Source organism: Sinohyriopsis cumingii, chromosome 13 (genome assembly GCF_028554795.1).
Source record: "Sinohyriopsis cumingii isolate HCF-2022 chromosome 13, ASM2855479v2, whole genome shotgun sequence".
NCBI lineage: Eukaryota > Metazoa > Mollusca > Bivalvia > Unionida > Unionidae > Sinohyriopsis > Sinohyriopsis cumingii.
In genome coordinates, this window is record NC_142973.1 from 45,988,394 (window position 1) to 46,056,421 (window position 68,028).

The 68,028-nt window shown below is 35.2% G+C and overlaps 2 protein-coding genes across 2 annotated transcripts; one reads left to right on the top strand and one right to left on the bottom strand.

Moving 5' to 3' along the window:
- Positions 1–1,845: 1,845 nt before the first annotated feature.
- LOC149785344 (harmonin-like) lies at positions 1,846–35,550 on the bottom strand. Its single transcript, XM_089979899.1, has 6 exons — positions 34,890–35,550; positions 28,748–28,815; positions 26,054–26,137; positions 14,469–14,596; positions 3,267–3,384; positions 1,846–1,954 (listed from the first exon to the last, which is right to left on the bottom strand). The coding sequence occupies exons 1-6, from the start codon at positions 34,941–34,943 to the stop codon at positions 1,846–1,848; spliced, it is 561 nt and encodes a 186-aa protein (XP_089836025.1). The 5' UTR covers positions 34,944–35,550.
- A 24,977-nt stretch (positions 35,551–60,527) lies between these two features.
- On the top strand, positions 60,528–64,646 carry LOC149785345 (uncharacterized). The gene has a single exon (XM_089979900.1). It carries the CDS (start codon positions 60,581–60,583, stop codon positions 62,876–62,878), a length of 2,298 nt encoding a protein of 765 aa, XP_089836026.1. The 5' UTR covers positions 60,528–60,580; the 3' UTR covers positions 62,879–64,646.
- Positions 64,647–68,028: the final 3,382 nt, after the last annotated feature.

Consider the following 68,028-nt stretch of genomic DNA (forward strand, 5'->3'; position numbering starts at 1 on the left):
TAAAATGACACATGTCAGCATTTGATATATTTCCTTTTGAGTTTGCTGATTAGGTACCTTATTTGATTAGAACAAGCCCAAAGCAAATTTAATCTAAATCACTGAAACAAACTTGATTTTAATAAATGTCCCAATTTACTGAACTAATGCTTAAAGTTTGAACCTAAATATAAAATGCTTATATATATATATATATATATATATATATATATATATATATATATATATATATATATATATGGCTATTCACTTCATTTGATTTAATGAATGTCCAGATTTACTGAAGTACTGATTAAAGTTTGAACCAACATACAACATGCATCTATATATCTATTACCATTGGTTTTTGCTTCATTTTTTTCATGCTTTTTGGGAGAACAATACTTGACATGGCCAACATGACATCATCCACTGGTAGTGGTGAGAATGGCATTAATGTTAACAATTTTGCCAGTTTTAAAGTTTCAGGCAAGAACATGCATCGAAGAAAAGGTGTGATATAGCATTCTACAGGATCCTAGTTAAAAAGAATTTCACCAGATTCTAAAGATTCCGTATCAAATGGTTCCAATGTACTTTGCAATAGATCAAATATGCTAAAACAATTTATTACATATTTCAAACAGAAATATATCATTAGGAGAAAACTTTTATCACCATGGTATTAACACTTTCATCAACACAGAGGCAATATCACTTTTGCAGCTATATCCTTTTTCCACTTTGGAGACATATCTGCCCTTAAGTACATTATTGAAACCATACTTTCATTTTTTCATTTTTCTTCTCTCTCTGTCTATCTGTCTGTCAGACTCTGTTTGTCTGTCTCTCTCTCTTTTACTTTTATGAACTAACATTAAAATATGTCAGTGTATATCTATGTAATCAAAAAGAAATGCGTAAAATGAATTCCAACATAGGCTTCTACTATTTACATATAATTCATAATGAATCATGCAAATTGTCAGTGACTGAACTTTCATAACCTGTTTCTATTTGATACTTTGTGTCATCCATACAGTATTGTATACCAGTTGACACAAAAATAACTCTTAAATGTAGTCTCATCACAATCATGTTTAAATATATCGGTGAAATGGGGCATTGACGAGTGTTGATAGCAAACCAAAATTAAGTGACATCTGAAATCTGGGTACAGCATCAGTTACCAAAATAGACTGCAAACTTTCCAAGACCATACAAAAAGTCACATCTGAGTGCATAAATAAACACAAAAAATAAATAAAACCATTACACGTAAATTTATATCAGTAAAATCTTTTGTTTAATGATGTTACACTCTAAAGTCGGTTGGAATTAATTGTTCCATGATGTTTCTATAGTAACCTCAACCCAACAATGTCCACTGTATCAATCCATGTGAGGAATGTGTTAATGAAAATAAAAATAGTTTCATTCTTTTATGTATGCAAACAGACATTACTCTGACAAAATACATAATCTGAAGAATTATATCTAAGAGTTACACCTGTAAAAATTTGCTGTTCAAAATTTATTGTACAATTTTTTAACTTTTTTAACCAATATAGTAATGCAGCTGTTAATCCCACTGGCACAGAATGGAGAAAGAAATCCATACAATTGGATGACTTTTGCCTTAAAAATATATAATAAAAGGAAAATCTACTTTTTTTGGCATGTGTGTGTGTGTGTGTGTGTGTGTGTGTACAGGCATGCATGTATGTGAGCATGCATGTGTGTGTGATACACAGAAATAGTCATCTCAAAAAACATTCAAGGAATGAGATGCTTTATAACTTTAATGCATGTTAATTAATTAGGATTATTAATGATAATCAATGAAGTCTGATTATTCTATATAATTCAAATTGTTCCGATGCCAAAATTTTCCCCTAGTTTCTTCAGCATAGGTTTTGGCTCAGATTCATACTGTCTGATCAGATTAATTTTATCCTGTAAGGATAGTTCAGGCCTACAAGATTTCAGTTGACATGTGAGTTAGGACCATGGTAGTCATCACTAATTATATACATATGTGAAATTATTTTTTTCCTTTGAAAATCAATTTTGGATTTTTACTATACTGTTATAGCATGAAATACAAGGTGCCATGCATGGTTAAGAGATTTCCCCACAGATAATGAAAGAAAAAGTTCAGTGGATCATTCATACAAATGTACAGCATCAATCACAATTAGATAAAGAGCAGATAAATAAAAAAATCTCTTCAATGGCACATCCTCAGGCATTTTATTATTAAACGTTTACTTTAAACCTGGCTACTTTAATGGGCAAAGACACTGGATTTATCTATTGCTGGAACTAATCTGTGTTGACATACATCAAGTATTGTTTTAATCTTGAATGTCCTTGGGACAATGTCTCACCAATAAGCCTACTACAGCATTTGCTAACAAGAATTTTAGCAGCTAAAATGCATTTCCAAGTTTTAAGTGAGTTTTGGTTTTATGTTTTTTTTTTTTAAGTGTACATGTGTAACTAGGACTTTTAACACAGCTTTAACAGTTTTTCAGTCATATTGCTACAGTGTCTGCAGTGTGACAGTTTACAGTGATGTCTAGCACTGGGGCATCATGCCGCAGACATGTTTCATCATGTCATGTCACACCCAGTCACATTATCCTGATACAAGGATGACCAGTCCTAACACTACCCTCTTAAAACTGAGCACCAAGTGAGGCAGTACTATTTTTAGAAGTCTTGGCATGACTCAGCCAGAGTTCGACCCTACAACCTTCTGCATATGAGAATGAGTTTCTAACCACTGAGGCCACTAGAGCAGTCAGTTTATTTTAGTATAAAAGTTTATTTTGGGATACAAATTTGTTTCGTTTTTGGGGCAGAGGGGTTTCATCTTTACCGGCAAAAATCATGATCCAGTAGGTGAAAACATTTGGTTTACTCGGGTCTTATCCTACATTTGGTTTTAAAAGTGTCTAATTTCATTATCACAGATTTTCTCAAAATGATTCTGGGAAAATCTTGGGAATACATTTCAACATGTTATATAAATATAAAGTTTTTTAAACAAAAATTAGTTGGCAAGAAGGATTTTCTTCACTATCAAAGACAGAGGTCTAAAATGATAAAAACAAAGTCAATCACCATTTCAAATGAGTCAAATAGCAGCATTTCATTGGTTGAATGTCAGTGATGACACCAGTCTGAAATTATCAGTATAAATGACTAATGTAAAACTGTAAAGATAACAGATCATACTGGAGAGCTGACGAACCAAAACAATGCTTAAAGCGCAGAAATACTTAAAAGTTCTGATATTTTTCAACCACTTTTGATTAACACTTGCTTTTAGTCCCTGTTGCTCTGCTTGTGAACCTGCTTCCACCAGAGATACAAACACCCCAATGTCATACTCAAACCCTAAAAGTATAAGAAATACAAAACATTTTAAAAAATATATTATATTTTAGTGTCATTAAATTTATGCAAATCTAGAATATCATAATACGCTAATAACAAAGTCAAGTGGAACTGGTGAAGAAAAACAACAACAATAACTTGATTTTGTCAACCATATCATGGAATTCCATATCAAAAATACTGTATTTACAATCAGAATTGAACTGCATTAAGTATCATTAAGGAAATAACAGATTTTCACTTTTTTGAATGGCTGTATTAATTAATAATTAGTGTACAATAATTACATTGATAAACTTATTTGTATGATTACTATTAAATTTGTCAAAGTAAAATGTATTATGAATCTAGTCAGATTTCTATTATATCTTGCCAAAATGACTAATCCTACAACAGGAATTATTTGGGTATTTTTTTTTCTTCAAATTACAAGGAATGTAATCAGTTGATAAGAAACTCAAAATTGATTATAATTAATGGTTACCATATTTATAATGGAAAACATGAACAAGTTTTCCTAAGTAACACTGCACAATCTTGGGAGTGCAGTATTAGTCCAAAGAAATGTGCTCATATTTTCCTATGCAAAAGCAGCAACCATTTTATTACAGACTCATTTCATTTTCCTACCCAAAGCTTACTAATAAAAAAAGACACTATAAGAACGGAATTGCATATAGTTCAGTATGCAGCTCACTCATTTCCTATCGGGAAGTAAGTCTTGTATGATAACAGCTTCACCAAGATCAAAGAAAGTATCTATAAACGTGGACTAATCAAACCATATCAAAACCCAAGAGAGGTTCAATTTCAGGAAAAACATAAGTGATTATGGCTTGGATATGTCAAAATTGGAGAACAAGTCAGAAAGGTTCTTGTTGCAACAAACATCAACCCTTTCATGATGCCTGAATGTGTTTGAAATGGAGCAGGATGCCTTGATTGTGATAGGGGTTAGTTTTTGTCTTCAAAGAGGAAAAGAAGGAAGTTAGGCAACTGGAAGATGGAGGCTGATAGTGGTTTGACATCATTAATATGACAACAGTCAATGATAACATGCCAATTCCCCCACATGCCTTCAAAGTGGAGGGCTATCTGTAAAAATTATCTCCATGACTGTAGTACACAAATCTTGTTTGCACAGGACATTCATGACAAAAGCCAGGTTGTTGTTGTAGGGTTTAACACCATTTTTCAGCACAAGATAGGCTATACATGGCGGCCAGTATAAATGGTGGAGGAAGAACCCTGGAAAACCCCGGGAAGAACCACCAACCCATGAGAAGCTAGTGGCAAACTTTCTCATGTACCCACAATAGTAGAGCCTGAGACTCAAATGCACACAGAAAGAGGTGAGATAGCAGTGATCTGGATCGGCAAGCACTTTAGACCACTCAGCCACTCGGGGGCCCTGACAAAAGCCAGGTGTGAACAAGGAGTTTCTCTGGATATAAGAATGCTGATGCCCTTGGCTGCTTGAGGAGTGAGGTGGTCTCTACAATCTTCGTGGGTACATCTGAACTAGATCAAGCAGATCATTTATCCATGACCAGTCCCATTGAGGAGGGGCAAACAAAATTATTTTGCATGCCCTATCCTCATTTTCTAGACCAGTCTCAGTACTGTAACTGCTGGAGGGAGGCATAGGCATAGGTTCATATCCCCTCCAAGCTGACTGAAATGGTGTCAGTGGCTCATGTCTCTGGGTTTGAGAATAGAGATAAATGTGGTCAGTCTGTTGTTCCACCTCATTCCAAAAAGCCTAGCATCAGTTGACCCAAAAGGGTGCAACTAAATTAAAGATGGATGGATGAAGAGGCCAACCCATATAAGCATTTGGCCTCTCCTTGATATAAAATCAGCGACATTATTAAGACTATTCAGGATGTACTGGACTTTTATTCATAAGTAGACAGTATCTGGGCCACAACAAAGATAGTATTCTCATGCCATAACACAAAGGTTCAGTGACTTCATCCATCCCTGTTTGAAGAGGTAGTTCAATAAAATTGAATTATCTGACATTATAAAAACTGTCTTTACTTGGATGCACTCTATCCATATGTAGGAGGTGTGGACAAGGGCCTTCATTTCCAAGAGACTGATGTGAAGAGCATTATCATGCACCCTCCACTTACTACTGATCATCACAAAGCTCAGAAGCAAGTGTGCCCACCAACCCAAAGAACTAATGTCTGCACAGATTGTGATTTCCAGTTGTGGGGCTTCTAAAGGTATTCCTGCTGCTAGCCAATCCATTTCTTGCTGCTGAAGCAGTAAGTGTTTTAGTCAAGATCATAAACTAGTATCTGAACAACCCATGATAAGGTGCCACTGTGTAGTAGGGCCATCTGCAGAGGTTACATGTAAGGGTACCACTGTGCCAGTAGGACCATCTGCAGAGTGTGCATGTAATGGTGCCACTGTGTAGTAGTGCCATCTGCTGAGGGCACATGTAATGGTGCCACTGTGTAGTAAGGCCATCTGCAGAGGGTGCATGTAGAGATTCCACTGTGCCAGTTGGGCCATCTGCAGAGGTTATATGTGAAAGAAAGTAGCTATAAATTTGGACTAATCAAGCCATATGAAGGCCCAAGAGAGGTTCACTTTCAGGAAAAACATAATCGATTAGGGCATGGATATGTCAAAATTGGAGAACAAGTAAAGATGCCACTGTGCCAGTAGAGCCATCTGCAGAGCATGCATGTAATGGTGCCACTCTGAAGTAGTGTCATCTGCAGAGGACACATGTAAAGATGCCACTGTGTAGTAGTGCCATCTGCAGAGGACACATGTAAAGATGCCACTGTGTAGTAGTGCCATCTGCAGAGGACACATGTAAAGATGACAGTGTCAGTTAGACCATCTGCAGAGGGCATATGAAAAGGTGCCACTGTGCCAGTAGGGCCATCTGCAGAGGACACATGTAAAGATGCCACTGTGCCAGTTGGGCCATCTGCAGAGGACACATGTAATGGTGCCACTGTGCCATCTGCAGAGGACACATGTAAAGATGCCACTGTGTACTAGTGCCATCTGCAGAGGACACATGTAAAGATGCCACTGTGTAGTAGTGCCATCTGCAGAGGACACATGTAAAGATGCCACTGTGCCAGTAGGGCCATCTGCAGAGGACACATGTAAAGATGCCACCGTGCCAGTAGGCCCATCTGCAGATGACACATGTAATGGTGCCACTGTGCCAGTAGGGCCATCTGCAGAGGACACATGTAAAGATGCCACTGTGTAGTAGTGCCATCTGCAGAGGACACATGTAAAGATGCCACTGTGCCAGTAGGGCCATCTGCAGAGGACACATGTATAGATGCCACTGTGTAGTAGTGCCATCAGCAGAGGACACATGTAAAGATGCCACTGTGCCAGTAGGGCCATCTGCAGAGGGCACATGTAAAGATGCCACTGTGCCAGTAGGACCATCTGCAAAGGACACATGTAAAGATGCCACTGTGTAGTAGTGCCATCAGCAGAGGACACATGTAAAGATGCCACTGTGCCAGTAGGGCCATCTGCAGAGGACACATGTAAAGATGCCACTGTGCCAGTAGGACCATCTGCAGAGGACACATGTAAAGATGGCACTGTGTAGTAGTGCCATCTGCAGAGGACACATGTAATGGTGCCACTGTGCCAGTAGGGCCATCTGCAGAGGACACATGTAAAGATGCCACTGTGCCAGCAGGGCCATCTGCTGAGGACACATGTAAAGATGCCACTGTGTAGTAGTGCCATCTGCAGAGGACACATGTAATGGTGCCACTGTGCCAGTAGGGCCATCAGCAAAGGACACATGTAAAGATGCCACTGTGTAGCAGTGCCATCTGCAGAGGACACATGTAATGGTGCCACTGTGCCAGTAGGGCCATCTGCAGAGGACACATGTAAAGATGCCACTGTGTAGTAGTGCCATCAGCAGAGGACACATGTAAAGATGACAGTGTCAGTTAGACCATCTGCAGAGGGCATATGAAAAGGTGCCACTGTGCCAGTTGGGCCATCTGCAGAGGGCACATGTAAAGATGACAGTGTCAGTTAGACCATCTGCAGAGGGCATATGAAAAGGTGCCACTGTGCCAGTTGGGCCATCTGCAGAGGGCGCATGTAAAGATGACAGTGTCAGTTGGACCATCTGCAGAGGGCATATGAAAAGGTGCCACTGTGCCAGTAGGGCCATCTGCAGAGGGCATATGAAAAGGTACCACTGTGCCAGTAGGGCCATCTGCAGAGGGCATATGTAACGGTGGCCAAACCTGAGCAAGTCCATTGCCACATTAAGATGTAAAAGAAGCTGAAGAAACTCCATCACTGAAATGAATGTCCTGATTGACAATATCGTTCACCCATGAATGACACGGTCATTGTGTGGGGGAAAAAAGAACAATGTTGATATGTGTTAGAAACCCAATACCTTGAAGAATCAAACATTGATATGGGACAAGGTCCAACATCTTCACATTGACTATCCACCCTAAACTGCCAATGAGGTGGAGAAGATTGTTCATATTGTGAACAATAACTGAACTTAAGAATGCTTTTGCTGAATATCATCCAGGCACACACACCAGCACTGTGGAGAACATAGCCCAATGTCTTGGCAAAGGCTGAGGTTAAGGCCAAATGGAAGGGTACAGAATTGGTACACTACCCTGTGGTATCCAAAACAATAGGAATCTTACTGAATCTTCTTCAGATGGAAGAAATATGAAGAGGTTTTAATAATGCCTGTTTTCATGCCTGATTTAATTATTGCTTATTAACACAAGAAATTAAAGATCCTGAAAAAAATTCAGCTCAGATATAGTAACCCGAGATTTAGTTGTGTGTATTTTACATGGTCAGTGCTAAAAAAAAATCAGTCAGCCCAATGCCTGAGATTTAGTCATGTGTATTTTACATTATCAGTGTTAAAAAAAATCAGTCAGCCCAATGCCTGAGATTTAGTCCTGTGTATGTTACATGGTCAGTGCTAAAAGAAACCAGACAGCTCAATGCCTGAGATTTAGTTGTGTGTATTTTACATGGTCAGTGCTAAAAAAAATCAGTCAGCCCAATGCCTGAGATTAAGTCATGTGTTTTTTATATGGTCAGTGCTAAAAAAAAATCAGTCAGCCCAATGCCTGAGATTTAGTCATGTATTTTACATGGTCAGTGCTATAAAAAAAATCAGTCAGCCCAATGCCTGAGATTTAGTCATGTATTTTACATGGTCAGTGCTAAAAATAATCAGTTAGCCCAATGCCTGAGACTTAGTTGTGTGTATTTTATATGGTCAGTGCTAAAAAAAAATCAGACAGCCCAATGCCTGAGATTTAGTTGTTTGTATTTTACATGGTCAGTGCTAAAAAAAATCAGCCCAATGCCTGAGATGAAGTCGTGTGTTTTTTATATGGTCAGTGCTAAAAAAAAATCAGTCAGCCCAATGCCTGAGATTTAGTCAAGTATTTTACATGGTCAGTGCAATAAAAAAATCAGTCAGCCCAATGACTGAGATTTAATCGTATTTTACATGGTCAGTGCTGTCAGCCCAATACCTGAGATTTAGTCGTGTGTATTTTACATGGTCAGTGCTAAAGAAAATCAGACAGCCCAATGCCTAAGATTTAGTCATGTGTATTTTACATGGTCAGTGCTAAAAAAATCAGTCAGCCCAATGCCTGAGATTTAGTTGTGTGTATTTTACATGGTCAGTGCTAAAAAAAAAGTCAGTCAGCCCAATGCCTGAGATTAAGTCATGTGTATTTTACATGGTCAGTTCTATAAAAAAATCAGTCAGGCTAAGTCAGCCCAATGCCTGAGATTAAGTCATGTGTATTTGATATGGTCAGTGCTAAAAAAAAATCAGTCAGCCCAATGCCTGAGATTTAGTCAAGTATTTTACATGGTCAGTGCAATAAAAAAATCAGTCAGCCCAATGACTGAGATTTAATCGTATTTTACATGGTCAGTGCTGTCAGCCCAATACCTGAGATTTAGTCGTGTGTATTTTACATGGTCAGTGCTAAAGAAAATCAGACAGCCCAATGCCTAAGATTTAGTCATGTGTATTTTACATGGTCAGTGCTAAAAAAAAAGTCAGTCAGCCCAATGCCTGAGATTAAGTCATGTGTATTTTACATGGTCAGTTCTATAAAAAAATCAGTCAGGCTAAGTCAGCCCAATGCCTGAGATTAAGTCATGTGTATTTTATATGGTCAGTGCTAAAAAAAAATCAGTCAGCCCAATGCCTGAGATTAAGTCGTGTGTATTTTACATGGTCAGTGCTAAAAAAAAATCAGTCAGCCCAATGCCTGAGGCACCTCTAATTTTAGATCAGATCCCTCCTGTGTTCTAAGGGTTTCTAAAATATCATTTTGGATATTTATTTGGAGTACAGAAACCAGCCAGAAATAGTCTAGTAGGTACCAGAACTGTTCCCAAAATCATTGCAACTGGAGCAATCATGTGTGCCCAGGTAAAGGGATTAACGCTAGCATATATATACAAGAAGCTGTTAATTGATTACTTTATTGTTGTAGCCTGGAGAGTTTATGCCAAATGCAGGATATTTCTTGAGGTATTATGAATATTAAAGGGATAAATTGTGTCTGTGCTGGCTTTTGAGACTATACTTAAAAATTGGCCATCCTTTAGCGGAATCGAAGTAAAAAGAAAAGACTGACTAAAAATTATTTCCGCAAAAATACCCAAGCAAGTATTTTGATTTTTCAATAGTCTTGTTTAAGTGCTTTTACACAAATGTTTTAAGTTAAAGTTTAATTTATTGTTAATTGCTCACACTTACTCTAATGTAATGAAAAACTGCTTAAACATATTACACAGTGTCTATAAATAGCATTAGAAGTGGAAACAGAAACTGTATGAATCAAGACATGCTTCAGATGCTAATAGTATAAACACCATTGAAGCACCGAGTAAGAAGGAAATTGTTAGAGCAATTAGACAATCGATGACCTCGGGATCTGAAGGAAAACATTGCTTTATGTGAAAATATTTCAGCTCCAAATAATTATACAAGTCAATTTTTTATGAGTTTGTTTTTACCTTTTCATATCTGAAGTATAGTAGTTGCAACACTGTGTGACAAACTTTATTAAAAAAAGGCTCATGATTTTTTTTAAGTCACTGGCCGTAGGCCTGTGTCAAAACAAAATTCTTTCAGCACTTATGGTCAAAACAAAATGTGTCACATACATGATTTCTGCATGATACTGTACCACATTATAAACAAATTAAAGAAATTTAGAAATTCTGTTCTAAACGGAAAACCTATGGATGGCCATATTTATATTCTTGGCATAAAAAAATGTACTTAAATATAATGAAAAAGTATTCTTTGCTGAGAAGTTTGATCATATTAACAAATTAAATTAAATTAATGAAATAATGAGCCAGCCAATTATGGCATTAGTATTGTGCATGCTCTACGTTATTAACTGAAATCATTAAGATGTTAAAAAAAATAAGTTGGTATACATCATTCATCAAAACAATCAACACAGTTTGCAACATCTGGTAACAATACCCAACCTGAGGTCAGAACTGACTTTCTACAGTCTACCTGAAGTTTCAAATTGATTATATACCTGGATAACCATTGTAATGATCTTAAAGATTTAACAATACCATGAATACTCGCCTATAAGACGAGCCCAACTGCAAACTGCACAAACCCAGATCTGCCATCACATAATGTGCCAGCAGATCTGGTTAAGAGTAATCAGTAGAACAAACAACATTGACCCTGATCTGCTGGCACATTATATTAAAGCAGATCAAGATATTTGTTCTTTGCATTTTGCCTCAATTTTATAACCAAATATATATGATACTCTGAAAATTTCATTTGATAAATACCATATCTAAAACACAACTGCTTAAAGTCCAGAACATCTAAAAGATTTTTAAGACACAACATACCACCACTAATGTAAATAACCACATTTTCTTTTAAAAATGCAAGAAAAAATCTCAACATTGAACCTACCAATAAGGAAGAGACTCCCCTGAAAATGCAAATGAGCAAAATCATTTGGATTGGCTTCAGGAATTTAATCATAGAATACAGTTATTTCTAATGCCACTATAGGTCAAAAAACTTAACTATGTTTTGGCACATGTAAAAAAATTCCTTAGACCGTGTTAAAAAATTGTAGTGTCTTAGAGAAATAAAAATGTACTTGAGGTTCAGAAATTGTATGTACTATTGAAAAATTAATACAATTTTGAAAATGTGGAGTCGGGAAAATTTAAGGTTTCAGATATTAATATTTACATTGGTATCAGGCATTTTTCTATGAATTCATTCTAATTAATTACCAATATAATTAATATAATTAAGTACCAATACGTTGTAACTCAGTACCAATATGCTATAACTAAATACTAATATACTGTAACTAAGGCAAAAAAATGTGTTCATGGTTGGCTGACTGTCCCTGTTTTTCTGCTTCCGATCCTAGAAGTTTTTTCCCCAGGTTTTAATTTTTTTTTTTAAAATATCCAATCCAATGTTGATTCATGCATCTAACTTAGCCAGTACTTGAAGCATTTAGTACATCAGATATACTAATCATTATAACATATGATGTTTTAAATTTTTAAAAATTATTTTAAAAATTCCAGAAAATTTATTTGTGCATCTAACTGAGCCAGTTTAGCCAGTACTTGAAGAACTTAGTACATTATATATATAAAACACCAACCTATCTCAATTTTAAAACCAGTGCAATAGGAAACATACTTTTTAGTACCAATACACTGTAACTAAGTACTAGTACACAGTAACTAAATACCAATACACTGTAACTAAGTACCAATAAATTGTCATTAAATACCAATAAATTGTAACTAAATTCCAATAAATTGCAACTAAATTCCAATAAATTGTGACTAAATTTAAATAAACTGTAAATAAATACAAATACACTGTAGCTAACTACCAATAGTGTCATTAAATTACGATAAATTGTTACTAAATGCCAATAAAATGTAACTCAATTCCAATACATTGTAAGTAAATACTAATACACTGTAACTAAATACAAATAAATTGTACCTGAATACCAATACATGTTGCTTTAACATGAACAGATGATTATGTCAGATATCTTTGAAAAAACTATTACCCGTTTAGGATTAAGTACAGTGTCCATTAAGTTCAAAATGATGGAACATTACGACTGAGTACAATGTCCACTCTGTTTGGTAAGTGAAGGGGCAGTACAGCATCCATTCTGTTTGGTAAGATGATGGATTATTGCTGAGTGCAATGTCCATTCTGTTCAATATGAGTGGGCATTATGACTGAGCACAGTGTCCATTCTGTTTAATAAGAGTGAGCACTATGACTGAGTAGTGTCCATTCTGTTTAATAAGAGTGAGCATTATGACTGAGTACAGTGTCCATGCTGTTTAATAAGAGTGGGCATTATGACTGAGCAGTGTCCATTCTGTTTAATATGATTGAGCATTATGGCTGAGTACAGTGTCCATTCTGTTTAATAAGAGTGAGCATTATGACTGAGTACACTGTCCATTCTGTTTAATAAGAGTGGGCATTACGACCGAATACAGTGTCCATTCTGTTTAATATGAGTGGGCATTATGATTGAGTACAGTGTCCATTCTGTTTAACAAGAGTGGGCATTATGACTGAGTACAGTGTCCAATCTGTTTAACAAGAGTGGGCATCATGACTGAGTAGTGTCCATTCTGTTTAATAAGATTGTGCATTAATATTGAGTACAGTGTCCATTCTGAGTGGGCATTATGACTGATTGTCCATTCTATTCAATAAGTGTGGGCATTATGACTGATTGTCCATTCTATTCACTAAGAGTGGGCATTATGACTGAGTACAGTGTCCATTCTGTTTAATATGAGTGGGCATTATGACTGAGTACAGTGTCCATTCTGTTTAATAAGAGTGGGCATTATGACTGAGTAGTGTCCATTCTGTTTAATAAGAGTGAGCATTATGACTGAGCAGACTGAGTACAGTGTCCATTCTGTTTAATAAGAGTGGGCATTATGACTGAGTAGTGTCCATTCTGTTTAATAAGATTGAGCATTATGACTGAGTAGTGTCCATTCTGTTTAATAAGAGTGGGCATTATGGCTGAGTACAGTGTCCATTCTGTTTAATAAGAGTGAGCATTATGACTGAGTACACTGTCCATTCTGTTTAATACGAGTGGGCATTACGACCGAATACAGTGTCCATTCTGTTTAATATGAGTGGGCATTATGATTGAGTACAGTGTCCATTCTGTTTAACAAGAGTGGGCATTATGACTGAGTACAGTGTCCATTCTGTTTAATAAGAGTGGGCATCATGACTGAGTACAGTGTCCATTCTGTTTAACAAGAGTGGGCATTATGACTGAGTAGTGTCCATTCTGTTTAATAAGATTGTGCATTAATATTGAGTACAGTGTCCATTCTGAGTGGGCATTATGACTGATTGTCCATTCTATTCAATAAGAGTGGGCATTATGACTGATTGTCCATTCTATTCACTAAGAGTGGGCATTATGACTGAGTACAGTGTCCATTCTGTTTAATATGAGTGGGCATTATGACTGAGTACAGTGTGCATCCTACTCAAGAGTGGGCACTATGACTGAGTAATGTCCATTCTGTTTAATAAGAGTGGGCATTATGACTGAGTACAGTGTCCATTCTAGTCAAAAGGAGTGGGCACTATGACTGAGTAGTGTCCATTCTGTTTAATAAGAGTGGGCATTATGACTGAGTACACTGTCCATTCTGTTTAATAAGAGTGAGCATTATGACTGAGTAGTGTCCATTCAGTGTAATAAGAGTGAGCATTATGACTGAGTAGTGTCCATTCTGTTTAATAAGAGCTGACATTATGACTGAGTACAGTGTCCATTCTGTTTAATAAGAGTGAGCATTATGACTGAGTAGTGTCCATTCTGTTTAATAAGAGTTGACATTATGACTGAGTACAATGTCCATTCTGTTCAATAAGTGTGGGTATTATGACTGAATACTGTTCATTTAACCTCAATATCATGTAGTCCTTTAAGACAGATTTTACTTACCTCCTCTGACAGCAAAGCCCAGATTTTCATTGGGTCGACGCCTCATTCGGATAACTCTGAGTTTCCGGCTGCTTTTGGATGGAGCCATCTTGTCATATTGAAGCTGATGCTGAGGGCGGACCAGGGGTCTGTAACATAATATATATATATATATGTGTATTCATTACTGCATTCAGAGTTTTTAAAACCTGTTTAATTTAATGATATATACTAATTTCTGGTGGTTCTTCTGACTATTCATAATAAAATTTAACTTTAATTTTGTACATAATAGAGAAGCAGTACAGTTTTAGTTGTTAAGCATTTAAGTTTGTTGTCTTTCCACTGTATTATTCTGAAAATGAATTACTCTTCCCCAGAATCAAAGAATGTCCATTTTGAGAGCTGTAGACTGTTTTAAAACAGTCCAAATGCATTTTAAAATTGGGTGCCCATGAAGTGGAGACCCCATTACAAAAATCTTTTATATTGTATCAGAGAACAAAATCTAGCAACTTTAGTTAAATATATATTTGAGGATCAAAACTTAATAAACCTGATGAGAAAATTAAAAAAATGACTAAAAATCTAACTCACAACTCTTCCACAAGACTGAAAATGGGACTTGATCCTAAATGATCAGAGTTTATGAGCAAACTTCTCTACCTAAATGCAAGTGCATTAAAGTCAATATTCTTAAGAAACTGACTGGTTGAGTATACACATTACCAAGTAATCAGCACATGTATATATAATATGTTGTCAATTATTAATTTGAAATGAATTCTTTATTGGATGATTCATCTATTGATTACCCAACAGATCAGTCCCTCTGATTACTTCTTCTGATAGCTGGCACATCAGACAATTTGTTAATCTATTTTAAGTTACAGAATTACTGTTTCTTGTCATGCAACTTGTTACGTACTGAAGACAGCAATCCTTTTTAATGTCAACTCCCATAATGCAACTGAGGTCCTGTTCACCCACATGCAGGCATGATGCTTACATATGTACACCATTTTGACTCTGATGAAGGAACTCTTTTAGTCTGCCTTATCTCATATACATACAAACAGGGTCTTGCATCATATCTGGTACGTATGAAATTTATTAATAAGTTCAACAAAACATTATGGCATGAACCAGCTGCCTGTGGTGTGTGACATACTGTAAAAGTTACATAAGTTTATACTGAATGAGTTAGCAGGTCTATATTATAGCATAAAAGTAAAAAAAATTCTTCAGAAATGACATACCCTATAATTGTAAATCTTAAAGTGTCACATAACACTTGCAACGTGATGGTATGATCTGTTACATCTTACTGTGTCATATAAAACTATAGAACATGTTTTATATGATCTGCCAACATTTTAGTGTTATATAATATTGATCACATTACATGATGTTATGTGTTACATCTTAGTGTGTAATATCCCTTATATTATGATATATTACATCTATGTCATATCACACTTATATCATGTTACACCGTTTACATCTCTGTGTTGTTAAAACACAACAAAATGTTCTGTTAATGAATAGAATGGTTGTGTTATATCTTATTGTGCCATATATCACTTGCAACAAGATATCATTGGGGCCCCGAGTGGCCGAGTGGTCTAAAATGCTCTCCATTATGGATCACTGCCATCTCAACTCTGCGTGGGTTCGAGTCTCTGATTCCGCCAATGTGGTTATGTGAGAAAGCCTGCCAGTAACTTCTCGTGGGTCGGTGGTTCTTTCCGGGGGTTCTTCCTCCACAATAAATACTGGCCACCATGTATAGCCTACCATGTGCTGAAAATGGCGTTAAACCCTACAACAACAACAACAACAAGATACCATTATGCTAATGAATAGAACTGGCATGTATTACACCATAATGAACCATACATCACTTCTGACAATTTTATGACACTTATAAATATGATTGTCTTATATCTTGGTCTGTTATACAACACCTATAACATGACGGTATGATGCTAATGAATAAAATATTGATATGCTACATCTTAGTGTGTTGTATAACATTTATAACATGATGGTATGATGCTGATTATGATGATTATGTGTTATAACTGTTTTACTTCAAATAATGAGTGCATTCAGTATGGTTTTGTTTGGAGTTAAGAATTTATATTTAAGGGAATGAAAACATTATCCTGATAAATTATTTAAGCAAAAACATTAAACATGCAAGTAAATACAAATTAGTTTCAGGTGGAATGTGAACTAGCCAGTACATGCAAGTATACACACATTAGTTTATGGAGAAATGTGAACTACCAAGTAGTTATTTTGTTGTTGAAAAAGTTGCATGACCCCAATGAATAAAGCAAAAGATTACAAAAATCTAACAAGTTTCAAAAGTTTTCAACGCTGGAAAAATTCCTGTAACTGCAAGAAAATGTAATGACGTCATCTAAACAAGCATGCACAAATGCCTACCATATTTCATTTTTCTACCTTTTGTTCTGATGTTGTTGTTGTTGTTGTTGTGGGGTTTAACGCCATTTTTCAGCACACAATAGACTATGCATGACAGCCAGTATTAATGGTGGAAGAAGAACCCGGGAAGACCCTGTGAAGAACCACCGACCCACGAGAAGCTACTGGCGAGCTTTCTCACATACCCACATTGGCCGAATCCTAGACTCGAACCCACGCAGACAGAGGTGAGATGACAGTGATCCGTAACGGAGAGCGCTTTAGACCAATCGGCCACTCAGGGCCCCACCTTTTGTTCTGAATTGTGCTAACAATGTTTTCATAAATAAGAATAAATCCCACAAGTTAAAAATCTGTCTGATAATACCATGCATGCAGTGAAATAAATTCATGCATAAACATTCATCTAATAATGCAATGTATACAATCAACAACAAAAAATCCATGCTAAAACACCTGTCTAATAATGCAATACATGTATATGCAGTCTAATAAAACCATGCTAAAACACCCATCTAATATTGCAATGTACGCAGTCTAATAAACCCATGCTAAAACACCCATCTAATAATGTTATGTATGCAGTCTAATAAACCCATGCTAAAACACCCATCTAATATTGCAATGTACGCAGTCTAATAAACCCATGCTAAAACACCCATCTAATAATGTTATGTATGCAGTCTAATAAACCCATGCTAAAACACCCATCTAATATTGCAATGTACGCAGTCTAATAAACCCATGCTAAAACACCCATCTAATATTGCAATGTACGCAGTCTAATAAACCCATGCCAAAACACCCATCTAATATTGCAATGTATGCAGTCTAATAAACCCATGCTAAAACACCCATTTAATAATGCAAAACATGTATATGCAGTCTAATACATTCATGCTAAAACAACTGTTTAATAATGCAAATTATGCAGTCTAATAAATTCATGCTAAAAGACCCATCTAATAATGCAATGTATGAAGTCTAATATATCAAGCACATGCTAAAATGTCAGTCTAATAAAACATGCATGAACTCTAATAACAAAATTCATACTTAAACATTTGTCTAATAACCAATCCATGCTTAAACAATTCAATTGCATGAAGACTTCAATTAGTTACTATGTAAAGAAATAACCCTTTCTGAAGTCACATGTAGCTGCTGTAATATCTCCATTTCCTTAATGATGGGGAGCCCCAGGTGGTACTATCATCTAAGGGGATCTCCATCACAGATCACTCACATATTTCAAATCTGTCAATGTGAGTCTGAGACACAGCTTGACCAACATAGGTCAGTAGCTTCATGTGAGTCAATAGTTCTCCCATTATTTTTCTCAGGTTCTTCTACCACCAGATCTATTGGGTGCATGTATTGTGTTGTGTTTCAAGGATTTTTAATATAGCTTGAACAATTTTAGTCCTATCTCTACAGTATCTGCAGTGTGGCAGTTTATAGTGATGTATATCACTGTGGCATCATGCCACAGACATGCAGCATCATGTCCCACCCAGTCACATTATCCTGAAACCAGGCCAACCAGTCCTAATATTAAGCACTTAATGCTGAGTGCCAAGCGAGGTGAAATGACTAAAATTGTTAAAGCTATGTTAAAAATCCAAAAAGACACACTCTCCATGGGAACCACAGATGAGGTAAACTGTTGTTTAATAATGTACATGATACATATAGTACTCTCTCATTATAATGACATCCATGGGAACCATAGAGTATACTACTTTATTGTGAGACAGGATATGATATAGTATAAAGGACATGATACAGTATTCCCTCATTATAATGTTGTCCATGAAAGCCATAGAGTATACCACCTTATTGTGAGACAGGATATGATATAGTATAAAGGACATGATAGAGTATTCCCTCATTATCATGATGTCCATAGGGGCCATAGAGTATACTACCTTATTGTGAGACAGGATATGATATAGTATAAAGGACATGATAGAGTATTCCCTCATTATCATAATGTCCATAGGGGCCATACAGTATACTACCTTATTGTGAGATAGGATATGATATAGTATAAAGGACAAGATACAGTATTCCCCTATTACCATGATGTCCATGGGAGCCATAAAGAATACAACCTGTTAGTGAGACAGGACATGATAGTATTCCCTGATTATAATGATGTCCATGGCAATCATGAAGTATACTACTTTATAGCGACAGGACAGCATATAGTATTCTCTCATTATAATGATGTCCATGGGAGACATATAATATACCACATTACTGTGAGACAGGACATGATGACATGATATAGTATAAAGGACATGATATAATATTCCCTTATTATAATGATGTCTATGGAAGCCATTAAGTGTACTACCATATAGTTACAAGACATGATAGTGTATTCCCTCACTATAATGATGTTCATGACAGCTAGAGTATATGACCTTATCATGAGGCAGGACATGAAAGAGTATTCCTTGATTATAATGATCTCAATTAGAGTCATAAAATATACTACCTTATAGTGACAAGACATGATATAGTATTCCCTCATTATAATGATGTCAATGGGAGCCATAGAGTATACTACTTTACTGTGAGACTGGATATAATACATTATGAAGGACATGATACAGTATTCCCACAATATAATGATGTCCATGGGAGCAATAGAGTATACTATATTATAGTTAGATCACCTCATAACAAAGTACATGACACATACATTTCACCCTCATTATAATGCTGTCCATGGGAATCAATTAATATACCACCTTAAAGTGAGACTGCCTTAAAAAGGACATGATATAATATTTCCTCATTATAATGTTACCCATGGCAGCCTCAGAGTATACCAGCCTATAGTGAAATTAACTTATAATAAAACATACAGTACAGGTATTACTTCTTGATTATAATGATGTACATAGGAATTATGGAGTATGTGACCTTATAGTGAAACTGTGTTATAATGAAGTAAGGCATGCATGTAATATTGCTAGCACTTAATGAAATGTGATTTACTCACTTCATAACAGGAACCATTTATAATGAAGGGTGATATAGTAAGAGAGTGCTGTAATTCAATTAAAATGACAGGGATTTTTCTCATCCAAAATATAGGATATACATATATACACAAGGAGCTGGACTGATAACAAATACCTTTCAAATATTTTTTTTTTAAGCAATGGAGGCCTGAAATTTTGTTGTCAAAAGAAAATATCACATGCTCCTCCAAAAGATCAAAGGACTGGCTCTCAAGTATGCTTCCCTTTGTACTGTCAAATATGGACACAAATATACAAAAGAGACTATCAAAAAAGATCTGGCTACTTTGGTGAGAGCAAACAATAAATGTGAGATGAAACAGATTTAATTAAAGAAATCTGACATTCTGATTGATGTCTGCAATAAAAAAATGAACTTCAAAGGCAAAGCTTATTCATTGTTGAACATGTTTTTATTCAAATTGTACAAAGGGCTTTATGTGCCATCTTAAGATTCACCATAAATCTAATTTCATAACAAAATAACACTTCCACTTCAGATAAATTTATGAATTTCCCAAACAATATCTTTGGACAACTTTGAAAGTTTGCTCATCTCTAACTTTCATTAAATCTGCTTTAAAAATTTTCAGGGATTTTTAGTTTTATTTTATTTACATATTTTACATAATATATTTTCCTATTCAAACTGTTTACCCTTTTTGTCAACCCCATACCCAATACTTACTGTATATATGCGCTTACAAGTTGTATCCAACTACCTGGTGCATAGATCTAGATCTGCAATCATATAAAGTGCTGACAGATCTGGGTCTAAGAAGTTTGTTAAGCATAATCAGAAAAACAAAACACATAAACCCTGATCTGTCAGCACAATATGTGATGACAAATCAGGGTCTATGTTGTTTACACACAGACTCCACTTATGAGGGAATATATGTTGTTTGCACAATGACTCTACTTATAAGCGAATATATACTGTATTAAACAGGTCACCTCGGGTTATCAAGGGAGAACTTGAGTTAACACTCCTGACAAAAAATTATATTTTATGACTACGAAGATATTGACATCTATACATGTACATTTACTAGCAAAATGGCAGCCAGAGAAGTGTAACAAGATAAAAATTATATTACAGTATATGGACATGTGTTACAAGCAAAGCAAATGAGCCACGATAATAAAGTAAAATAGTTTATGTAGCAAGCAAATAAGCCAATTTTATTATACAGTTAAGTGTGAAATATAGAAAATTGCCAGCAAAGTATTTTTTCATTTTTATATTTTTACTCGTGAAAAAGATCTTATATTTTTGCATGTTACAATATAAGATTTTCCCCATGATGCAATTCAGCTCTTAGAATACTTTTTTCTTTTGTAACAAGAGTTACTCCCCTTGCTTATTGCACACAAGATGTCTTCTGCTTACAAGAAATAGGGCACAAGCTCATGATTTGGTGCTGATCAAATTAAAAACGGACATAGAAGTAAATGAAATTCTTTAAAGAGCTGACTTTAAATGTCACTGGCCACACATATTGTACAAACATGTGATATTGTTATAGGCATTAAATAAAATGCATTTGTTGTTTATGCACACCATAAATATGTTTAATTAGATTTAAAAATAAGCTTTATTAAATAAATAAAAATTATTCGGCAATCTCCGTAAACAATCGGTAGTTTGTGCATGCCAAAAACAGATATGACATAAATTTATCCCTTCTATTCAACCTAGCCATTCAAGTGTTTAATTTCCCTACGTAAATGTCTATGTGATATATCTTATGATCGTGCTTTTGTACAGCAAATATGGTGCACTGTGTTGCATATGGATGTAACCAAAAGAGTGATGATGGAACAAAAGGGTTCTTTCTTTTTCCAAACGACCCTGTTTACCATAAAAAAAAGTGGATTGAAGTTGTGGGATCGAATAGGGTGAGGGATGGGAAAGTTGTACCATTTATGTCAGATTATAGTCAATTTGGCCCAAGATAATTTGGCCCAACTTGGGCCAAAATTAAGACAATTTGTCCTAACTTGAAAGACAATACTCTGTAATATATATATATATATATATATATATATATATATATATATATATATATATATATATATATATATATATATAAAATTTAAGTAGGACAAAATATTTTTGATAATTTTTATAGGTTGTAAAATAGAATACGTTTTAGGAAAAAAATTGAACAAATTTAAACAAACTAAACTATCTTGATATTCTTTAAAAGAAAATAATTAAACTTCGCACCATACATAGATAAGAGAGAAAATACAATCTGACATCTTGCTCATTCTAATTAAAATATTTATATACGTTTATTTTTTTATGCTAAAAAATATATGCATCTGCACAACGACAGTCTCAATTTATGTCTTCTGGTCAAATTATCAATACTGATTTATAAAACAATAATACTAACAGATAATATTCTATGGAATACATGAGATCTTAAAAGAAATATGTTATTTTAGGCTTGAGGTTGTAACACTGCTGTATATAATATACACTCAATTAAACATGAGAGAGAGAGAGAGAGAGAGAGAGTGAGAGAGAATAATACTGAGCATTTTGTCAGTGTTTAGTTGCTGCAATATAAAGTTCTTACCAGTTAATTTTATTGTTTGTTTTTGTTTTTTTAAGTTGATGTCTTAGGTTGTGCATGCATAAACCAAAAGCTTGCCATTACTAGTCAATATCATCAATCATATTTGCTCCATTATTCCATACGAATATTTAACAAAATAATTTTGTGTTGAATTTGTGCCCCCCCACACACACACACAGTATAATAAAACTGATAAACAAAACACCTATTTGAAAGTAAAATGAAAGAAACTAACCTTGCATTGTTATCATTTATTCCTTCGTTTTTCATCATGTGAAATTTTATTAAAGAAAAAAATATATCCAAACTCTGTGTAAGTAGCAGATGCTGGCTGGCATGTGCATCATTACTGTAGTGTGTATCGCTTATGTCAGATAACAAAATCGCCTAATTGCTTGAAGGCACCTGCAATTCACGCATGATAAGTAATAAAGTGCAAAATGACCAAGGTTGTTTTGTATCCAGATTAACTATATGAGACAGTATCAAATGATCTTTCACTAGCATGAGTTACAAAAATATTACTAGAGCAAGTTATTGCTGTGTATATTATTTACCCTGTAAACATCGATTATGATTACATATGGCAAACAAATAGAAGCCAAGGTGATGAATAAATACAACTGGCAGTGAGCAATAAACTCCTTGCTTAAACTTACCAACAGGATATCAAATACAAAGGTTATTTTGTTACAAAGCAAGCCAACCCCAGAAACTGACTTTGAAATCTTTTAAGTGTGCCGATTTTTTTTTTTTAAGCTGGCTGACATAAGGAAGCCAACTTTGGTTCCTTTGGATTCTTTTAAGTGTGCAGATTTCTTTTTTTTTTTTTACAAAGTTGGCTGACATAGGGAAGCCAACATCGATTCCTTTTTACCTGTATTAATGGGAATTTTGAAAATAAATTGAAACAATGGAACAGTTTTGAAAGAAACACAATCTAGTGTGTCATGCATGCACATCAATATAAGGCTGAACAGTAAATTAGTTTTCAATAGTTTCATCTAAATGTTCCCTATCCATAGTTTATAGCATGTTATTTTTCAACAACAAGAAGCATTTACTTTGTCTTGTGGAATAAATATATGTCATTTCTGGTTGGCATCTTCTATAGATGGGAAATTGTAGCTATGGGGAAATAACAGTGTTGTATACTTCTATTTCGAGTAATTCAATTATTATTACTTCTTTACACTTGAAAATTTTTTATTCTTTTTTTGTGCGAGTATAACTACTTTAATCATGAATGCAAATCTGATGTAAAAAGAAAAACGTTGGAGTATGGCTGGTGACCTTTAATGTAAGTGAATTCACTGAAGATGCAACTGTAAGCAAAACTCCAGGTTTAGGACACTGAGAGAAGGAGAAGTATAAAATTTCTTTGAAGAGCCATATGTATTGGATCTATGACCATACATACCGTATATACTCACGTATAAGCCGAAAAATTTAGGGAAAAAATAAGGCCTGGAAGAAGGGGGGGTTGGCTTATCTGTGGGCCAAGGTCCAAGTCTGAAATTTGTAACGCTTTTTTCTCTCGATTTCCAGTATTTATTGTTTCTGTCGATCGCCAAAGATGAGATCACATGCCTAATGATGCCACATGGCACATAAGATTTGTTCTGTCGTGAAGTGAAACAAATATTTTTTTTCTAACTTAAGTGGTAGGATAATGAATGAAAAACATGTTTTAATGTACTTGACGTCTATTTGACAGATGTCCATCCACCAGAAAATGCAGCCATACGTGTTATTTAAGCCACGGTGGTACGTGTATTTTCCAAAAGAACCGCCATATTAGTAATCTCCAGTTAAGTATTTAACCCTCAGCTAATCAGTAATCATTAAACTCTACGGTATCGTACAAATGCATGCTAGCTTACTTCAGTGTAAGTACGAAAAGAATCTACGTAAAAAAATAAAAGAATTACGATACTGAAGGTATATATGACAAACATTTTGATCGAGAGTAGAAATACATGTACGACAGTCTTAAAGCAACAATAGCGAGAGGCTCCATAGGGGTTTGTTGCGCGCATGCTTAGGAAGGGTAAATAACAGGGCAATATACGAGTCAGTGTGAATAATTGTAAAACAATATAATTTGTGGGATTTCTTTGACAGGTGCTTTAGAAGTAATTGGCAGCCACAGTTTATATACTACTGTTGTTTAGTTGTTTGTAAAGCAAAGTGGTTTGTTAGCGGTAGAGTGTTGTACAATAGCTACCATATGCTTAATCTGTGTAAATGCCTCGGGGATAATAGGTTTGTTTTGTTGCACAATGCCAATGACTTTACTAATACATGCCGACTCTCAGATGTATTGTTTAATGAGATATGGTAGTGGACATGGTTTCTGCTCAAAGTTATAAACTGTCACAATACTTGAATAATGTCCACGCTGAAACCAATCATATTTTTATCAACTGAATCACACTACCAGTAGTTTAAAAAATACACACAAATAAACAACAATGATAAATAATTATCAAATACAAATTGATAACCAACCACACATGGAAATAATTACAGGATAAGGTATATAAATAGTATACTACCACTATATACAAGAGACCAGGTGCAATTCTTCGGAAACCTTCAATGCTTGTATGGGGTATGTTTCGTGCACACAAGACCGATGAAGTAAAAAAGGCCGCAAAGAAAATGAAAACAACACTGGCTGTGATACCAGGAGGTTTAACATCAGTGTTACAACCTCTTGATGTCTGCCTTAACAAACTTTTTAAGGACATGTTACGAAAGATGTGGGCAGAATGGGTTTGTTCAGGGACTGTGAAAATTACAAAAGGCAAGAATTTAATGAGGCCGGACATCGATTTGGTCGCCAAGTGGGTAAAAGAAGCGTGGGACTCAATTCCATCGGAAAAGATTGCAAAATCATTCAGGAAGTGCTGTATCAGCAATGTCATGGATGGAACAGAGGATGATGCTATATTTCAATCCGAAAATGACGAGGAGAGCAAGAAGGAGAACGACACACTATTGGATGACCATGATGACAATGACGACGTACATGATGAAAGCACGCCCATAACAGAAGCCGAGTTTCGTGAACTGTTTGGCGAGTCTGATACAGAGCCAGATTTTGAAGGATTCTAAAAGTGATAGAACTTTTATAATTCATGATTTCAGAATGAGGATTAATTAAATTTCCATTAAGACTTAACACTTTTGAATTGTTTTTATTTCAACATATAAATTAGCTTTCTTACTTTCATTTTATTTAATAACGTGATTTGCCTAAATAAACGTATTCAGAACTCACTTTGTGCATCTTGTGATGTACCGGTAGTCTAGAAATTATGGGTCGGCTTATACGCGGGTCATGCACTTTATAACAATTTTACCAATTCAGTTTGGGGGGGTCGGCTTATACGCGAACGGGTTTATACGCGAGTATATACGGTATGTAACCTGTAATAAATGGAACTGCAGGACATTAAGGGACTAGATAAATAGGGGCCACTGTGCTTATATTACAGGGTTTGTCAATTTCACTCTATACCTGATGTGGTCAAATATCTCGAGCTTCAAAGGTTCATCCAGAACATTTTTTAAATCATTCACAAGTTGTTGGACATCATTTGACCTAAATCAAAAGAAAAATAAGATAATTAATAACTCTGCTCTCTGAAAATATCATTGTAAAATACCATATATACTCACACAATTTAAATCCAAACCAACTGCAAACTAAAGATCAAGATCTGTCATCACATAATTTGCTGGCAGATCAGGGTCTATCTTGTCTGTTCTACTGACGACTATAATAAACTGCACAGACCCAGATCTCCTGTCATATTATATGACAGGAGATCTGATCTGGATCTTCACAGTTTGCAGGTTGATTTGATTTATAAGTGAGTATATACGATAGTCCTACCTAAAGCCTCTTGTCTCACCACTTCAAATATCTCCTGGTTACCTTGCCTTTGTTTAAGTCTAAGACCAAGTAATCACAATAGGAATGCAGACAGATCAGTCTATGCCAATAACAGAGAAACATATTCTCATTTTATTTGCATAAGAAGTTCAGGGGAAACAGTGTCCTTGATAAACAATGTATGTGCTGTGCAATTAAATAAAGCTATGCAAAATAATTTAATTTTAAGTTGAAGTTATTAGCATAGTTTTTCTACTGCAAGCTCAGTCAATGTCTTTGGATGGCATAGTCACTCAAAATAAACTATGTAAACAGGTTAGATTATATATGCATGTTTTGTGCATATTTCATATTTTAGTACCTAATCACCAGCAAAACACTCGCAAAAAGAAGATATTGGAGAGCATTCTGTGTTAAGTCAATTAATGCATATTCAAAGGTATGGTTAATGTGATGCACAGTTTTTACCAAAAAACCTCTACTAAAATCTCAGAAAATTAAATTACAATGGTTCACTTCTTATAAAATCACCCCTTCTGTAGTAAAAAGATTGCCTTATAAAAAGGTGGCCTTTCATGGTATGGACCAAGCGATTAAAACAGCATTTTGGTGTTAGGCAAGGTGGCCTGTAACTTGGGGTGTCCTCTTATGTGCAACCTCCAAAGACGCAGACCACTTTAGTTGCAAACCTAAGAGTATAATACTCAGTTAAAATAATCCCATTTAGAGCTCTAGAAAAATAAAGGTAACATTTTTTCACAACCATCTACAGTGTACATATTTTTAAGTTTTTGGGGATTCAAAACTCCTAATTCAGCTTCAGTATGCATTCAAATCTAATTATAAAATTATGCATGAATTAATATCAAAATTTCAAACAATATTCTTTACTGCTGCTGAATCAATGTAAATCCTAAATATCCTTTTGAATTCCTGTTCTTGCATTCCTAAAGACCACCACAATGACCCTGAACTTGACCTAAACAAAAACTTACATACCAGGAATGAAAAAGGTCAAGCAGTGACCCGTGTCTGACAGCTTGGTGTTGAACTTTCCAAAGTGTATTAACACTCCACAAACAGCAAATCCGAAGAAACTGATCTAAATGCAAAATTTAACTTAAATCATGATATGAAATATAGGTCGATGTGACCTACTTTGGTACCAGGGATACATATATTTGTACTCAACAAGATACATGAACACAAAGCTGTATGATTGTGCTGCCAACATTGCCCCGTAAACTGACATAAACACAAAACTTAGGTGTTTTTAATGGAAGGCAAAATGAATGGGCAAGTGTGTGTGTGTGTGTGTGTGTGTGTGTGTGTGTGTGATTTGGATTTTTAACGTAGCTTTAAAAAAAATTCAGTCATATCGCTATGATGTCTGCAGTGTGACAGTTTATAGTGATGTCTAGCACTGGGGCATCATGCTGCAGACATGTAGCATGATGTCCCACCCAACCACATTATCCCGACACCAGGCCGACCAGTCCTAACACAAACCTCTTAATGCTGAGCGCCAACCAAGGCAGCTGTTAGTACCATTTTTGCAAGTCTTTGGTATGACTCGGTCGAGGATCGAACCCACGACCTCCCGCATCAGAGGTGGATGCTCTAACCACTAGGCCACCAGAGTGGTGAATGGGCAAGAGTTAACACAATATACCCTCTTTTACATTAATGACTGGGCATAAAGTATGTATTCAGTATTTCCAAACAAAGATTCATGCCTTGTATACATCAACTTTAATTCTGTATGATAAATATGAATTAATATTAGTGATTTAACCTGAACTGTATAGTCCAGCAAATAATGATGCACAAAATCTTAAATGATCAAAATATGCTAACAAACTGTAACTTTCATATTTTGTTTTTAAAATAACAAAAAGTGTGTGTGAGTGATTGACTTGGTTTTTAATGTAGCTTTTACAGTCTTAATCATATCACTACAATGTCTGCAGTGTGACAATTTATAGTGATATCCAGCACTGGGGCATCATGCTGCAGACATATATTATCATGTCCCACCCAGTCACACTATCCAGACACCAGGCTGACCTGTCTCAACACTATCCTCTTATTGCTAAGCGTGAAGCAAGGCAGCTACTAGTACCATTTTTATAAGTCTTTGGTATGACTCGGCTGGGGTTCGAACCTGTGACCTCTTGCATGCAAGGAGAATGCTCTAACCACTCAGGTCACCGGGCGGTCACAAAATAATGAAAATGCATTGTTTTTAATAACAAAAGTGCATTGTGTGTTTTTTAAATCTTGTTTTAGATAACTTTTCAGATTCAAGACACTTACACCTGATATTTCTTCAGTGATTCAAACAGTTGTTCTCTCTCTGCATTAACAGCAATAAGCTGTGACACCTGAAAAATAAAATAAAAGATTGATTCTAAGCATAAAAGTCAAATGACTCCAACATTTTCGAAAGACAGGGAGAATATAGATTATCCTGATGTATGTTATTGCACAAAAGTAAATTTACAAAACATTATTATTGAGTCCTTTACTGGTGGAAATACACTATTAACAACAACAACAACAATTTTCTTAATAATTAATAATATCACTATTATTATCAATTTACAGTGAACAAAGTATTTATCTCTGCCATGGTAAGGCAAAATATTTCTGTATAGGAAAACAGTATTTGCTTCAACACAGGTAATCTGATTTAGATATTAGCTCAAAAAATAAGCTGCATTTCGAATCACCTGCCAGATTGTAGGTATGGTCATTGCACTGTAGCAATCCTGCTCATTTCAGTCCAAAACTGCAGTTTTAAATGCAGACCATCCCTGGTCATTAGTAGTTCAGCAGCAATATCCGATGTTCATATTGGATTCTACAGCTATTGTGTTTGTCTCTTGTACTGAATGTAATCATTCTAAGCTTTGAAAATCATGCTCTCTCTCTGAAATGCACAACAGTCAACAGATGGTGGCAACAGTCACCAAAAGTTGTATAATTCTTGTAGCTTGTTTAACATGAGCAGTGTTTCCCTTGACCCTCATTTGAGCTTCAGAGACCCACAAATTTTTAATCTGACCCCCAGTTTTGATACCAAAGTTTGCTTTTTACTCAGTCTGACCCCCAGTTTTGACACCAATAAGATTTTTTTACTCAGTCTTGCACCCCTAAGGAATAGACTGCATAAGCAGCCACTGCTATGCTCAATCAAAAAGAACTGTAGTTTGTTATTAGTTGAGCAAATCTGAAATAAAATACAAAATATATAGTAATTTTGAACACCCTTCCCCAGCCCCAAATATAATCACTAATATTTAAAATGCATCAAACTATGGAAATTTATATTTGAAAATTGTAATTTTCTATATGAATCCAAGCTAGGATAGAAAAGGTTTACTGTGGTGCTGAAGTTCATAAAATGATCAAATTGAATCCACATACAAATAGTTATGTACCACTAATCAATATTTACAAATTTTCTGAATTTTAATATTGCCAAGTTTAACTTGTGGGTAATCAGAAATTGGTGGTTTGGTCAAATCTGTGTGTAATTCAAAGCTGTGTGGGATGGGGAGAGTCAGATCTTTGTCGGTATTACCAAATCTGCTCAAGAGGTCACATTTATTTGAAAATCACCAATTTTAAGCTTGCTTTCTCAGTATCCCTCACTCCTTTACACCATAAAAATTAGGTTAACCTCTATTAAGCAGCCCCTTGACTTCAGAGGCTATTTAAAATAGTCTTGTTTTAGAGATGTCTTTTGAATGCACAATTATATTCAAATTTACTCAATTACTACCACTCATTGATAAAATCAGTGCTTGCAAGAATATACAGGTGTATGGCATAGTCTGTTACACAATCAAACAGAATTATTATCAGTTCTTTTTCAAAACTTGCATGACAACTTTAGTTTAACTACTCTAAGGTGACCGCTCCGGTGGCCTAGTGGTTAGAGCGTCCGCCTCTGATGCGGGAGGTTGTGGGTTCGATCCCCGGCTGAGTCATACCAAAGACTTACAAAAATGGTACTAACAGCTGCCTCGCTTGGCGCTCAGCATTAAGAGGTTAGTGTTAGGACTGGTCAGCCTGGTGTCAGGATAATGCTACATGTCTGCTGCATGATGTCCCAGTGCTAGACATCACTATAAACTGCCACACTGCAGACATCGTAGCGATATGACTGAAAAATTGCTAAAGGTACGTTAAAAATCCAAATCGCACACACACACTCTAAGGTGACTTAGGTCTGAGACATAACCCAGGCTGCCTAATCCCTGAAGAGCTGAAAAACAACTGTTACAAGCTTAACAATTTACCTGTTTGAATATCAAATCTTGATGCAGTAAACTAGAATGTGATCTCTTGCCATAACTGAGGTTCAGATAACCTTGCAAAGAACAATGCAAAACTATTTTTTTTACAAACCTAAGCACTTTCAACTCTTTGTGAAACAAACAATTACAAAACAGTGAAAAACAAGACACATGATAAACACAAATGATAGTGTTGACTAACGAAATTTAGATGATTATGGATCTAACAGATGCATTATATTTTCAAAATTGTGCATACCACACCTTACTGGTTTGAAGTCAGATGACAAAATGGAAATTTAGATGGTTTTGAACTATAAATGAAGAAGCAAAGGTGCAATTTATTCCTCAATAAAAGGTGATTTAGCCATCGATTATATCATGAATCATTCATTGTTTCTTTATTAATAATAACTGCGACAATACATGAACAACGAAGAATCAAGTAGCCATTCCAGAAAAGTAAATTAATCATGAACTATATTAACCATATTTTTTTCAAAATGTGCATTTTTAACAGCTAATGATTTTATTTTAGTTTGTTTGGGTCTGGGTGTCTGTTTGGAAGATTCTTGATTTAAGTAGATTTGGTTTCATTGTTCTTGGGTGGCATAATCCAGTAAGATTCCTTTTCTTTCCTGGTTTTTGAACTCCATTTGCGGTTGCAGGCAACTGCAGTTAACATAATGCCGCTGAAAGTCTGCGCAGGGAAAGAAAAGTGTTCTATCATAGTTTTTATGGGGTAAAGGATATATATATATAACAAACAATAACCTTCATACACACTGAATCTTTACAGATACTTTATTAGGAGTAATGTTTATACATGATATAGATAAAATCAGATACCGTGCACACATTTAAAAGTTACTGGGCAGTGTGGAAGAAAAGTAAATACAGCAAGTTTCCAAGTACCCGGTACAACATTGTGTACATTTCTTTAATACATGTAGTTAGAAACTGATCATAACCAATTCTGAAAATGGTGACATGACTTATCATTGTTGTGTATGGAACTAGTGACCTGCTATAGCCAACACCTGCACTTTGAGAGCTAAGAAATGCAAATTAGAAAGTTGATACTCTAAAACGTTTCCAGTAAATACAACTCTGTGAAAATTCATTAGTAAACTCAAACTCAAAAATCTAACATACGGAATGAAAAAAACTATTTCATGCATCTTTTAAAACTGTAGAAAATTCAAATTTTTATAGGTATTCCAAAGTTGAGGCATGTGTATTTCAATATTTTTTAAAGTTGTGCCAATTTTCAGTCACCCTCATGCAGCCTTGAAGAAAGGACAGAAATTTTCATTGAAAGATCCTAGCAGGATCATCAGCAGAACTAGATGTCAAAATAGTGAAATGGAGGGTTTTTTAATAAATAAAACGTTTTGAATGCTTTGATGGAAAAAAAAATTTACAAGGGGACTGGCAAGAACTGCTCTATCAGTCAAATATATTTTTTTTTAACCTACTTAGAACATTTTTGAGCCTATTCATGGAGAAGACCAGAATACTGAGACTTAATCAGCATTAGAAAAGGTTTATTAGGGACCCAAAATATGTGATCAGTCTGCATATGGAAGCTGGGTTGAAAAAGAGACCCAAATACTGCCCAGCTGGCTTATATAACAGTTGACCATTTCACTAAGTAGGCTTATCCAATATTGTATGAACCCATTCAATGTAAACTATTTTTTTAACTTTGTACAATGTTGGTGTTATCTATTTTACTATATCCTTATTTTTAAAAAATTTCTTCCTAAAGATAATGAATTAATTAAATTGCTCACAATAAAAGTAATACAAGGTCTTGATGATATAAACCCATTTACCAATTTTAATAGAAACTGAATCAGAAACTCTGACCTTTTTTAATCTATTGAGGTAACAAGCTCAGCCAATCAGAGGCAATGTATCTCATTAATATGAACAGATCTTTCCTCAAAATCAAACTCATCCAACAAAATTCCTATTAATATAAGACTACTTAGCAAATTTGATCAGAAACATAGTTGCATGATTTACGACAAGCTCAGCCAATCAAATGCAAGGTAACATCAGTGATATGATATGCATGAATTTCACTTATCGCCAGATGATCATGCTCAGCCCAGATCTCAATGACAAAGGACTATTTACCAAGTCAGATCAAAATCCTATTCAAAATACAGGCTCTAAAGTGGAAACAGATAACTCAGTCAGATACAAGATCATGGTGTAGCTCAGTCCTTCACACTGTACAGCCTAAGGTCATGAAGGCAGTCCATTTGATAATATGAAATTAGAAATAAGGAACTGTTCTCTCTCGTGCAGCCTGTGACCTTAAGCATTTAATCTGTTTTGGCCCCCAACCCAAAAAGGCTGGACACCACAAATCTAGGACCTGGCTCATAATAAAAATCACCAAACATCTTGACATTATTAGGATATTAAGTAAGTCTGATTAAACATCAGAAACAGTCTTTCATGTGTATGAAGTTCAGCCAATCATATGAAAGATCATCTCAGTTCAAACTCATAGTCATACCAAAGACTTATTAAAAAAATGGTACAAACAGCTGCCTCACTAGTCCCTCAGCATGAAGAGGTTAGTGTTAGGACTGGTCAGCCTGGTTTCAGGATATGTGAATGGGTGGGATATCTTTCTACATGTCTGCGGCATGATGCCCCAGCACTAAGACATCACTATAAACTGCAAAACACTGCAGACATCATAGCACATTGACCAAAATCCTGCTAAAGCTATGTTACAAATCCAAATCACATACATACACATACCTCATTGATATATATGGATCTTGCTCATAACTGTATTCATCCTAATGATTTCAACCTAGATACCAAGTTTGATCAAAAACTAGACCAGACAGTACTCCAGAGTGATAACAAGAACAGCAAACTGCATGTAATATATTTTCACTAATATGTATGGATCCTACACATTATCCAACCTATGCAAGAGCTTGGTCATATAAGCCTACGTGTAGATGTATGTTTCAAATCTGATCAACAATATGACTTCCAGAGTGTAGTGATGAGATCAGCCAATCGGATACATGATCATCACATTAATATGCAAGGCTCTCACTTATGCTCAAATGTGTCCCAGAGCCTGATGATATCAACATATATTTTAAATTTGATCAAAGTCAAATCACAAATATGGCTTCCAGAATGGTAACAAGTTCAGTCAATCAGATGCAAAATTACATCATTAATACCATGGATCTCGTTCTTTTATAAAACCATCAATGATCTTGATGACAAAAGTCCATATTTCAAGTCTGATCAAAATCAGGTCAGAAATATGGCTTCCAGCATGTCTTGATGCACAGCTAATCAGATGTAACATTACCTCCTCAATGTGCATGGATCTTGTTTATTATTAAATATGTCAAAGATCTTGATGATATAAGCACACATTACAAGTTTGATCAAAACTGGATCAGGGATATGTCCTCCAAAAGGTTCAGCCCATCAGATGCAAAATCACCTCAACAGTATTTTGGGATCTCACTCATTATAAAATCTTCCATGAGCTGAATAATACAGTCTCATATTGCAAAACTGCAATGTGGCCTCCAGAGTGGTAACAAAGTTATCCAATCCGATGTTGAATAATGGAGTCTGCAATGTGGCCTCCAGAGTGGTAACAGTTATCCAATCCAATGCTGAATAACAGAGTCTCATATTCCAAAACTGCAATGTGGCCTCCAGGGTGGTAAGAAATTTATCCAATCTGATGCAAGATCACCACATTAATATGTCAACCTCACTCTTTGTTGAACTAGTTCAAGATTTTGTTGATATAAACCATGATAAGATTCTAATAGAAATATGGACTCTGGACCATGCCATTTGCTCACTTGGCTTTAATACAACTGTCCTGTGAGGACATGAGGGTAATATATGAAATTATGTAATGGCAGATCAGGGTCTATGTTGTTTGCCAGTGGACTTAAAAGCAAGTATATATACCTCAAAACTAACAAAAGGTAATCTGATAAGAAAGAAATTCTATAGCAAATTTGAATATCATGTGTTTGAATTTCAACCAACAACAAAAAGGATTCTAAAACAGAGGTATAATCAAGATCATTAACAACAATAAATCTTCAGAAAGTGTATTCCCTATATACACAATATACCTTCTCTCTGAAGATCACATTTGGATTGCTTCTTTTCTCATCTGCTTCCATCATACTAAATATTCAACACCGCTTTCCAAATTGTGCATATACTAACAGCAGTTACAACACTTTTTTAAAAAGTCTGTCCTATTCAGGGACAACTGTCAAAATACTTGTTTTTATCTACTTTCCAAAGAACACATAAAATCCATCTTGAAAACCATTCTGAATCGGGGCAAGTAATAAAACTTACTTTCCTGTCAAGTTGAAAAATCCCTTTAGTTCCAAAAGCTAAAGTTGTGTTGTCCAAGATATAAAGTTCTTGAATTAATCAAACTGTCATATATGATTTATTGAAAGCCAGAATATCACAGTAGCTGACTAAGAAATGAAATCTGTAATTCCAACAAAGTAATCCAAAAACTTGTCTCAAAGAAAAATGGTTCCACGTACAAGGTATTACATGTACATTATATTTTTTTTAAAATGCAGCAAACATTACACATGGGAAGTTCATTTTTCTAAGCATATGCCATATGAACCAGTATCAATGTTTCCCTTCCCATCATGCCATTCTGGGCAAATTTAATCAAAGAATCCTCATTGTCACTATAAGTACAATAAAGTCCATTGCAATAATGCTTTCCATTATTGATAAGCAGCACAATTTTTCTGAACCTTTCTACCTGTAGAAATAGTAAGTTATCAAGATCTATCTTCTATAACAATACAGTGTATACAGTACAATGTATATGACAATAATAAATCAACCCAAGGTTAAGTCGATTTTGATAACCCCTCTGAGACTGACAGCACACAGGCTTTCCTCTGTTTGCATTATGCAAGAATATTTCCAAGTTACTCACTATCAAACAGTGCTGTATCAATAACACATGTAATTGTTTCCTTATCGAACACTCGCCATTGTCCTATTACAACGTGATACAGAATATCTATAAACAAGACAACAGAATTAGTCATGCTACAAATCACTATTACAAAATATTAGCTGACTTCGTGCATATTGTCATAAACTTCAAAGCGTAAATTTCCCCCCCATTTTAAAGGGTTTTGAACAAGTTTTAATTACACCATACTATTAACATATCGGTATATTGTTTAACGGCATCAACTTTTTGCGGTAAAAAGACAAAGTGTACTGAGAATGTGCGCAGCCATACATCTCAGTCTTGGACAAAACAGAAACAGTTCTCTCCCTAAGCAAGAATGCCAGGTGGATCTTACATTTTATTATTTCATCAACATGACCACTTCTAGTGCTGACATTTTCTTATTGCTGTTTGATCAACATGGCCACTCTGAGTGCAATGATGTTGGTTGTTAACTGCAATTATAAGACTGGAATATGATGACCCAGGAGACTTACTGAAAGGTACGTTTTTCTTACAATATTATAATCTTGATTATGGTGTTTGCTGTTTTTGTTATGAAATTTTTCATAACATGATTTACATTGTTTACATTATTCCTGATATACAAATGTTTTCCAAACACTTTTCCTAATTTGGAAATGATTTACAATAAGCATTTTAAAAAGTGTGTGTGTGTGTGTGTGTGTGTTTTCGGTTTAATGAAATGTCAGCATTATACTGGCTATATAATTATGATTGAAAATCAAAACATTCCAAAATATATAGAAACAAATTGTTCATCACTTTAGACCCTTCCAAATAAATAAAAACAATGTAGTCCTCAAGGATAAAAGGTAAAGCATATTAACTTCTTTAAAAGGCTTATACATGAAATATAAATAATAACGAAATAATTCAAAGCTGAAGGTACAAATATAAAATCCTTAAAATAATGGGTCAAAATTTGTTATATAAACCACCTTCTTTTATAATGTCCAATATTTTATCTGGTGATATCTTATCATAAAGCTTTTTAACTAAGTTCACAGTGAAAACCTTCTGTCTCATAAGGGAGAAGGTCATTAAAATCAACATGAGATTATTCTATTGTCTATAACCTCACTCGAGGAAGGTCCATATTGTCTATAACCTCACTCAAGGAAGGTCCATAAAATCAACATGAAAGTATTCTATTGTCTATAACCTCACTCGAGGAAGGTCCATATTGTCTATAACCTCACTTGAGGAAGGTCCATAAAATCAACATGAAAGTATTCTATTGTCTATAACCTCACTCGAGGAAGGTCCATATTGTCTATAACCTCACTCGAGGAAGGTCCATATTGTCTATAACCTCACTTGAGGAAGGTCCATAAAATCAACATGAAAGTATTCTATTGTCTATAACCTCACTCGAGGAAGGTCCATAAAATCAACATGAAAGTATTCTATTGTCTATAACCTCACTCGAGGAAGGTCCATATTGTCTATAACCTCACTTGAGGAAGGTCCATAAAATCAACATGAAAGTATTCTATTGTCTATAACCTCACTCGAGGAAGGTCCATATTGTCTATAACCTCACTCTAGGAAGGTCCATATTGTCTATAACCTCACTTGAGGAAGGTCCATAAACTCAACAAGAATGTCTTCAACTATCTAAAACTAACTAAAAATAAACTTGACAAGCCTGTGTTGTATGGTCAATAAACTGACAGGGAAAAGGACAAAGTGGACACTATCAGTGGACACTGGCAAGACATGCAGTCTGATTGAAGTTCACCCACCAGGTGGTATGCATTGGTCAGGTATGTGTGTCCTATAAGCAAGTTGCACAGTCCACCCTCATCTTAATGACTTGTTCTAAACAAGGGATGCCACTCTCCAATGAGGGGTCTGATGTTCAAAGCTTGTTTATGAAGCCTTTCATTCCACATAATTTGCCTGGTATTTCAAGAATGCTAATTTATATAATATTTTGAGTAAGTATATGGAATCTTCCACTCAGAAATATGCCTGCCTTAGCTTCCCTCACTTAGTGCCAACTAGACTTGACAATCAGTAGTGCAATACCTTTTTCTGGATTACATAAACAAACCACATTTTTATATGACTCTGGATATAAATGAGCTGTCAAATTTAAACTATTGTAACACTTCCAGTGTGGAAAGAAAATTTTAAAAGCTGAAATTTGTTTTTGTGAGGTTTCAATGTCGTTCATAGATCTGAGTTCTGATATATTAACCGTTAATTATACTACACCTTGGTGGATCAAGCACATATTTCTGTGCTTCGGGTCTGTGAATTTCATTTGATGCAGAGGCAAGCCACCACATCCAATTGAAATTAAGTTGTCAGATTTGAACACTGTTCATACATGATAGAAACAAATGGAGCGAATACCTTGAATGGACTCATAAATAAGCAAATACACCTGTAATGGCTTCTCTCTGGTATGTAGTGTTAAATTTACAAAGTATAATTTTGAAGACAATTGCCCCCACCATTTTCGGCACCACTTTTACAGCTAGCAGGATCTCCATGATTTTCTCATGCTTTCTCTAATGGTACAATGAGATTTTTGCCCAGTTATCCAGCTCATGGATTAGCATTCAAAATTCTGTAGACCTTTTTCCAATCTATATTTGGCACCTTAGAATCCTCATCAAGCCATGATTTCTTGACACATTTAGGAATTGCTGAAGCTTTGGATGTTGAAAATTGACTGTTTCAACCTAATGGTGTGATTATTTACATTCCATAATACCTACCCTGCTGCTGACCAGCACCAGCATTTCAAAGTACCAACACTTCATGCAGAATCAGGTCATGATACTAAACAGTTCCTATTAACAACTTCTAACAGGTGTGTGCGTCTTATAATTCAACATGATTCTGTATGATGTGATGGTTTGCAGAATAAAAATGGAGTTCTGTTTTTACCACTGTTTCCCTTGAGATCTTTTCTTTCTTGGAAAATTTTTGTTTCTCTGCTGACAATTCAGAAATAATATACATGAAATACCATCAACATGATCATCAAAAACTATCCTCAAAGTGCAGGAAAATGCATCTCTGAACATCTACCATTTCCAAATTTTCCAAGTGGCAATAACATACACTATGACACCACATAATATGCTCACCCACTCATATATTTAGGGTTAGTGGACATCAATGAAGTTTGCAGAACAAAAACTTGTGGAAATCATTAAGGCTAGTACTCAGTTTTTCTTAGTGTCTATCAATGTACAACCCATGCTGTATGAAGACAAGAGTCCCTCTAAGGGACTGACACTTGGATGGCCAAAGAGAATTTCCAAGAATCCAAGATAAGAACATTTCATTATTTTTACCTGCTGTGTACTGAAACCACCTCTGATATTCTTGGTAATTTCCAACATACCAAATTTGGTAATAAATATTTTGTTAATTTAACATCTTCATGTCAATAAGATCATACTGTTGATACCAAAATTTGTTTCAGGGTTCTGGTGAAAATACCCTACAGATTCAAAATATGCAAAAATCCTCAAAACACTGGAGCAAATATTGTTGTCTATGAACTGCACTCATCAAAAAACTTATTTTTGTCATTACACCTAAGCAGCACCATGTCATTATGAGATATGTAAAACTCTCAGGTTGAAGTAAAGAAAATTGATATTGTTTAAGTATCAAACAGAGCTTAAGCACCGAGAGAATTAATCTTATGTCATCCTATACTTGCTTCTAAGTCAAGTCCAAATGAATACTTGACCAACTCAGATTTGCCATCATACAAAGCATAGGCAGGACTAAGTCTATTCAGTTTGTTAGCAGTAATTAATAGAACAAATAATACTGACCCTAATCTTCTAGACAAAATGTGACAACAGATCAGGGTACCATATTTACCTTATATTTTGGTACACAGTATTTCTTGGGACATGATAAATTAATGTTTAAGTAATTTTTTTGTACAGTACGTTATGGGACACGTCATTTTCTTGTCATAAATTGTGGGACACCTTTTAAATCATTTGAAAATTACATCCAAAAATGTGCTCAAACTTAATTTTATTTTTTTAAAATATGAAACTGTTTTATTTGAGATAAAACTCTTTAATTCTACTGGGGCATCATCTCATCAACCCATCCCTTCTCCTGCACACATATGTTCTATCCTTTGATGCATCATTATTTTTTAGCTCCCTCATGCATTGAAAAATTATTGGAGGTAACACATCCCTTGCTACAGAAACTGCACCAATTGTGTGAATTCTCACTTTTAACTCAGAAACAAGATCAAAGTACACTGAAGTTTCATCTGTGTTAATGATTATATTGTCAGCAAAATCATCACCATCTCTTCTGGCCTTCACGAATTTATCAAATGAATTTATTTTCTCCTCCAAATCTTCTGGGATTGGCACATTTAAAAGAACCCCAGGTCAGCTCCCTGGGGCAGTTTGCTTTGTAATAAAATAACTTTTGTATTTGATATCCATCTGGTAAGTTCAAGCGATAAGTTACTGCTCACTACTACTTGTGTATCACCACCCAGGCTTCTATTTGTTTGCAATCTTTAATCATAATTAATTCAAAAGGGCATTGACGTTTGCAGGGTAAATTGTATACTAGGCAATAACTTGCTTTAATAATACTTTTTGCAACCCATGCTAGTGAAAAGATTGTCATTTGTACTCACAGTGAATGTATTTTCAAATAATGATTTTTATTTGTGAGATATTATCATTTAGTTAACCTGGATATAATACAATCGTGGTTATACTGCACCTTACACCAGGTCATGCTGGTGACTTGAAGCAAATGGTTGTGTGATATCTGACATAAGTGATACACACTGTACTATGGATGCATACGCTACGTATGTGAAGTTTGCAGATATATCTTTGTCTTTCATAAATTGCTCATGAAGAAAACAAAAGAAAAAAATTATAACAATATATTTTTTTTCTTCATTTTATTATCAAATAAGTGTTTTGTTTATCTATTTTACTCCCTAACATACAGTTAGGGGTATGCAAATTCAACACAAAATTTATTTTGTTTCTTACATCTTGGGACTTAGGTGGAAAAAAAGTTTTACCATAAGTTCTGGGACAGAAAGAAATCATTTATTTTAATGTAACTGAAGATATATGGTAAATACTGTATACGTTGTTTGCAGCTGGACTTGACCCCAATGCAAGTACATATGGTATGATACATGTAATCAGTTTTAGGAGTAGGGATTATCCTAAATCTCAAGTACATATGGTATTATAATCAGTTTTAGGAGTAGGGATTATCCTAAATCTCAAGTACATATGGTATTATAATCAGTTTTAGGAGTAGGGATTATCCTAAATCTCAAGAACTTGTAGCCCATCACTATTTATCTACATTTGTAGCAGTAAAATATATTTAAATGAACAACATTTTTTCTCAGAGACATTTTAACACATTAAATCAAGCTCAAGACTGGAGGCTTCTGTTGTTGTTTTACCCTTCTAAAAAATTAAAACACTGCAAGCTAAAGTTTGTACATTTTTGGGATGGACCATGTCTTTTTATGTATGTATTAGACTGTTTTTATGTATGTACTGTGTCATTGTTACATACCTTATTTATATTTGTTATATTATAATTACTTTATTATATCATTCATCTTTTCATCTCAAAATGATGTTACACCCAACAGTCTTATGTATTGCCAATTTATACAAATAGGTACACAACAGTTATTTCAGGTTTGTCCTGAAAGGGCTATTTATACAACCATTAGGTACAGTCTTTTAATACTTTTTGTACTACCTATTTTTTCATTATAAATAGGTAGTACAGTGCCTATTTATACAACCATTAGGTACAGTCTCAAAATGACTATATACCTGACTGTTGTGAATATAACAATTTATTTTTTCTTAGGCCATGAAATACTTTATTTTCCAAGAGAAATAATTTTGCTAATTCACTGAAATAAAATATATAATTTTGCTGCATCACTGTGGACTTTAGGAAAAAATGACTATGACATCACAAATTTACATCCTGTTCTCTGCCATAGGTACATCTGGTTAGTCTTGCTAAAAAAGATGCACTTATCCATTACAATATACAAAATAGTGCATCAATTTTCTGCAATAGGAGCATACTTATTTTTTTAATGTATCTTTAACAATATTTCAGTCATATAGCTACCATGTCTGCAGTGTGGCAGTTTAAAGTGATGTCTAGCACTGGAGCATCATGCTGCAGACATGTAGCATGATGTCCCACCCAGTCACATTATCCTGAAACTAGGCCAACCAGTCCTAATACTAACCAGTTAATGCTGAGCGCCAAGCAAGGCAGCTATTAGTACCATTTTTTAAAGTCTTTGGTATGACTGGCCAGGGACCGAACCCACAACCTCCTGCATCTGATGCAGCCGCTCTAAATACTAGGCCACCGAAGCAGTTGACAATTGGAGGATGTTCAGGTTTTAATAATAAGTATATCTCTGATGAAAAAATGCACCAAAATGGATGATCTTTACCTTTTTGCACAGATGTCATGTCGCTGTGTGATTTGTACAATCCTGTCATCTGCAGCAGACATTATGAAAATGGGAATTAAATAAATTTGCCGATGATTATTCAGAAATTGGCAATGAAATTATATGGCCACATGCCATTTCAACTCTGAGATTTATTGTCCAATACCAGCTTTATTTTAGGAATGAAAACGAATCTCTTCGAACTCCTTGCTCAATCCTTTACTTATGAAGCCAGCCAGCTGATATGAAAATGCCAGATGACTTACAAATGAAACTGACAAATCTGAATACAACCCTTTCTAAATTACCAGTCAAACTCATAAGTTGAAAAGAATGACAGTTATATCGTTTCTATTTAATTTCCACATATTATTAACCTTCACAAAGGAATATGTGAACACAGAATTTTGACTAAGTACCCAGTCTTAGGGTCCAACTATTAAACGACTAGAGGAAGATATTGTGTTTTTGTTTTATCTCACGATAAAAACATTCCTAAATAATCTGACGGATTTAGATTTTTCATAAATCAGAGCAAGAGTGCTTTTCTCAAGCTATTTGAAGGTCACATTTTCGGCCCAATACATAAAACCCTCAGATAAGTAAATGGTCAGGTTCTGACATTACTGACATTTTGCATCAGCATCATCATTATAATAATGATGGTTGTGAAAATGATAATAATGATAACAAAATCAAACTGATATAATGTTGTGCTGAATATTCATCAACTCATCCTTCAATACTTTCGCAACGTCATGGTCATGTTTACTCTCTGCTATATTGACTGTTGACTTGTAGCTCTGGGAGATACCCGGATGTAACACGATATCACGGCATCTTTTCCTACAGCACCTAGTATTATGTCCAAGAATTTATAACTACTTTTAGACTCTTGTGTGGTCTAGTGATAAATATTGCCTCTTTGCATGCAAATGAACCAAGTTCAAGCCCAACTATGTGCATATAATTCATATTGATTGTTTGGGATTAAATATGTTGTTTTACTTTGAACTGGAAGGAAAAAAATGTTACTACTCAATTTCTTTGTGAATATACACAAAATACAGAACAGAAACAGTTAACTGCTGACATTACCACTCAATCTGCTTCATCAATCTGTTACACATATGTAGACAAATATGTTTGAGAAGAAAATTTGCTTGCTCCGGGTGAATGTGTCTGTGTATTATTTATTGTTTATCGTGGATTTGTTGGCCATATTTAATACCACATCCCTAGAGGTTCTTGGCAGCATATCTGTCGCATACAACTTCTGTCATGTTTAATGTCATTTAGGAGATTATTTACCCGACAGTCAGGTACACCAGACATTGGCTATATAATAGTCCTACAGCATAAGACACATCACCTGATATTTTTGTTCTGGGTGGGTGATGCGTCTTAGTGCCTAACTAACAGCGCTGTGTAGCAAGTTTTGATGTCGACTAACAGTGTAACAAAAGTCAAATTTTCAGAAATTTCACACACAACTGGCAACCAATAACGATGCTTTTCTACAAAGTAAAGTTATAATGTTTTTGTCAGACTTTACTTACCCTGGTGTCTTTTTTCTAATAAATTCAAATTCTCACAAAAGAAATGGACCTGATTTCAAGTTTCGTTGGCCCATATTTCAGTTGGCTGGAAAGCGATGAAATTAGCGAATGCCGAAATCAGGTTATGTTGAAATATTATTCTTTAATGAAATGAATAAAAATAAATTATGCCTATTGGAACTGTAAGCAACATTTTGTTTAATTCAAGAAACATATCCCCCACATAAACCTATTTAAACATACTTTGGCATACCTCGACCACAGTTGCACTTCAACAAATTCAAATGAAAGTCAATGGAACATGAAAATGCATCCATTTGCTAGTGTCATATTTTCATTCTGCCAGGATAAAGACAGCACAGTAAGTATATTAATTACACATAAATTAGTGGAAGAGTGTCGATATAGGCTGCCAAGTGTGTGAGATATTCCTGAAAGTTTGACTACTCATACACACACGATACAAGGCCATTATTTGGGTAGTAAGACAAACAGCACTAAAACAAAAACAACATGTGCTATGTCTTACATTTTAGGACTAGCTATATAACAGACATTCGGACACCTTGAAATGGCTATATATCCGACAGTTGTAAATATATGAATTATGGAGAAGTCACCCCATGGAGAAGTCACCCTGGAAGAACTCATCCCAGATGTCAGGAGAAGTTGCCCCATGGTGGTCGAAGAAGTCGTCCCACTGCCCCTGGAGAAGTCGCCCAAGGATCATATATATTAATTCTGAGATGTCGCCACATGGTTGTTACAGCTTTATTTATTGTTGTTTTTTTTCAACTTAATAACTTATTAAATCCATAAAATGTGCAACTTTTCAACTTTTCCTTTGGATCAACTCTGCTTTTTACTTAATGAAAAAGAAGTGCTCTCTGTCCCTTTTTGATCTGCTCTTCAAATCATTATATGCATTTTATTTGGAAAAATAGAGCGGGTGTAAGCATGATGTGACATTTGTAGTTCTATATTTGAAAGGGTTCCAACCTAATAACCAAAGTCATCCTGAGATGACTTTATGGCATGGACCTCTATAACACGAAATCGACTGAATTGGTGCTGACTGTCAATAAGCCAAAGGTTTATAGTATCATCTCTCTAACTGTACAATTTAATGTGATTGTTCATTGAGATTTGCTAACCACTGACGAATGATACTTGAACTTGATAAAAAACATCATTGACATCTACTCAGGAAATGCGGTTGCTACTGAGTTCATCATCATCATGGCTAATGTGCAGAATTTGGATGGTTTCTGAAAGATCACTTGTACTATGCCCATCATTTAGTTTATTATTTGTTTTTCTGTATCGTAATTTTATTATTTCTCAACAAAAGAAACTATTTAAAGTTGAAAGAGAAGCTTAAAAAATATTTCACTACTAAATTGCCGATGCAAAATAAACAGGATTTCGTTATTTTACTACATATAACAACACAATGATAATGCGTACTAACGGGATTTTGTTACCTTAAATGCACATTTGAACTGATCGACATACTTGAGACATAATGAGAAGATCTTCTCTAAAAAAATAAATTTAAATGTCACATTTAAATCCTGGACTGAACTGAATAATATTTCACATGGTCCAAATTGGCTTGGAAGTTGGGCCAAATCAACCAGAAATCTGAGCCGTATCAGTCAGTAATTTGTATCAAATCAGCCTGGTCCGAGTTTGAGAATAATTACCGCATAAATGAATAACGTTAGTATAATATATATATCAATCAAGAAAGTTAACAGTGACATTTTGTTTTTCAATTTTCTCATGGTGTTCCGGTATGTGTTGATATAAAAAATCCAACGAGTTTATATGAACACACAGGCTTTCAATTATAAGTTATTTATTTTTCCATTATCAACATTACACAAACATGATGAATGCAGAATGGGAAGGAAGGGTTTATTATACAGTGAGAAGAAAACAGTCTTGAACGTAAGTGTGTAAAGAAAAATACATATTCATCTGATGCAGTTATACACAAAATCAAAGGTGCATAATAAATTGATGTTGGAAACATTGAATGACAAAGCATAAACATGTCTTTAATGTTATTTCATTTGGTAGATAATTTCTTACTTTTCAAAGATGAAGAAAAAAAAAGAGTAAGAAAATGAGGATTGTTCCAATACCCATGTTAATACAATTTTATAATATAAATATCAGAGTTCAACAACGACCTAAAATAAGGATTTCAAAACAAATACTTTTTGCTACCAATACTGAAACAGTTTTGCCATATAACTGTCAGAGATGAGCACTGATGGAAAACAATGGCAATATATCCCATATTACTCAGTACCAAGCGCAGGATCATCTAACAGAATTTAAGCAAATGTATTCGGATATTCAATCAAGGCAAAAATATTCAACGATCTGTTTTACAATCTGAACCCTCTACTTACTCAAAAATGACTGACTACTTAATAGTACATTTGATAAAATTAATTACATATATCTGAACATGGATGAATTTAAATAAGTCACGCATGGGACTTACATAGATTTTGTCAAAATGGGTTAAGAACAATCATGTTTATATCAGATTTATGAAAAATTACTTGTGCTTTTTGTATGCAATCAAATCACTTCTAAACACTTCCGTAAATGAACCCTTGATACCAACAATATTAATTTATAAACAAGTGTTCCTGTTGTTTTAGTAGATGTCCGATGAAAAGAATGATCTCAGCAAATCTGACAATGATTCTGATATCACTGCATATATCTTTGAACTTACTGAAATTTACCAAATGATCAAAAAGAAATATACACTTTGCTATGATGACATTTGCACCATTACATTGGAATGACAAACATAATAAAATAGAATTTGGATACAGGTGCAGCATATAATCTAGAACAGACGGAGTGAAGCCATCAGATAATCAAAATGTATTTCAGTTATTCTAACCCAGGTTTGTAACTATTAAAATGGGTACTCGCTGATATAATTTAGATATTACTAAAATAAGAGGCCAAGATCAAATTCCATGTTAAATAATGTCATTCAATGAAAATAAATAGTTTAATTAACAGTTACAATGAACGGTCTGCTTTTGATGGAGGGAGACAAAACTTATGAGGGAAATTAGGAAACTATAAAATAATCTGTTATATGACGTAACAATCAGGCCTGCATGATGAATTTCTTACCATCTTGGACATCACACAGATGACTATATCATCTCGTGTTTGGTAACTTTCAGACAAACAAGTCTTCTATAAATCCTGACAATGGTGACAGTACTAAACAGCAGCAACAACAGCAAACAGCAATGATCGGTAACAATAGTCCGACATATACAGGGCTTAAGTAAACACTTTCAATGGAAAAATGACGTGTGTGGGGTGGTATATTTGAATTTCAGTGTGAATGTTTATCACGAATTATAATCTCAGTTAGGTAATTGAACAATTCAAAATGCGATTAAATAATATGGTAACCACCATGTTGCAACATCTTTGTTGCTAACAGTATTGTTCAAAGTTACGCATTTCTATCTTTTAAATAACTTATTTATGTCAAAGATTAATATTAAATAGGTTTTCTAGGTGACAAGTTTTGGGGTGACTTCTCCAACCATTTGGGGCGACTTCTCCAACCACTCTGGGGCGACTTCTCCAATCACTCTGGGGCGACTTCTCCAGATACGTTGGGGCAAGTTCTCCCAGGGTGAGTTCTCCATGGGGCGAGTTCTCCATATACCTAAATAGCCTCTGTCGAATCCACCACACTGTGGGGCGGGTTGATGGACTCATTAAAGATCAAAGAATGAACGATCGTAATACCTGACTGAACTTAGTGTATTTATATAATGTATGCCTCTGATTTTGACTCCACTACTACAAACATTATTTTAAAGATTTAAATATCAATTTGCCAAGCGAGTTATTAATGGGGACGTCTATTGCCACTTCCTTCACCTTGACCTATACAAGTGGAAAATAATCATTCATTACTGAATGACTCATGAAAAGACAATATTAATTGGCCGAGTTAAATATACAAATAATATATCTGCGTAATTTACCTCGTCCATAAATTGTTTCACTTTCTTATCCATCATATTAACTTCTCCGTTTTTTTAATCGGCCATTAGGGTGGAAATGTTTACATTACTAGTCATCAAGACGCTTTGATTGATTCTAGTCATCATTTGTGCATTTCATTGATTTAGGCAAGAAATAACCTTTGACCTATGAGCCCACTATCGGCGTAAGTATTTTGGTATTTTAATAAATAATTAATATCATTACTTAGTTTGGAAAATGTATAGCTGCATAATTTAATCATAAACACTGAGAGGAAAAAATATTTCAATTTGATGTTGTATGTTAAAGTGGAGGAGAGATCCTATGGTGCAAACGATTTTTCTTCAAATATCCCGGCCCTATTTATAAACTGCTGAGCCGTGACAAAATTTAATTAGTGCTAAAACGTCAAACAATCAGAACTTCTGTAACGACGCTCAAAGTTAGGTTAAAATAACTAAAATCAGGTTATTGTGTTACCTGCCAAAAATCAGTGATAAAAAAGCTTGTGCCTACAACAACAAAACGTTTTAAACACCATAATCTGGCGACAGTACCAATTTTATAGATCACAAGGAATGGTAAGTTTGCATGTTATGTTCTGTTGCATTGTCTTTTGATCTGCTTACATCTTTGACATTGAACTTGTTTTTAACAAAATTGTCATTTTCCCCACATAATTTATTACAGTGCACTCCTTTATGCGATGTAAATATTCGTTCATATCATCATCATCATCATTATCATCATCATCATTATTACCATCAGTGAGGACGGTGTAGTTTTTCCCCCGCGATCTGAGGGCAGTATTGTTCTGCATTCAATAATGAGTAGGGTTACAGCTTCTTTAGTGAACCTTTTCTCTTGAATCATCAAATTTTTAAGAAAAGAATTGTGGTGTATATATTTTTCGTTTTGACATTTACACTTCTCCCTTAAAATATACATTCTTAGTTCCCAAAGAAGCTCCCTATCAGTTTAAGTTTCCTGTGTGCCCCTTTATTCCGTATTCAAGTTGTAAACTGGAGAAGAAGAAAAAGTGTCATAACTTGGGATTTACTTTTTATATTAAGAATAAATGCTGGGAATTTTGAGAGCAATGACTTCCAAGATTGCTTCACTTATAAGAGGTTCTACTACAGAGAAGCATATGAATAATAGAAAGGGAACACACCCACACACATCATTCCTTCACTAACCTACCCCACCCCACCACCAATTAATCACGGTAGCTCAATGACATCATTTTGACGGCATCGTCTGGATAAAATTTGAGAGGTATTAAATTATTAAAGTATTGAGCATTACCCTGTCCGTAAAATCGATGACACACTAAAGGGTGTAGGCATTAGTTCAATAGTAGAAAAGAAAACTCTGAAGGAGACAGTCGAGAGAATGGTATTCATTATCTCTGCCAGACTGGTTTAATTCCAGAAATGAAAATGCAAATGATTTTTGGACTTTCTCAAAAAATGCAGTATTGTGCAAGGTAGACCGCTTATCATCCATCCTTCGAAAGGAAAAAAGCAAAGAAAGAAAAATTAAGGTTAGGCAGTTTGTGTAATGTCCGACAATACTGTAGCTAATATATTGTTAGGTACAAATATATTTTAAAAAGAAACATACTGAATACTTGAAAACTGTTTTTTTAAGACTTGTTATAGACAGCTACCTACACCAAAACCGATCTAACTCACATCTTCATTTTTACCTCCTTTGACTTAAGTGATATTTATTAATAAAAAAAATGGCAAGGCTTGGTCGAGACTATGCCCACAGTACGCATCCAATACAAAGGAAACGGCGAGTGTCTAAAATGCTGTTTAAAAAGATGCTCTTGTTTTCACACACATTTGGAGGACAGATTTGAAGTAATAACACGGTTACAAACTGTCAGCGAATGTTTGTGAAAACAAGCACGTCCTTGATAACTCTATCAATACCTGCAGATTTTCCTGTTACGTTCTGAATACATTGGTGATAGTTTTAAATTAAACTTCAAACAGTTACTTTAAAAATTCAAAAAGTTATATCTAAGTGGGTAAAATGTATGGGAGTGCTATTTCAGTTGTGACATAGGTTGCTCGATCCCATTATTTAAATCAATATTTTCTCATCAGACTGCTTTTATTAGCTTTGTTATACTTTTTCAAACAACCAAAATTAAAATGATTTTGAGAAACAAAATCACATATATTCATGCCGATAGAGGCCTATCTTGGGCTGTTTATAATTCTTGCACTGTCATCTGCTTCATCCTTTCACCTCTGAAACACTATTATAGATACACTGCACCTATTGGTCAGCAAAACTACACAGACACCACGTCAGTATAGATAGCGTCGTATTGGTGCGCTATGACCTGTGTGAGCATGGAGAGGTAAGACAAGGACGTCTGTATTCAACATAATAGCTCCTTATTGATAACGTTACTTATGACGCATTTGTCTTAAATTTAATTTAAAAAATGACAAGAGGCCATAGTGGGCACAAGGTTTCTCACTTAGCTGACATTAACCTAAAAGTCGAATGACATGGCATTTGGCCAAAACATCTGGGTTAGGGTGATGTTTATATACGTTTAAAATTTGTTTTATCTGATAGTAATATCAGCCATATTAAATGTTAGATTGGCTTCATCATGTCCTATTTGGTGAACTCTTATGCGGTTTTCGATAAGAACTTGTTCGACGGTTTTGTATTTAAAGTAACTGCAGAAAATGTTAATAATTTGTAAAATTTGTAAACGTTTCAACTTGAGATGTCATTTAAATATCTTTTCAAATAAGGGCATTCATATTTAATGGCCTATCGAATTCCTATCACAAGGGATTTATACCAGAATGCTGTTAAATCGGGCCAAATTCGGTTCCATTTTCTGTAGAAGAATTCTTTTGAAAATTTTCCTACTTTTAGTAATGGTGGTCATAAGTGATGACGGATCAGTATAATTCGTACAACTTGAATGGTCTTTATGCAAGAATGCTTTCTGCCGAATATGGTAAAATTATGTTCTTTCGTATTTGTGATGACGCTTAAAAGTTTTCCTGATTTAGTAATGACGGACATTTCTATGTTGTTGGTTTTTTTTAAATATACGGATGGCTGGAACGTGAAGGGTCATTATGCTAAGATGGTCTTTGTCAAAATTGGTTGAAAATACCCTGGTGGATTTTAATCTTTTTTTTTAAAAGTTAAAGCCCCAATGCCGCAATTACATGCAAAAAGTCGTCTATGCCAAATCGTCTGAATAATACTGAATCTTGAAAGATAATGGTCTTAAAGATCATTTGGTTCCATTAAAACCAGATAACATCGATGTTTCATTACATTATGAGCCATGTAATTTCTCCCTCGAACTACGAAAACCTGCCATTTTTCACATGTCTACGAATTAGTCCAATGTTGATAGGCGACATCCGTGGGTCAACTGATTTCAGTAGAAAGCTGGAACACAAGATTTGATGACGCCACCGTTGTAAACAGCCCAAGTTCGCGCTTTAAAAGTATTTTAGCGCCTCAACTGATCATAAATATACAACCTGGTCTTACTTTTATCTAATGCACTTTTTTTTCTTCTCAGATCGCCTTTTTTTTTTTAAAGCGGGCTTGTGTATCTTCATTCCGTCTTGAATCAGTTTATATGCCATGTGCGAATGTTGCTATTAGACAAGTCACGAAAGGATTTGTTGAATGTGTCACATCACTACTTTTGACGCACTCTTGAAAAATAACAGAATTGCGAGCGACTTCGATGACTGAATTAAGGGGTGGCACCTCTTAATTCTAAACAGAATATGTCAACGTCGTTTAAACGTAACATCTTGATTATTTTAAAGAACATTTTATACCGGATAACTTTTTTAACAAAACACTTCCATCCTTATAAACTTTAGTTCGTTTGGAAGAATGGTAAAATTTATGATAAATGGCAGCATTAGGTCGTTTAGGCGAGCAAATTTTGATGGACGCACGAGGTACACATAGCCATACCATTAGCTTGCTTGGCATTACGGCCAAGGGAGCAAAACAATACAATAAAAGTGGGCCTGAGATCGTTCACCTAGCTACATAAGTCTGATAGTTACATGCTATAGTAGTGGTCCTAAAAAGTTTGTGTTAGTAGGATGCTTTCTGTGTAAAGTTACTGCAACACGTTTGATTTTATGCTATGAAGAAAATAAATTGTTTCAAGGTTTCTCTGCTTGTTGTGCTAGTATTTTCATTTTTATTTGCTTACTTATCAATATAATTTCTCCGACTTTTAAAGACTTTAATCCCAAGTGACTTCTGACAGGTTGCTAAAACTCTTGTTTGTTTTGTTTTCTTTTAAATTAAATGTATTTCAAATTTTACCAACGTAGCCATGTTACCCTGTTTTAAACCCTTTATTCGAGGATGCTCTCTGCCAAATTTTATAGCATTATGTTAGGATATTTTCACAAGCCGCTGTTTGAATGTTTCCATTTGTGTTTGTTTTGTTTGTTTTGTTTTGGGTTGTTGTTTTTGTTGTTGTTGTTTTGTTTTGTTTTTTATAATAGCTATATTTGATGGAAAACCTGCAGCATTTACAAAACAAACAACAAAGCAATGTGTGTAAGAAGTTCATGTAACTCGTCATTTGGATCCGATCATAGGTAGAAGGATTAAATAGATTCAAGGTGGACAAGAGGTATGATTATTAAAGCCAATAAAATTGTCCGGTTTTCAAATAATGCGCCAACATTCTAATTTTAAAATATGATGAAAGTTAGATCAAAGTTTATTCTGATTGTTATGCCTTAATTATGTTACGTTAATTGTTATGCCCCTGGTATCCCATGTTTGTTATGCCTTAATTATGTTATGTTAATTGTTATGCCCCTGGTATCCCATGTTTGTTATGCCTTAATTATGTTACATTAATTGTTATGTCCCTGGTATCCAATGAACTTGCATCAGATCACCTCTGCATTATATGCCATCTTGACGTATCAGTCCCTAACCCTCCACCTTTATCTGCTACTAAGAGAAACCTCTGTATGATAAATAGAACCAAACTAATGCATGCCATCCAAGAAACCTAACAACTTGCTTACCTCCTACAGCAGAACTCGAGTGCTTAGATCCAGTATTGCCTTCACTAACTGATGTTATTAATACATCCCTCTCATCAGGGGAATTCCCATCATTTTTCAAAACTGCCATTGTAAACCCTCTGTTGAAGAAACCAACACTAGACCATAACGATTTAAAGAACTACCGCCCAGTTTCTAATCTCCCATTCAAATCACAAATCTTAGAAAAGGTTGTTCTATCCCAGCTTGTATCTCATCTGAATTCAAACATGACGCTTTCCCTCTATTTTTAGTAACGGGGGCCATATTTGATTATTTGTATAAATTTGATTGTTCTTTATGCAGGATGCTGGCGGGTGGGTAATGGAATTATGTTTGGCTATTTTAGAGAAGAAGTTATTGATAGTTGTTCTCTTTTTAGAACAACGACCATAATGATGGCTGATCGGCATCTTTTGCAAAAATTTGAAAGCTCTTCATGCCAGGATGCTGGCTGAGAAATTTGATTAAAAATTGGTCCAGTGGTTTTGAGACGTTTAAAGCAGTCAATGTTGGTGCACTACGCACACGGCAAGCAGTGCCATAAAATAATCTAACTTGATCTTACCATCAGGTGAGCTAAAACAGAGATTTAAATATCTGGTCCTCAAAACAATTTGGAATCTAACTTAAAATGGAATATTCATTTTATTTTGTTGGCAGAACTTTATAATTTTGTCTTCTTTTTCAGAAGCAAGAAATAAAGAGGTAAATTCAGACATTAAAAAGCGTGTAGCAAATGCGATATGTATCGACCCCTACCTGTAACAAGGAAGATAATGTCATAATCATGTTAACTTATTGACCATCAACTTTGAGGATTAAAATTACATTGAATTTGTACTTGAAAATTGTTGTAATGGGTTCAGCGTTGTGGGCAAAGGGAGTTCACACACTTGATTAAAATACAGATCTGTGTATCTAGGGATAATATTTTCAAAGATAACGCAAATTATAGACCAATAAACTAAAAGCCAGTTCACGGCTCAGCACCTCTCTCTCTCTCTCTCTCTCTCTCTCTCTCATTAGTCAGTCTATCTGTATGTTGGTCACTTATTCTGTCCAGTCTTTGATCTCACTTTTTTTGTCAGCTATGATAATAAAAAAACAATTAATAAAATGTTATTCCTTCTTTCTGGATCTAACACACACACACACACACACGCGCGCGCGCGCGCGCGTACTCCTGTATCGGCATTAACGGAGGAAGAGTACAACTTTATTCATCCATCCGTCCGTCTGTATATGCATGAAAATCGGTCGATAGTTGGGGCGTACTTCTTTGGATACTTAAATAGATACATCGATCAAGATTTTATGTACTCCTGAATAAGTCCGCTACGTACCCCTGATACCGTCCGTTATGTACTCCTGATACCGCCTGTTATGTACCCCTGATACCGTCCGTTATGTATTCCTGATACAGTCAGTTATGTACCCCTGATACCATCCGTTATGTACCCATGATACCGTCTGCTATGTACCCATGATGCCGTCCGTTATGTACCCCTGATACCGTCTGTTATGTACCCCTGATACCGTCCGTTATGTACCCCTGATACCGTCCGTTATGTACCCCTGATAAATCCGTTATGTACCCCTGATATTGTCTGTTATGTACCCCTGATACCGTCCGAAATGTACTCCTGATACCGTCCGTTATGTACCCCTGATACCGTCCCATATGCATCCTAATGTATGCATCAGATTAATATCAGATAGAAGTTGTGATAGTTTAAGTTTTTGTTGTCGCTTTTCTTTATTCTTCATGATGACAAAGTGGAGGACAGCAACGACATTGATGATAATGATGATGTGTTTATCTGTGTTATCATGTGCATAAAATATATTGCCAATGTCAGCCAAACTTCTGACGGTATTTATACCCAACAAACGGAATTTGTTCTTATTGATATTGATACAGTAATTACCAACACACCTTAACTCCAATACAACGACAACATCAACATCAATAATAAACATAAGTGGTTTTTTTTTGTTAAATGGAATGAAGACGATCATATTATTAGATCATTAAATAATGGTGTAATTACATTAATGAAAAGCCTGTGAATCTCGTTTTCAGTCGCATCAGTTTTAAAACATACCATATTTTGAGAATACTCGCAAATTATCATCTATCACATCACTAATAAATGTATATAACCCGGGATTTAAATTATATCAATAATAAATGTATTAAGGCCCTGATAAAATATGAATGCTTCACATCAATAATAAATTTATAAACCCCTTGAGTAAATAATATCAGTAATAAATTTATAATGGCGCTGATTAAACTGTCATGTATCATATCAATAATAAATTTATAAAGCCCCTGATTAAATTTTAATTCTTCACATTTACAATTCTCTTTTTTACACCATCAAATCGTTTTCCCTTTCGTTTTTTCTTCTTTTCTTTTCTTTCTTTCTTTCTTTCTGTCTGTCTGTCTGTCTTTCACTCGCACACAGAAACACACAATCGCATACAAGCACACAAACTATCATGGATGTGCGCTCACATTTATGTACACGTGCTCTTGCATACATTCACGCACGACAGTTTACAAGCATCTGTTCTACTTCTTGAACTTTCATTTCCTCTTATTGCCTCCAATGTCCATTCCTTTGGTCACATCAACCTGGTATGCATTTTATTTCTTTATTAGTTGTTGTTGTTGTTTTTCTTCGATTACAGAGAATTTTTCTGATAAACTCTAAACATTAATGCTCTAGTATAAACGCAAATAAGATAATATATTATATTTATTTTATACACGTGTATATCATAAAACTATTTAGTCAAAACGTAACACTGTGATAATATTATAAAGGAAACTTTGTTACAGACATATATTTGGTTGTAGAGATTCAAGATGCCAGGGGCTGCACGCATGAGAAAGTTCATCAAAGCTTACAATATTTTATTAGGCCTCCCTAAACATTGGCATTTTTATTTTCCTTTTCTTTTCGTAACTTTTAATCTAGTTGTATTGTACCACTCAGGGAATACCTGACCTTTTACTTCTTTTTCCTAAACAAATCTAAACATATGCAAAACGAAACACGTAAAAATCAGGTCCACAGTTTTACTAAACACTTCATGCTTTCCATATCAGATTTTATATACGTTCCTAATATATGCTTTTTCAACAATGAAGTTTGCACCGAACATTCAGCTGACTATCAAGAATTCAAATACAGTAATGCGATCTTGATTTTTTTAAGAGTGTTGTTGTAACTCTGACAAAAATGTGAGATTTTCCTTAAATTATTGGACTTACTTAATATTTGAACCATGAGTGTGCTGATCCAAAACAATAATTATTTATCGTCTGTATTACTACCTCTACACCTAAAAAAATGTTCTCAGAAGTATCAAATACAAGCTGTCGTAAAATTTCATGTCGCAAACATGTTTTGAGAAACTTTGTGAAGTTGGAGTCACTCTCAAGTTGAGACTTTTTAAATACTGTTAAAATATAACATGGTTTTCAACAATGAAATTTGTACTAAACAATAAAGTCAATAGATTTTTTTCCCTTCTATTTATGCAACTCATTTACACCCTCTGTTTCTCAATTAACTACGCCGCATGTCACAAACCCTAAAACGTGCCGATACCGACCAATGCTGCCGACGACAAAGACACGCGCATCACGTGATCCATAAGAACATCGGTACTTTGGTGGAGTTTTAGATCTAATCTCCGTCATTTATCTGACACCCACTTTATATCATGTGCGAATTAAAATTGTCATAATTTAAACATTTCGCAACCATTTTTCATTAAATTTGTAACATGCATTGAAATATGAACACTAATTTACACAAGGTAAATGTTAACATAAAAAAATAATTTGCTCATATGTAACTTGTTATGCTGATGCGTATGGTGTAGTAATCTCTACTCTGGCGAAAGGAAAATTGATTCTGCGTCTGACTCGTAATCCAAGATTCCTGGATTCGATACCTGCCCAGGTCAGTCAAGGCTGGACGCGTGTCCTTGGGAAAGACACTTAGCTTCCATTTTGTATGCATAAAATAGTAATGTGGTATAAGTGCCGTTAAAACTACACACACACACACACACACACAGAGGCTAATCATAACGAATTAAGAATTTTTGCATGGGCATCTATCTCCGAACGAAAACACGTGTACCACCTGACAAACTGTTTCTCGCTATTTGGAGTTACTACTTGTCTAGAACGTGTGTTTTATTTTAGCCGTAATAATTGCTTTCTTCCTCTGTTTAATATATTGATGCATAAAGTATTTATGAATTGTTCTGCGCAGCTATTTTGGGTTCACACGTGAAATGATGTAGACGTGAATAATTGATGCATACACTAATCATACGTCTGCTTAGAATAACCTTGATGGCAAACCTGGGTCCAGTGTAATTATTAATTCATGAGTCACGTTTTCAATACATGATACTTGCTGCAAATTAACAGTACTAGATTAAAAATGTCACAGTAAGGGCGGATTTTGAATGCCATATAATCACGGTTTAAGAAAGAGCTCTCTTGCTGTCACATCTTGTCAGCAATATTGTAGTGTTTGTTTGCGCGTGTGTATGTTTGTGACACGTTCCTTATGTGGCATCGTGTGTTTTAATATTTTCTTTTCAATTAATATGAACATTTACTGGTACAGTGTCTAGCGCACTGGCCTCTGCTGCAAAAGTCCCATGTTCAGACCTTGTTGGGACAAGAGCCGTTGTTTCTGAACATATCCAGTAGCATTACCTTCACCAGTTTACATCCCGTATCGAACGTGTCAATGCACACCTGCCCGTAGTCCTAGGAGTGTGAGGGCTGAGACAGTACACGGTACAAAAGACAAGAACTACGACGATAATAATAATAGTAATAATAATAATAATAATAATATGATGATGATGATGAAATAATAATATAATAATAATAATGATAATGATAAGTAATACTAACAAGTAATAATAATAATAAGATAATAATAATAATAATAATAATAATAATAATGAGAATAATAATAATAATAATAAGATGATGATGATGAGCAACTTCCTCTTTATTGTTGCATTCAGTTTCACCAAGCTTAAGTTTTAAATCTATCACAAAACGCAGACTGTCACTCGCTTGGTGAGAGCAATGGTCTATTTAAAGTTGTATAGTCGCTTTTCTAAGAATGATATTGACACAAAATAATCCATATTTAAATTTTTAACATTTTATGTAAGAAAAGGAATCACCATGCCATTAAACCGTTATAATGGTGTAGATATCTTATGAACTGGTATTGAACTAAATGTTTCCGTGATAACAAGTAACAATATAGCATGATTTAAATTTCTTTTCACAAATCCTTTAAGCCCTGAAAATGTTTAACTGTTTACGGAAAATTCGGACTTAATTCCGAGAAAGTGGTGTTCACTTTATTTGCCTCTTAGCTTTTGTCTTCCTGATTACTACGCCATGTATTTTGGAGAAATGGCATCAAATGAGCACATCAAAAACTATACATTGTAAATAATGTTAATTGATAGGATATGAATGACACTGTTATTTATGAAGAAAAAAAGTATTAGTAGTTAATCAACTGCCACCACAACAACGAATTTAATTTTGTTAAGTTTTCGAAGCTTCACTATAATGCAGATTGAGCACGTTAGAAAAATTAAGATTTTTTTTTTTTCAGTGACCACAATGGTTTGAATAGACGCTTTACCACACTTTACTGTCATTTACAAGAAGTGATATCCAAAATGTGATCTTTTTAAACAGCATAGTTAACTCTTCCAACCATTAGCCAATTTCTATCATGATATGATTGGTATAATAATAATAATAATAATAATAATAATATCGTGTAATATCAATCCTAATTAATTATGCGAACATGTGCACAATAAGTCTTTATGAAAGATAAAAATTATCTCATTAATAGTCATCGTGTTTCAAATATGCAGTGAGAATATAAATTTGGGACAACAATACATTTCCTATGTTGTGTCCTATTCGGTATTATACTCTGTTACATTTTTTTTAAAAAACTTAAACTGGCTGAGTATAGAGATATTTATTTACTTAACAACAAAAAAATACCCATACCCCCCCCAAAAAAAAAAAAAAAAAAACAACAACAACCCCCACAAAATAATATAATATGTTAGGTAATTTCTAATACTTACTTTGTATGGTCCCTTGACATTGCTAGAATACATTTTTCATGAATTTGAAATCATTTTAAGGAAATAAGCTAGTAAATTTTTATTCGAATTGATAATTCTGACAACGATTGACTCTAGGGCCCCGAGTGGCCGAGTGGTCTAAAGCTCTCACCGTTACGGATCACTGCCATCTCACCTCTGTCTACGTGGGTTGAAGTCTCATGCTCGGCTAACGTGGGTACGTGAGAAAGCTTGCCGGTAGCTTCTCATGTGTCGGTGGTTCTTCCCGGGGTTTTCCAGGGATCTTCCTCCACCACTTATACTGGTCGCAATGTATAGCCTATCTTGTGCTGAAAAGTGGCGTTAAACCCTACAACAACAACAACAACGATTGGCTCTAGGGACTCCATATTACTTAACCGTAAATAATTTGTGGAATTTATCATCATCACTGAAGTCGTCTTTGTCATTATTCTTGCCACTGTCTTTGCAATCATTGTCGTCATCAGCTTCATCGCAATATTAATTATAGCCAGAATTTGTTGTATATATATCACCTGAAACATTGGCCTGAGCCATGCTTGACAGTAACTTAATCTGCATGAGAAAAAAACTAGATTTCACATTACCTCTGCAAATAGTATATCCCCCGCCCACAGCCACACCAAAGGGATACATTTACGAGTGAATTTCATAAAGGCTCGCTCTTCCTAAATGCTGCAATCTGCCATCGTTTTCATTCAATCCTCCCAAGGCTAATTAACTATTTATGTTTTGTAACCCTTCCTTTGAACCGACGATATCTTCCATTAGAAAACTTTACACTCATTTTCAAGCAGCAACATAGCGCGTTTGCCATGTTTAGCAGCACACTTGCAACGCTCTTTTTGCAAAATATTTTAGAAAAAAAAACGGTTTTGATTCTATTTCAAACCTTATAATGAAAAAATATTGATTTCAAATCGTACTCAACCGAAGAACCTCATTCGTTTAAACACAATGAGTTGTCTTTATACGGGGTTCATTTATTATTAATACACACTACCTTGCGAGTGGGTCGACAGCTAAAGACTGATCTATTATTTATAGTAAATTTAGACAGCTCGCAAATTATTTTCATTTATTTCGATTATTAAGAATGCAGTTCTACAAATTATTTATTTAGCAAACGAAGCAAGTGTAAATAATTTAGATAGACCGATACATTTAGAGTTGGAAACCATCACTGTATTATACAGTCTTCCCGCAGACAATGCAGCGTTCAAACAATTTTATTTCTGTGGAGAAAGAAAAAACATGACTTACGCTTTCATGGGATTAGCCTAAAAACTTCACTGTATAGAAGGAGGTTCTACGAAACACTTCGCTAAATCACTGGATGTTACACTAAAGAAGGCATTAACAAACAGCAAGCAAAGTTTCCTTTTATTTTGACCGGGTTGGTAAAATGGAAAGTTGTCATCAAATAGTTCAGATTAAGACTGAAGCACCGGAAGATTACAACAACCATCAAGTCTTGCAACAGGTTTATCCTGAAGTCGGAACTAACGCAAATTCCGGTAAATCGGAAATCACAAAGCATCCAGTTACGACCTTAACCGAAACTGAAAATGGTTGTCAACAGGAAAGCGCTCCCGAGCTACTATGTCTATTGTGTAACACATCTTATCAAAACAGGAATGAGCTGAAGCGACACCTAAAAGAAAAACATAGTTACAAGAACTTTTTTAATCCGGAAGGAATGATTCAAAGAAACCTTGATGGATTAGATACTTCTCCATCCATTTACTTCCGGTACGCATGTCAACTGTGCCATGCAAAGTTCAAGACCTTCAAAAGTTTCAGTACTCATACTTTATCCCACAGGAGTAAAAATAGGTGGATTGAGCGCATTGGCATGACTGGCACATTGCCCCAAGAGGAAGGGATTGACAGAGATTTAGACGATAGGGCGGCGATTCAGTCTCAGTATATGTTCACGTGCACTGATTGCAAGGCCCTTTTCGTCTCGCGAGATTCTTATGCAATGCACAGGATGATGCGCGCGATGAATGAAACTTGCGAACCAATTGGAAACCAGGGTCCATGTTTCGGCACCTCTTTTAGCCAGCGATCTAAACTAAATATTATTGACAAAAGTGGGAAAATAAAGCAGGCTTTAAATAGTGGTGAAACAAACCAAAGACGCTTGGAAGATATCACCGGACAGGTGGATAGAGACGAGTATCTGAACTCTATTCTGGAAAAGGTGGTTAATAAAACTTTGAAGTCAAACGATACTGGATATTGGGGATTCAAGTCTACTGGCACTTCAGAACCAGATCTAAAAGTCATATGCATTTTGTGCGGTACATATTTTGCAGATCAAGATTCCCTGTCGATGCACGTTATGTCCGTGCACACAGGACAAGGTATGCAGAATGGTTCCTATGTGACAGATCATAGGAAGATGATTGCTGTTCCGAAGAAGCCACCTTGCCTGACCGCAGACAAGCCCTCTCAATTTCGATGCAATATTTGCGGGCAGCGATGTTTTTCATGTGACGCACTGGCAATGCACGTTTTGTCTCACACTATTGAGCAACAAACACCAGGTCTAACAACCAAGGGAAGAAAACGGGAAGGGTTTCCTGAACCTCTTGTTGAACATGCAAAGAGAATGTATATGTCTGCACGTATTGACAAAGAATTACTTCTTGACCAGAACGAGAAACTAAATATTACCACATCTGGTAAAACGCCTGTTAGAGAAGTTTCTTTGCCAGGGTATTCGATTAGTAAGGGTGACGTCGGTGCATCAGAGGAAGAAGTATCCGACCGGGAAATGCCAAAGTCATCAACGTGCGATGTTAATGAGAAATCTGGCTCTTTCTGTGACTTATGCAGCGATCACGTTTTATCTCAACTTGAACGAGAGAAACACAAAAACTGCTGTCCTTCATCTTCTAAGGAAAAGCCTCTGTGTTTAAAGAAAACAGGAGTTCAAGAAGCACAAGTGCACATTGTTGACACAGATGTGTTTATTATGAATTCACAGCGAAGCAACAGCTGTCCGATCGCAAAGTCACGTGATCATTGTGTTGTGCAAGAACGACCTTGTTCAGCAGGACCCATTGGCCAGTTTCAAAAAATTAACGCCTTAGAACCGGGGCCATTTTTATCTCGAGAAAGGGGAGTAATGGAGTTGACAGAAAAATCAGTAACAAACAATGATGATGCGAAAATCAAGGACAATTCTAATAACATAGGACTTAATCCTTCTGACGAATCTCAGGATGATAGTGATGACCTTGGCGGATACAGTTATATAATGGACTTGAGTACACGAGAAATTCGAAACGCAATTACAATAAATTCACCCATTGAACTGCAGGATCAAACTTCACTTACAACTAAAGAGATTAAACTAAAGCCAAACGAGAAACTCGATGGCGATGAGAACACTGTATGCAATGGTCAAGGTTTAAAAGGCATGAGTAGTACACCACTTGTTGATCTTCATTTACGTGGAAGATCTACATCGAAAGAAGCCTGCATGGATAGCCAGGACAGTGATCCAACGGAAACGGGCAGAAACCAAGGCCAATCTTTGATGTGCAAACATTGTCAGATTATATTCCTACAGAAAGCGATTTATTATCTTCACATGGGTCTTCATAACGTGAACAATCCGTGGCAGTGCAACGTGTGTGGCAAGGAATGTAATGACGCTATCGATTTCACTGCGCACGTGATACATATGTGACAAAACATGCACGTAAGTCACTTAGTTCATGACTAAACTCCATCAAGCGATACACACAAATGTTCGTTTGCAAGAAATGAATCAGCAACAAATGTTGTATACAATTAACAAAAAAATAAGTATGTATCCCCTCCCCGGTGAAATTTTGAATGATTTATTTGTTAAAATTCCATGACGATTTGTAACTTGAAAACTAGAATTAGTATCGTTCACCATACTACCAAAAATATGTTAGTATATTTGTTGCACACACTTATTTTCTTTTAAAATTCTAATATATGACTGCGGGACAATTTGTAACAAGAAAGGGGTGTGCAACGTAAAGTAGTATGATTATCGCACTCGTTTATTTTCAAATTTTATACACGGATTTATAGTTAATTATATTATTTAATTATTTTTTCAGTCATAATTTCATATGTTTTCAAGAATATGATGTTCTTCACTCAAAGGTCACTCGTCCTAAAAGTCATAAAAACTCGACGTGTCCAGAATCTTTCTTAACGGTTAAATGTGGTGTTGATATGATGAATAATGTCGAAATTATTCCAAATGCACGTTTTTCATTTGTTTTTTTTTTTTGTTTTTTTTTGTTTTTTTTTTCGGGGGGGGGGTGCATGTGAAAATGTACCTTACGTCAGGAAATTTGCAATCTGTCTTAATGACTTTTTTTTTTTGAAAATTCTGAGGTAAACCGTAAGCAGCGTTAGTGTGTCCTCTGTTGATTTATTCTTGCCGTCTCGTAATAACTGTCGTACTTTACAGACGTAAATATACTGAAGGCATAAGTAACACAACACGATTAGAGAGCTGTTGTTATTGTTGTTGTTGTTGTGGGGTTTAACGCCATTTTGCAGCACATGATAGGCTATACATGGCGGCCAGTATTAATGGTGGAGGAAGAACCAGAGAAAACCCGGAAAGAACCACCGACCCACGAGAAGCTACTGGCAAGCTTTCTCACATACCCACATTGGCTGAATCTTAGACTCGAACCGCCGCAGACAGAGGTGAGATGGCAGTGATCCGTAACGAAGAGCGCTTTAGACCACTCGGCGATTAGAGAGCTGTAAGGCAGATCAAGAAGAAAAGGTTCTTAATATGTCCTCGTGACGTTAACAATAACATTGAAAGGTTTTCTTCTTTATCGGATTCAACATATTTCAGGATTACTACAGTCAAACTCTTTTGTCGAAATATACGAGGCCTGCAGATATAGAAACTGCTGGATTTTAATACCGGAATGAATGCCAGTAAAAGGTCGTTGACAAGACATGCTGCATTTTTTTTCTAAAGTCCTTCATCATTAATGTCGGCAAATATTCGCAGCTTCGAGGTGAAATCCTACGGCTCAGCACGATTATTTACGAAATTGACCGAGAAGTTGCGAATGTCTATATATATATATATATATATATATATATATATATATATATATATATATATATATATATATATATATATATATATATATTAGGCATATGAATATTTGAACCTCCATTCTTCTGGTCGCAAGTTCAGCAATTCTTGTACTAGACCCTCGGCGTCTTCTGCTCCGGTAGCAAGCGTGATATTCACCAAATTTGATTCGAATGACAACGCAAGTGTATCTTAGGAACACTTGCTGGAATATAGTAAAGTTAGATTACCTATTTTCGACCTTATGGCCAGTTTTGCTATAATCTGTAAGAATTTGTCTCCAGTGTGTTAAGATATCCTTATTTTTTATCAAACGCACGTTTACTTGCATTTTATTTTATGTACTGTACGCAATATGTTAAATAAATGTTGTAATTGAGTAAATGTGACTATATTTTACTACTTTTGTGTATTCTTTCATTTTGACAAGTAAGAGAATGTCTCTCTATGTCCGCGCGCGCGCGCGTGTGCGTGCGTGTTTTATTACATATTTGGATTTTGCAACGGTGTTCACATATCAAGCATTTAATTTAGTGGAGTATTCAAACGAAAAAATGGAGTGCAAGTGTACTTAACTACTTAAGTAACTTTAATCTACAATTCCTCTCCTGGCAAAATTAATGTCTGCAGCAAGTTTGTTTCTTGACAAATATCTTGGTAGAATGATGCTGTTTAAAGAGAGCATGTATCTGGTGTACTTATCATATGATAATCACTGCACTTTTCAAGCCCCCAAACACGGAGATTGTTCTTTAAATAAAACCCGACGATGTATGTGTTTGTGTGTGGTTGGGGGTGGGCCCGTTGTTCTGTGCGATTGGTAACCCTGCGTGTATCTCGTATATTGTATGTTTGCCTATCGTTATTCCAGCACCGAAAAAGGATGGCAATAAGAACTTACATAAACACGTTGCTACTTTGTCAATTTTGATCCATCCCCGGCCCATGGGGCAAGGCTGTTGCTGTTAATTTTCACAAGAGTTAATTTTTTTGTACTGAAACCTAGATTTACGTGTACAATTCATTAAAATGGATTCGGATATCAGATCAACGGATCGTAACTTGAAAAATATCAAAATGTCTATCTAGTTTCATAATGCTATGATGATCTCTCTCTCTCTCTCTCTCACACACCCACCCCCCCCCACACACACACACAAACACACACACATACACATACACACACACATGTTTTATGAGAGAAAAAACATGATATCAGCGGGTTTTAGAGAGGAATACTGTTACAAAAATATCGATTAGTCTCTCCTTTTACAATGATTTATTAGTTATGTCTCACGTGCTCTCTATACACAGAGAATGACAGCAGGCAAATGAGCTTGATTGACTTCATTGCTCTCGTAACTGCATAAAACAGTATATTTTCATGGATAGAATAAAATTCCATAACCGTTCGCTAGGGCTATTCTTGCCGAAAAGAGTATTCATTGTTTACCTTGGATTAATCAAGCACAACACGATAGAGAATGATAATGTTGACATCTTTGATTCATTTCTGGAGATTTTAAAATAATCAAATTCAAAACATATGAAGGCCTGTGAATTTATTATAAATCGTGTGTGTGTGTGTGTGTGTGTGTGTACACCGCCCGTTCTATTAGCAAATCCATGTGTCTTGCATATGCACGTTATTTCATCCTAACAACGACACATTTGAGCATTTAAAAGCACGTTATTTTTTGTCAGATCTGGTCCAATCCAATGCCCTTGTATACAAACTACATGTACTAATTTCTTTGTGTTATAACACATCTGATTTGTTGTTGTTGTTGTGGGGTTTAAAGCCATTTTTCAGCACACGATAGGTTATACATGGCGGCCAGTATTAATGGTGGAGGAAGAACCCGGGAAAACCCCGGAAAGAACCACCGGCCCACGAGAAGCTACTGGCAAGCTTTCTCACATTCCCACATTGGCCGAATCGAGACTCGATCCCACGCAGACAGAGGGGAGATGGCAGTGATCCGTAACGGAGAGCGCTTTAGACCACTCGGCCACTCGGGGCCCCTATAACACATCTGATGTACGTGTTTTAAATTTTGGTATGGATGTTCAGATTTGCGTGTAAAATTTATTCAAATCAAAATAGAGGTCAAGACAGGGTATCGTACCGTGACAATTCTAAAAATCCCCACCCCATGTTTTGGTGTTCTGTCTCTCTGTCTGTCTTTCTGTCTCTCTCTCACACACTCAACACACAGACAGCCATACATGCATATTCGTGCACATCAGTCTATGTGGCCGCCTCAGTAAAATCTGAGTCGTTTGACAGAGACATTATTAACTGTTACAAACAAAAATTGATTATTCTTTTCATTCTATTATGATTAATTAGTTATTACACTCTCACACTCCAGAGACAGAGTATGTCATACATTTTTAACAACATCTCAATGAGTATGAGTGACTTCTTCGCAGTTTTAAATGGGAAAATAATCAAATTTCCTTCTGTGGAAGGAAAAAAACAAATTCTCGCTTGCTGGGTCTATTCCTACCAGTCAAACATTTTATAGATTGTTAACCACTGGGACAAAAAACTCAAAACAGAACACGCCCCCCACAATCCGTACACGCACACACACACACACACACACACACACACACACACACACATATATATATATATATATATATATATATATATATATATATATATATATATATATATATATTCCAAATAGTGACTCAAAGTAACATGCGTATAGAAATAGCGATTCTCAGTGAATGTGTTGTATAAATAATGTATCAGAGTAACATGTGTCAGTGGATTAAGTCTCATCTAAACATCGTTGTGATGACACACTATATTCCAAATAGTGACTCAGAGTAGCATGCGTTACATAAATAATGATTCAAAGTAACATGCGTTATATAAATAGTGAATCAGAGTAAATGTGTTTTATAAAAAGTGACTCAGATTAACATGTATCAGTGGAGCATGTCTCATCCGAACATCGTTGTGATCACAAACTATATTCCAAATATTGACTCTGAGTAACATGTGTTATGTAAATAGTGGCTCAGAATAACATGCTTTATATAAATAGTGACTGAGTAACATGCCTTATGTAAATAGTGACCTTGAATAGCATGCGTTCTATAAACAGTTACTCAGAGTAAAATGCGTTATATACATAGTGACTCAGAGCAACATGTGTCAGTGGAGCAAGTCTCGTCCGAACATCGTTATGATCAGAAACTACATTCCAAATAGTGACTCACAGTAGCACGCCTTATATAAATAGTGAATTCATTATAGGCCTTCAGAGTTATGTTTATGTGGACAGGAAGAAAACAAAGTCATGTGTATGAATTCGACATTTTCAGTTTTATGTTCAAGTCAGCTAAAAGTAAATATGGTCCTACAAAGAATTATTGTGTTTAAGTCTGTGGACTGAATAGGTTTAACCAAATTCTCAAAGACTGTGATGTTAACAAATTTATAAATAAATGTACGTTGAACAAAAGCTCGTTCTTCACCTTCAATGCATTGTTTGACACTAATTGTTGACATACCTTTTTTCTAAGATGAGCTAAATATGATTCACATTTGATACATTGCTTGACACTGATTGTTGACATACCTTTTTTATAAGATGAGCTAAATATGATTCACATTTGATACATTGCTTGACACTGATTGTTGACATACCTTTTTTATAAGATGAGCTAAATATGATTCACATTTGATACATTGCTTGACACTGATTGTT

Excerpts from the sequence above, each read along its gene's own strand:
- LOC149785345 (XM_089979900.1), top strand. The coding sequence starts at position 60,581 with ATGGAAAGTTGTCATCAAATAGTTCAGATTAAGACTGAAGCACCGGAA.
- LOC149785344 (XM_089979899.1), bottom strand. The coding sequence starts at position 34,943 with ATGATGGAAGCAGATGAGAAAAGAAGCAATCCAAATGTGATCTTCAGA. Across the intron at positions 14,597-26,053 it reads GAGATATTTGACCACATCAG|ACCCCTGGTCCGCCCTCAGC; the intron begins GTATAGAGTGAA and ends ATTATGTTACAG. Across the intron at positions 1,955-3,266 it reads AAAAATATCAGAACTTTTAA|GCCTGAACTATCCTTACAGG; the intron begins GTATTTCTGCGC and ends GAAATCTTGTAG.